This window comes from Amblyomma maculatum, chromosome 7 (assembly GCF_055883805.1).
Source record: "Amblyomma maculatum isolate TAMU_Amacu chromosome 7, ASM5588380v1, whole genome shotgun sequence".
Lineage (NCBI taxonomy): Eukaryota > Metazoa > Arthropoda > Arachnida > Ixodida > Ixodidae > Amblyomma > Amblyomma maculatum.
In genome coordinates this window covers 114,481,745-114,553,833 of record NC_139350.1, presented here as the reverse complement: position 1 = coordinate 114,553,833, position 72,089 = coordinate 114,481,745, and the positions used below count along the sequence as shown (strand labels likewise).

At 44.2% G+C, this 72,089-nt stretch overlaps 1 protein-coding gene and 1 long non-coding RNA gene across 2 annotated transcripts; one reads left to right on the top strand and one right to left on the bottom strand.

Moving 5' to 3' along the window:
* Positions 1 to 26,959: 26,959 nt before the first annotated feature.
* Positions 26,960 to 30,540, top strand: LOC146184468 (formin-2-like). The gene is made up of 2 exons (XM_084608550.1): positions 26,960 to 26,980; positions 28,333 to 30,540. Exons 1-2 carry the CDS (start codon positions 26,960 to 26,962, stop codon positions 30,538 to 30,540), a joined length of 2,229 nt encoding a protein of 742 aa, XP_084464676.1.
* A 10,991-nt stretch (positions 30,541 to 41,531) lies between these two features.
* Positions 41,532 to 52,841, bottom strand: LOC146184467 (uncharacterized). The gene is made up of 3 exons (XR_014708868.1): positions 52,019 to 52,841; positions 49,993 to 50,142; positions 41,532 to 41,970 (listed from the first exon to the last, which is right to left on the bottom strand). It is a non-coding gene; the product is annotated as an uncharacterized LOC146184467 (long non-coding RNA).
* Positions 52,842 to 72,089: the final 19,248 nt, after the last annotated feature.

Below are 72,089 nucleotides of genomic sequence, written 5' to 3'. Positions count from 1 at the left end.
GGAAATGAAAATGTTAACAAATCGAAAAGTATGGTTCAAATGTGTCGAAATGCACAAAATCAAAAGCGGATGATTGATGATGGTAATAAAAAAATTTAAACCATCTGATTAATCAATAAAATTGAAATAATTGAAAAATAGGTATCAAAGTGGTCAAAATGATCAGAGTGAAAAGCGAATACTTAAGGATGCTAAACAACAAACTTTTGAGTGTTTACTTGATCAAATAATTGGTATAATTGAGGAAATAAAAACGAAAAGGAGGGATCAAATGTGTCATTACGTTCACAATGAAAAGCCACTGCTTGATTATGGTAAATGAGAAAATTTAGTGTGTAGTTGATGAACTACCTATTTTAAAAATTCTAATACGAAAGATTGCTCATTATGCCAAATTGCTCAGAATGGAAAATCTATGTTTGCCCGTATAAGTATTGGTGTACAAAAATTAATAAATAACAAAAAAACCAAATTATAAACTCAAGACAAAAACCATCATCCCTGTGTGTGAAACGCTGTAGCGTGTGTCTGCGTTTTGTATCTGTTTGCGGCTGGAAATCGTCATGCTTGTCAGAGTCGTAGTGAAGGACAAGTTATGGAAAGAATTTATTATTACTCTAAATATAAAATACCTATAGAGAAAATATTGGGGCGAGGAGTGTATTACATAACTATATTTGAAACTTTGCAAAGAGGACAATTATGACTGCTCAGTGTCACTAAAATTTTTTTATCAGCATCTAACATGTTATGAATTCGAAAGCCGCGCAATGAAAGAAAATTTTGTCAAGAGAGTGGGAAATATTGCGGATCAAGTAAATGTTTCTCTTTAGGAGGAGAACTTCATGTCTAGGCTCAGTTTTATTCATTGCGGCTACTTTTCTTGAGCTTATTGCGATTCTCTCTCATGTCTGCATCGGCTTGCTCTTATTCACAACATGCTGGAAGAAGCTATTCAGAAGGTTGGATGGAAGAAGTATGTAGGCACAACACCAATAGGTAACACCTTAACAATACTAACTTGTCAATGCTATGGCGTATAGAGCTAAGTTTTTCATGCAGGCAATTACTTATTTCCTACTCTACATTGTTGTTTGTTTTGCAAACTAACAGCGCTATAATATTCATAATTTGGTATAGATACATATCTAGCATTGAAATAACGAAACTCTCGTTTGTTATATTGTAACGGATGAAATGATTTTTATACAGTCAGCTGGTATAAGTCAAACGGGAACACATTCATCTCTGCTGCGACTGACCACATGTTGTAACGACGGAGAAAAATGTTACCTGAAGAAATACATTTTTTATTGCGTAAGCAATACTACGCGACTTTTCATCCCGTCGCGTGAACCCGGCCGGTAGCTACGTTTCACCTTTCACCTTAAGAAGAAGAAAACAAAAAAAAACAAAAAAAGAAGCAAGAACACAAAAAGAAGGTACTTCGGCTTTGCTACTCAACCTACCGGGTTTAACTAAAGGTAAACTCCAGCTAATTTTTTTGGTGACAGGAGGTTAAAAATGTATTGTGAGCTTTGGGCAGAAACGGCCAAATTAGGAAAAGCTTTTTTAAATTTTAGATATTAAAAAACGCAGATCATGGAGCTTCACCTTGATCCGTGTATTTCTATGACAAAGGAAAACTCTGTCATGAGTGAGAAACACTGTTTGCTTGGCAGCGGAGACTAGCATTGAAGAAGCTTAGTTGTTGTGTTTGACCATGCACTTCATCCTCGGCCTGACGTACCCCAATTTATTTGGCCAAAATTTGGCATTGCTTCAAACCGTTTTCTCTGAACGTAAATATGTCTCATGACTTAAAGCTGGAATCAGTTTTGGAGAAGCTGAACTACTCTAGGTGCAACGTGCGCACCGATTACGAAACCTTCAAGTGCCTCTCAGGTATAATAGTAAAAGCTATCCTCGAAGTTTTGTTGCTAAGCTAAATGCTCTATTTATTCAAGGTCTGCAAACTTTGATATGCTGTTTGTAAGGTATTGATTGCTGTATGAGCCAGAAAATGGACACCAAAATAAAATTTGGGAGCAGTTTCTGCAGGCCACAGTTTCTGCTAAGATAAACAACTTGGTTTGCAGATTAGATAGCAAAACCAGTTTTTGCTCTGCAATGTGGCGGTCTTTAATGCGTATAAGACATGCGCGTATAAATCGCATGTGATCAGAAATCTATGAAAATGCTGAAGTAAGTGATACTTGTAACATACTTTGTAACCTGCTTTTGTGTCATGCACATCTTTGCATTCCTACTCAAATTCTTGCAAGTGTAGCTACTATAATAAATTCATACTGCCTACTTTTCAAAACATACAGCGAACTAGTCACAGGAAAAAGAATATGGGCCACACACACAGGCAGTGTATTTACATCCCCTTTTCTCTTCCTTCCACAGTTGCACGGTATACTTCTGTGTCATGAACTAGCCAGCCAGCCACAGCATAGTATCCCATTGCTTCCTCAATTTTCATGTTTCCTCATGTTATTCCTACAGTGTTACATCCCTCATGGTTAAGCCACTTTTCCAGCTTGCCTTGTGCCTTTTCAAAAATATCGCATCTCCTTCCTTTAAATCACGAAACGTACCGTGAATATCGCTTTACCGCATAGCAAAAATAAATAATGTAATTGAAAGAAAAAATTATTTCCTTGAATGATAGTACAAGCCACAATTCCAGGCTTATTCCTGGTGTAACCTCTTCGTTCCTTGCAGTTAGCGGAAAACACGAGCATTTGAGATTGCATTCGTTTAATCGTTTGCTCATATTTGTTATAATTCACATGCAAGCATTTTTAGTCGTATGACAAATGTTTTTGTCCGCATAGCTTTTATTAAATAGCAGCTTATATGTAGCTTTCGTTATTTCGAGCTCTAGTGCCTCACTACACTTAACGGTTCTGGTTCGTAATAGTTGACGCTGTGGTTTGCAAGATATAAGTCAAAGCTATAGAAATAATAATAGTTTGAACTCAGAGGTTCTCAAAAACTTGTTTCCAAAACCTGTTACTTCACTTTATGCCGGGTGAAGAATGTGATTACTTAGAAAGGAAAATAAAAAGACAACAGCAGCATGGAAATGTAAAATGTTTTTGGAATTTGTATAACAAAGGAAAGCTAAATACATTTATTTTATTTAAAAGCTCTGCCCGACGTTGAGAGGTGAATTGTAAAGCGCACACAAGGAAGCAATTAAAACGTCCTTCAGGTCTTTGCTGTAAGCTTAGATTGGAGGCTAATTTATTTTGTTCTAATTTTGCTATTCTGTAAGCTTTTATCGGTGCCTTTACGTCATAGTGTATCTAGACTTGCGCGTTTTCTTATGCTGTTGCTTTATTATTTTCCAAGTCGCTCAAGCATGGGTTCTCAGTAATGAAATATCATCCCCAAAAAAACATTCTTTCATTTTTTGTCGTGCTCGTCTGCCCTCGACTACATTTCTTCTTTTTGAGGCAAAATGTACAAGAGCCATGCCAGTGTAGGTTGTCATGCCCAGCAAAAGAGGTACCATGTCTAATCGTTAGCTTGCGAACTGACACTCACTTTGTAATATTGTTCGCTTTTCTTTAAAACTGTGCACTAAATTCTGATCGTTCTATTTGATCAACATAATTCTAATTATTTCAATCTGCTATTCACAAAACCCCTGCACATTTGTTACCTCTCATTGTAAGTGCTTCAGCAGCCGCTAACAATAGATAATTCTGAGCAGATGGGGGGGGGGAGTAAACATTAAACACTATACCTCTCGCTATCCAAGTAATGTCGACGGTGGAAAAGTTTGTCTAGCATGTACAAGAGCTCTTGTAATGCAGTTTAATAATGCCTGAGACTGAATCAGTATTCGTGTCCCCAGCACACAAAAAAACTGCAGTGTGATTGCAAACCTGAGCCAAGCACGTTTGGCTCTCTGTTAGGTGATGTCGAGCAGCAATCAAGAAATTCAACCAAGAAAGAAGCTGGGCACTCTTGCCGGGCAGCGACTTCGAGCAGTGCAGCCATCAAATAGCTCAACCACCAAGAACATTGGGCACCCCTGTTGAGCCGGACTGTCGAGGAGAAAAGCCATAAAATAGGTTGAAGCACCGTGAAGAAAACGTGGAACGATGTTTCAATTACATGTATGTTCAACATGAAACCTTTAGAATTTAACGGGAACGGGTTTCCACATATTCAGTTTACTTTTATCTGAAAAACTGCCTCAGACATATAAGCGGAACGTTTAAAAAAATCCGCAAACTGAAACTTTTTGTGGAACCTGATTAAGGATGTTCTCAAGTGAATTCATGGTAACCACTCAAATCGAATAAAATTAAATTTTATTTTCCAACAAATGTAGTCGCCTGGGCTAAAAGCTGTACAAACAGCTTGACAAGGGCCCAGCAAACCCGTACACAACATAGCAGGAGCAAACAGCAAGTTTTAGAAGTTCATTAATAATACGATCATGACATACAAAAGTGTTATACCATGCATACGTCATTGCAGCACGATATGAAAACAAAAAAAAGTTGATTAATAATAAAATCAGTGGAAAAAGCTAAACAAGATAGAAAGTTCGTAAAGGCGAGTATAATATTTAAAGTAAAAATACATATACGAATAGTTTATATTTGCACTAAGTACGTTCTAAACTGCTTAAGACTAAACCAACAGTATCTCTATTTGCTGAGAAAAACGGGAACATTATGAGCCAGGGATTGCAACTCGTAGTCTGTACTAAAATGTGTTAGAAACCACGTGTCAGTGCATCTGGTGTGTACTATTGCAGTGCGGTGTTCAAGAGATGCAAGTTTTACAAAGAAATTTCCCATACCTGTCGAACCGAAATATGTATTTGTAACAAGCGATATTCATAAATATTATCTACTCCGATAATATTACGTGATTAGTATGAACTTCCTACAAACCTCCCTCTTCGTCCCTGGGAAGTTTTGAGCATGGACCTCTTTCACCACAACTCTCAAACATTCTTGATGGTAGTGGACTACTACTCCCCGTTCCTAGAGGTGGTGACACTGAAAAGTAAAACAGCTCCAGTGGTCACTGAGGGGCTCAAAAGCCTCTTCGCCCGTCATGGGATACCGCAACAGGTATCCGCCCTTTGTTTAACGCGAATTAGATGCATTCGCTGCATCTTATGATTTCGACCCCATTGCCAGTAGCCCCCATTACCCACAGTCTTATGGAGAGGCAGAACTAATATTCCGGACAGTGAAACACATCTTCCGTAAGGAAAACGATGCTTACATGGCCCTTCTCAGCTAAAGAGATACACCAGGTGTGAGTGGCTTCAGCCTAGCTCAGCTCCTAATGGGAAGGCGACTGAGAACTAGAGTCCCAAAGCTGGATGAAAAGCTTCGTCCACACTGGCCCGAAAGTGACTTGGTAGCCCCCAGACATGACTCTTTCAAGAAAAGGACTGAAAAGGAATTCAACCGACGTCATCACGTCAGCGATCGCCATTACATCATTACGGTGAACAGGTCTGGGTTCGAACCGACTAGGTGCGTGCTACAATTCTGAGCAAGGCACAGCGTCCAATGTCCTTCGTTGTCGAAACGGAGCGAGGAACGATTTTGCAGCGGAATTGTTGACACCTTGTACGTTTGTGCTGAGGGTAGCAGATTCCGCACTTCTCCAGCCTCACCCTCGAACTCAAGAGGCTGCAACACCTCATCTGCCGCCTGTTACAGCGGTACCGTCACGTCCTGGTGATGGTGTTGTGTCTGCCCGTAGCGGCCGCCATGTAGTACCATCGGACCGCTGGAACTTGTGACTGAGAAAGAAGATGTTGGGGTCGCCACCTATGAACCTAAAAGTGGCGCTCAATAAGCTGAAGCCCAGCCAGGGGTGATTGAGTTTGTGTTTGGTTCTGGAGCGGCGCGGTAGCCCGGCTCTCTCTTTCTCTCTCGGCCTCCCGGCACGACAGCACGGGAACGGCCACACAACAATTTCCGTTTCAGTCTTCCAAGCCCAATCCTCTCTCTTGAGTGTTAATTATGAACTTAGAACTAGGCTAGTCTAAATACTCTAGCAGTTGAGATGTCGAGAGCACTTGAGGCTGTTTTAAAGATTTTTGCTTATTCCTTAGAACGGTTAAAAAATATTTTTCTAAACTTTCCTAGACTTAAAAGGAATGGTTTCTTTGAACAGTTCATGAAGTCATCTCATCTCTCGCTTTACGTCAGCCGTTGTTTCTCCTCTCTGCATAGAATATCAATGTTCCTGGAAGCTTCCAAATATTTCTCAATGACCCTCTTAAGCAATCTATCCCACTAGCTGTCGGGTTTTTATTTTCTTTCCCCCTTTCGGTTGACTCATATTGTCAGTCACCGCATTGACACCGGTGACGCCAGTCCTATTCACAGGCGGCCCTATCGTGTTTCGCTTGCCGAGCGACGCGTCATCCAAACAGTGGTCGACAAAATGTTGGCGAACGAAATAATTGAGCCTTCCAGTAGCCCCTGGGCATCCCCTGTTGTGTTGGTCAAAAAGAAAGATAACAGTTGGAGATTCTGCGTTGACTATCGTCATTTAAATAAGATAACCAGAAAAGATGTGTATCCTCTTCCGCGTATAGACGACGCGCTTGATACTTTGCACGGAGCCAGCTACTTTTCGTCCATCGACCTTCGTTCTGGCTATTGGCAGATCTTTGTCGACGATAGAGACCGTGAAAAAACAGCGTTCACAACCCCTGACGGCCTTTATCAATTCAAAGTCACGCCTTTTGGCCTTTGCAATGCCCCAGCAACCTTCGAAAGTATGATGGACTCTTTGCTCCGAGGCTTCAAGTGGACCACTTGTTTGTGTTATCTTGATGATGTAATAGTTTTCTCGCCTACATTTGAAAGCCATCTCTGTCGCCTTTCTGCAATCCTAGCGCTTTTTCGCCGCACGGGACAGCAATTAAACTCCAAAAAGTGCAGCTTTCGTCACCGACAAATCAAAGTCTTTGGTCACTTGGTTAATGTTGCCGGCGTTCAGCCTGACCCCGACAAGATTCGTGCCGTCAGAGATTTTCCCACTCCACGTTCATCCAGCGAGGTGCGAAGCTTTATAGGCCTATGTTCTTATTTCCGACGATTCGTCCCGAATTTCGCAGCGCTAGCTCGTCCTCTCACCAATCTCTTAAAGAAAGACGTTTCATTCTCCTGGGGGCCTGAACAAGTTGCAGCTTTCTCGGAACTCATTGCTGCTCTCACAACTCCACCCTTCTTGGCCCATTTCAACCCATCTGCCAATACTGAACTCCGCACCGACGCAAGTGGCCATGGCATTGGAGCTATACTTGCCCAGAGACAACACGGCCGCACAAGGGTGATTGCGTATGCCAGCCGCCTCTTATCTACGTCCGAACAAAATTACTCTATCACAGAGCGAGAGTGCCTGGCACTTGTTTGGGCTATTACAAAATTCCGCCCTTATTTGATTGGCCGGCATTTTACTGCTATAACAGACCATCATGCCTTGTGTTGGCTTTCCTCCCTCTAAGATCCTACAAGCCGTTTTGGGCGCTGGGCTCTTCGATTACAAGAGTATACATTTTCCGTCGTGTACACGTCCGACAGGCTTCACCAAAATGCAGACTGCTTGTCCCGTCATCCCGTCGACTCCCCTAGTCCTACCGACTCTGACGATGACGCCTGTGTCTTGTCTGTGGCGGCCTTTTCTAACATTGCCGAGATCATTTGCTCCATTCCATTATCCTCCGTCTGACCTGCGACCGACCTGATCCATCTCTTGCCTTATATGTACTCCACGAGAACACCCTATTACGACACAATACGCGACCAGACGGCGCAGACCTTTTGCTCGTCGTTCCTCAACATCTGCGTTCCACCATCCTTGACCAGTTTCATTATGCTCCAACGGCTGGCAACCTGGGTGTCTCGCACATACGACAGCCTGCGCCGATGCTTCTACTGGCCGGGGCTCTACCGCTCCGTCCAGCAATACAACGCCGCATGTGAATTGTGTCAGCGTCGAAAGAAGCCCAAAATTTTACCTTCAGGCCATTTTCAGCTGATCCCCATACCCACTGACCCGTTTTGCCGTGTAGGTATTGACCTCCTTGGGCCCTTTCCAGTTTCCGCCTCAGGGAACAAATGGATCGCCGTCGCCACCGATTATGCTACAGGGTATGCTATTACCAGAGCCATCCCGACCAGTTGCGCCACAGACGTCACTGACTTCCTCCTAGAAAACGTGATTCTACATCATGGTGCCCCTCGTGAACTACTAACTGACCGCGGCCGCTGCTTTCTTTCGCGAGTGGTTGACGAAATTCTCCGTTCGTGCTCTGTCCGTCACAAATTCACCACAGCCTATCACCCCCAGACCAACGGCCTCACTGAACACCTAAACCATACCCTCAGAGACATGCTGTCCATGTATGCGTCTGACGACCACCGGGATTGGGATGTTCATCTACCCTTTGTGACATTCACCTACAATTCATCTGTCCATACTACCGCTGGATACTCCCCATTTTATCTGATATTTGGCCGCTACCCGTTACTGCCCTTCGACACCTCACTACCCGCGGCAGACGCCACCAGTGCTTACGCCAGTGAGGCCGTAGCCCGCGCTCATTATGCCCGCCGGATAGCTCATGCCAGGCTCTCTGCATCCCAAGACTCTCAAAAGTTCCGGTACGACAGTCCCCACCGTGATGTCCACTACCCTCCTGGGTCACTCGTCTTGCTGTGGCTCCCGTGCCGTCGCATGGGCTTGTGTGAAAACCTTTTGCCCCGTTACACAGGCCCTTACCGAGTTTTGCGCCCCGTGACAGACGTCACATACGAATTTGAATCTGTGCCTCCGAAATCCTCGTCCAGAGCGCCATCCTCTGAAATAGTGCATGTGTCCCGCCTGAAGCCCTATTATGCACGTCCTGGTTCACAAACGTAGAACGCACCGGGACTGTGCTTTTCCCGAGGGGGGGGGGGGGTTGTGTTACTGAGCGGTATTCGCTGGCCGTGCTGACGAAAAAGGAGTGCGACAGACTCCCAGAAGAAGAAGACGCAGACGAGTGCTATGCTGTGATCATCCTCAGTGGTGTGGACCACGGTGTAAGAAATATTTCAGGTGTAGTAACAGCGCCTCCACGGCCGCGGAAATCTCTTACCAACTTCGACGCTTCACCGTGAGATGGCGCTACTGTACAGGAGGCCTTCAAATGTGCGCCGTGACCACGGTGGCCGTGACGCGTCGTATCAACAATTCTAGCGTTGTCGGCGATGCGTCACCTGTGCGAAATGAATGTTCTTGATTTTAATGGTACATTTTCAGCGAAATTGGTCAGCTAGATTTCCAGGTTATGACCTGATGTTACTTTAAAGGTGCGATGGCATCTGAAACCACGATAATTTTTGGCGTGTGGCCCGCTTTTCCTCAGGCAACGAACGCCTAACATGGCCTGTTATTGTGTAGATAAAAAAGCACAATCGAAATGAAATAATTATATGACAACTAGCCATGTCTACCGAATTCCGCTATTTCGCATCGCCACTTTTGCTTTCCATGTGTGTGTAGAACAGCTAGACACTGACGTAAATAGCTCGGTAACAGGTCATCATTCTTACGGAATCTAGAACCGAAGGTATTGGATGTAATACTGACACCCACAAAAGTACTGACAAGGAGTATGTGTGTATATTTTTTTCTCGTGGCACACAAACGGCTTTTCACTACAGGTAGGTGTTTGTTGAGCTCGGGTTAAAAAGAGGGAAGCAGCTGCAAGAATTTCAAAGGCATATAGAACGCACTTAATTTATTCTCTGAAAACACAAGCAATGAAATGCACCAATTCATTACGCAGTAATGACAACAAACAGGCCCCGCAGGCGACACTACGCTCTGTGAAAATGCAACGAAAAGAGAGTACTTGAAAATATCAACGAGGATAAAACAGTTTTAAACTAGCTTCGATAGCTTGCGCAGCTTTTGTGTTTTGTTTTCAGCATTCTTTTTCAGCTGCTTGCAATACTGCCGCAAGCGTAGTGCTACGTAATAATGCACGACTTGTGCCATTATATCGACTTTATGCTCACTGCATGGAAATGACATCTTATGATTGTCTAGAATGTAGTCGACAGTTATGTCGTAGACATTCTTATAAAAAGCATGCTTCTGAAACTGTTTTTCTACTTCGTTTAAGAGAGAAAATATGGCGACATTTGCATGTAGCAGACCGCCTCGTGTTTTCTGCAAAACTAAGGCTGCTTCGGGCCTGGTCACGTTTGCAGAAGCCGTTAGCCCAGTTTTGCACGCTGAGCAATCGGTGCATTTCAGCAGTTTCCTGCATAGAAACCCGGTCACATAATAAATTATACAATCGGTTATACTAGCTGAGTCGGGTTCGTTGTGAATAAAGTCCTCACATTCATTCTCACTGCCTACAAGACCATCAAGTTTGGCCTTTAGCTCATTGATACGTGGCTCGTAAGGTCCTTTGAAGACTAGAATCATGTCGGACAGGTTAATCAGACGCGAGTCTTCATTTTCATGTACCTGGCAGTTGCCATATCTTGGAGGTTTTAACAAACTGTACACAGAAAGCATGCTATACAGATGCAAGAAAGTTGGCAGACACGGGTGCTCATTTTGCCCACCTGCTTGGCGGATAATACCGAAGAATTTTTCGAGCACATCTTGGTTAAACTTCGCAGTTAAAACATACTTGAAATTGCATTTCTCCAACAGGTACTTGGAAAGGTGCATGCTTGAGAGAATAGTCACTCTTAAGCCCTCGGCAGTTGAATTTGACAGAAAATTTGTTTGGTCAATACGTCCTGCCTTCACGTTTTTTTCCCAATCATTGAGCCAATTCAGAAAAGATTCTAGAACAACAAAATCTTGACTGTGCAGTTTCAACCCTTCCTTTGGATGTTTCCGATTCAATGCATCGAACAAATTGTTCATTTTCACAGTAAAATCAACAGTGCCCTTGACATTCTCTAGGCCTGGCGTACCTTATTTGGAATAGAACTCTAGCCCATTGGCAACGCTAAGGCTGAACAACTGTGTTGCTAGTTTCACTCGCATCTTTTCAGTATTTGTTGGGTTTAGATGTGAGTATGAGAGTTTAGGACAAACCCTCAATTTGCCTTCATGCTTAGTGTCTGCAACGTATAGCTTGTCATAGTGTGACCAGAAAACACGGGTACTATTAACACAAAGCACTTTTTGCTGCAAAAGTCGATTTCGCACGCACTTGACAAGATGTGGTACATCTGAAAAAACATAAACATTCCGCGTCTCACAAGCTGGATTGAGGAAGAAGTTCTTTGTTGCCTCTAGTTCTCCGCTAACGCCAAACTGTTTCCACATGGAGCGGTTTGTTGCGCACCATCGCAAACAATTCCATCAACAAACGCGCCTGCGTCCTCGAGGAGGAGGATAGCCTTTACGATGAGCTCTGCCAACACAGTTCCTTTTGTGGGTCCAGAGCTGGCGAAAACTGCAACGGGTTGGGAATAGTTTTCTCCGAAGGAACGAAATAAAAACACCAGTCCGTGGTCCGCTAGCTTCTCTGGTGCTGTCACACCATCCCCGAAATCTGCAAATCCAGTGTAGGTCATCGTTCTTGCGTTTACTCGCATCTCTTTCCGGACGTAAATCTCATCGAAAATGAGAATACCATGCCGCTGGAAAGTGTCTTTTTTTGCGAGCTTCTTCTTAAAAGCAGCAAAAAAGCGTGGATCAAAACCGCAGTTCACACGTACCATTGACAAGTACTTGTTTATAGTTGAGACACACGGCAGCGGCAATATGTCGTTATCCCTCAAGAATGAGTACGCTGATGGGCTGCGAATGTGAAGAAGCAGGCAGAGTAGTAGCCAATGTTCCGTGTAACGTCGGCCACTTTTGTTCTTGCATTTTGCAGCTGCAATGCACTCTTTAATTGCAGTTGTTTGTCCTTCAGGAATATTCAAGCCACTTAGCTTCTCACTTAGGGTTTTATCAGAAATCGAGGAGAGTTTATTCTTCGCCTGCTTTAGCCGGATCGTGATTGTTCGGAGCCTTTTTCGCAGAGAGTCAACTGACCGTTTCAGCGCATATCGGGCTCTCCTGAAAGCAGCTATGTTATTGGCTCCGGGGACAGTCATGCGGAAATAGCGAGGACGTTTTTTTTCTTTGTTTTTCTCGACCATTCGTTTCTTGTGAATTCGAAGTGTCGTTGGAACACGCACACAGTATAAGCACACGCTTCCACTGTGTTTGAGAATCAATGCACAGTTTTTGTGCCGCCACTGGCCTGTGATGTCAACAAACGCACTTTCAGGCCGGACTTTAGGATAGGCTCTAACGTTCGGTCCACCAGAACACAAACGTGTTTCATTGACGCGGGCAATCAAGGACTCAATATCTTGAAAACAGCTCACCTCGGAAGGAAACCCACAGCAGCGAGGGGCTTCTTTTCCCAGCAGCGCAACTGTAACTTTCAGCTCGCTGTCAATAGAAACTGCTTTTCTTGTAACGACACGGCTTGGAGGAGCAGTGAAGTACTCGCTGTAATCGTTACCTGACGCAGTGTTTGAAAGCAGAGTTGCTGACTTAAGGAAATGCAATTCTGCATACACAACTGTTTGCACGCCGTTCAAGTCAATTTTATGACAGGCCCACGCAGTGTTCGGGAGTGCTAGGCTATCTGCCGCTTCGAAAATCGCAGAGAACGCATTTGAAGAAAGCATCGTTGGAAGTGCTACAGGAACAACAGCCTCACTCAGTGGATTTGGCGGCTCCGACGGCATGTCACCGCCGTCAGTAGCAGTTGCAGATACAGGGCAGTCAGACATTACACGGAGTTTTTTCCTAGCTGCAGGCGGTTGGCGGTTCGCGGGCTCTTTCATTTTTCTCTCCTCCTTCGACATGTAGCTAGGACAACCGGGGAATTTCGTAGGGACTGCGTCCTTCGCCAGGCTAGCTCTTCGCGGCGCACTAACCAGCACATGCTCTTTGTAAACAGCATCCCAAGTCCGTGTAATATATTTTGGGTCAAAATGTTTTTCGCATACGTAGTCCGTTGCCTGCAATACACGGTCTTTACGGGGAATAGCGTGGCGCCATACCTTCAAGCGTTCCTCTTCTTTCGGAGCTGCAAAGAGCGATACTTTGTCGGCACAGCTCTGGTACCCGGAGTTGCACCGGGGCACAAAGCACTTTTTCCCCATTTCGCTTGCCTTCAAAGAGACGACTTGACTACACGCGAGAAAAAGATAATCCTTGGCAACCAAAGCACCACCACATAAGTGAAATCATCACGAGCAAAGCAGTACACAAGCGGGAAAAGCAAGCGCAAAAGCAGCACACTACGAACACAGCGTAAGGCGCCAAGCCCCCTAAAGCCCCCTCGGCCCTAATGCCATCTAGTGGCGTGGGAGGGAAATGGGTACTGATTTTTCTCTCCGGCCGCCGTATGAACGGCGCAGTGAGCTGTATCACCTGAAATATTTCTTACACCGTGGTGTGGACCACTGCCGTACTGTGAATATTTCACGTAACAATATATTAGCTAGTTGTAGATCAAACAGTCGTGTGAACTTCCTGTGTGTCCATACTGCAATAGCAACCTCGAAAACGGCTGCCTGTTCCAACTTTATTGATGCTTCAAGTAAAATATTTATTCTGGTTGTTCATTATCTCCCGTTCCTACATTAGTTACTTCTCTGAAACTGAATGGAATACGTTATTGATCACTGCTTAAAGTTCTGGAGCAATATTTATTTATGGTAAAGACTCATAACATATTCATATTATGTGGCTATAGCGCATAATATGTTATCAAATGCAGGCCTATAATCTTCCATGATATGAGCCTTTCATAGTTCTCATTACTTAAAAATCCAGCTACGATATACATTCGAGACACACCCAGCTGCATGTTACCGGTCGAGTTTATGCACCCATCCGGATTGTATCTGTGCACATTAAAATCCCCTATTATAATTATCTCTACCTAGGTGGTGGATTTCACTACCTATACATTCTACCATCCTTTTCTTGCTTTCCTCTTCCATTCCTGTTACGGCTACAATAATATAAAGAATGCTTGTTCCTCTCGAATTTGTCTTTAATTCTATTCATAACTCCTGTTTAAGTATTTGCCACTTCATAGACTGAGGGATGAATACATCATCTTCTCTCACTCATGATACCCTTAACTGTTTCAATATTGGCATACATACACTTACCACTGCGAGGTTGCTCCTTGTCTCTAAGATGTGTGTTCACAAAATCATTCTTAATAAAAATAAGCCGTATTCAAGGAAGCCCGATCTTAAAAGAACCGGGATGGTCAATGCTGCTCCTGTTTGCCTGTAAAAAATTGAAACCATGCCAGGAGTGGCTTTCCTGTTTCCTGTACAGCGCTGATTAGTAGATACCAGGGGCAAGAGTGGACAGGAAGAAGAAATAATGGACACGGATATGCCGTGTTCTGTCTGCTCTTGAACATTTTATCTACTAGTCTTGCATCAAGAAGGCCAACAATATATTCTTCTATACAGCGCTGATACCGATGAGACCGCATGGTTCATTACCGACTTCTTTAGTAGAGTCATCAGATCTTGTGGTACAGCTTCATATCAGTTAGTCGATTATAGAAGAAAAGCTTGTTACGCGAATTTCATCAGCATTAAGAAAGACACACTCAAGGGCATAACTATAACACAGCGGTGATCTCCGAAATAGGCAGTCTGAGCCACAGTAGGCTACACACTGCACGAAGTAGCTAGGACAAACACACTATCGCTTCATACCGGCCAAATGTAATGAGCACTCCAAGAGGTGTAACAGCTGGTGAAGCATGCAGTACGGAAATGATAAAAAGTTAGGTATTGTTCAATCGTAGCCGAACCTGTTTATACAGCGTTAGCTCTGTTTGTCGTCGCCGCAGGGGTCCAAGGCAGTCGCATAGCGTACTTTCCTTGAAGCCCAGTGTCATCCATAGCGAAGAAGTTAGGATTCAATCGAGAGCAATGAGATCCAGCGATATTAACTGCTCGGTATCAACACCGTGTCGGCGTGCAAGTTTCCATTTTCTCGTTCGTAGCTTAGTTAAGCCACATCAGGAGGTGGGCGTGCGCACTTCCAGTAGCCTGAATTGTACCCGTTTTCCAAGTGTGTTGTTGCTATGCGGGATCTCACGGTCAAAGCAAGGCTAAGCTTATGCACAACCTGAAGACCGACATGAACACCGAGTAAAGCTTAAGAGCTGCTAAAGAAATGCAGCGCGTTCTGCACACTATGTTCCGTATTCTTCACTGTGGCCGTTTTAGGTGTGAACCAGACTAGCTGCAGTGCGTTCAACGATTGGTTCATATAGCTTACAACAGTGAAAGTATTGTCGGAGCTGTATTATTGGTGTCATTGCTCTGGTGACCCATGTGAAGCTAAAAGGCCAATCTGACATTCGTTAGCTTGCTAGATATACTTTTACGTAGTATAAATTACGCATGCGTTGGAACATAAACGAAAACAGAACAAGGATAGAGGTGGAGCCTAGATTGGCAGGCCAAAGCTTCGAGAAGAGGACTGCCTTTGACTGTCCAGACGAAGACAGGCTCTGTTCGCCCAACTCTGGCTTGCAGACGGAGGCTCTGCTTTTACCTTGTCTCGTTTTTCGTTTACTTTGCGTAGATATCATCTTCGTCTCTTTGTACAATATCCGTAATAAATCTAGGACAAAAATATGACGATTGATTAAGTTGGATAATAATAAACGTTTATCGCATAAAGAAATACGTAATAACGATGTGGGGCATTTAAGGCACGTTTTACCCATCAAAATGGTTCAGCCTGCTTAGAGAGCAATGGATTAACTTTCTACAGTTGTGAAAAGTATGCTGAGTGCGAAAGACCGCTGGACAAGGAGACGTACGACATCGTCTCGGAGGTCTTGGCATAGGGCAGTGGTTGGCGCATTCCGATGGGCGTGCAGAAAATAGTGGTGTGAATTTCTGTGCGGACGCACTGCTTCTCCTTTATTCCTTTTTATTTTTCCTAAAAGTAGCCGTGTTATTTGTGAACTTGTTTCTAATCCGTACGCTTTTGAGCTTATCGTCCTAAGCTGTGACGTTATGTAAAAGTCCGCAAAACGTACATATAAAGACCCGCTTTACAAAGACGTACTAACGTGCCTGCGTGACCTAGAAGCAGTTGGTATAATTTGGAGTTGATGGAAGGGCCCTGTGAGCTCGAATCCACTACCCCTGCATGCCCTTTGAGGTGAGGGCCCACAGTTTGCAGCTCCTGCCAAATGGGTTGTGTTACGTGGCCGCTTGACGAAGCGTCACCTTACGAAGAATAGATGCATAGCCGTACGTGTGAGTTAGGTGCCAGCTACAATCCTGCCAGAGCCATGTCCGCGATACTTCACTTGCAACACCGACAGCGGGGAATATATATTTTCTGCAGAACGTGACTATTAGCTCTGCCACGGGAAAAACAGATTCCCAGAGTCGGCCTTTCCACCCCCTATCATAGGAAAGATTGATGTCTTTATTCGAGGTAAGGGAATATTACAGGCCACACCTTCCTTTTCCTGCAAGAAAAAATTCAACCATTAATAAACAATGAAGTGATAAAGATTTCCTAAGTAATAATATCGTTCGCTGGTCCCATAACATACCTAGACACAAGTTTTTTTCTGCAGTTTTATGTTTCTTTCTGTTAAATTTCTTTCAGTATTAACACTTCGGTTTAAATTGTTTCAAGTTTCTTCGGCCTTTGACATTAATTATGCATTACCAAAAACAGAGAGAGAAAGGTATTTAACAAAAGAGACAACGGAGAGGACGGCGAGTGGCAGAGAGACCCTGACCTGCAACTGCTTTTCCCAGAGCCATTTGGGCGCACTACAGTAGCTTGCTTCTGTGGACTCAAGCCACGATCATCACCACGTAAGCCGAGAGTTTGAGAACTGTTCTTTGTTTTCTTCCACCTCCCTTATTGTCATCTGATCGGTGCTAGCTGGCGCCTCGCTTAGACGATGTAGCACGCGCCGGAATGCTTTCACTCGATACAACTTTGCACTGATGACTCATTACTCTCAGATAATTATGCACAGACAAGAGAGGTCTCCCAGGGCTCAGTGCTCTCTTCACTCCTTTTTAATATAGTAATGTGCGCTGTTACGGTTCATCCTGATGTCACTATATAAGTATATACAGATGACATAAGATTCGTCGCCTCCGCAAATCATATTCATGCCCTCTATCGTTCACTACAGCACTTGAGGCCTGGTTTTGACAAAATTAAGTTGGCTTTAAATGAGTGCAAAAGTAGTGTGCCGAAACCCCCTTATATTTTCGTTGAACTACCTCTCAGAGGTCACACCTCAAGAGGAATCTGTGAGGTATTTAGGCAATACGCATTTTCTGGTATCGATTTGAGGCCTCACATCAAGTTTGATGTTCCGAAAGGTGAGCATGCACTTTGTAGGCTCATATTGGTAACAGTAAATTTCGAATGCATCGAGATACTCTTCGGCTTCTGCACAAAGCCTATGTGAGAACGATGCTGAAATTTGGCCGCGTTATTTTTTCTCCTTGTCTCCGAAATATAAGCTGTATCCTTTGCTGCTTTTAGAGCGACGTGCTCTGCGCCTCTGCCAAGGGCTTCCACAATAAGTACCAACCACTGTTCTATATTTGGGGGTCCGCGTTCCGGACCTTAACTCCCGTTTCCTCCTGCTAAGTGTCAGAATATTCTTGCGGTCATATGAGGCTACTCCCAGGGTGGCTGTACCTATTTTTGCGTCAAACCCGGCCCTCTTACTCACTCACCAGTGGTCAAGGTACCGTTTGCCCTAAGTTGTTTTTACGCAAAGCATTTTAGCAAACATGGTGTTAACCTCGGTACTATAACTCCTATTGGTTGCTCAACGTCCATTGTCGATATGAATTTTTTTTCTTTACTTCCATCCTATGTGAAGTACTTACCTTCAAGTCTATTTACAGTCTCCTATCTGATCACATTGAGAAGTTCCCTGAACACACTGTAATCGCCACTGATGCATCTGTGACTGCGTAAAAAGAAGCAATTGCAATCTTTTCAGGCTCTTTTCTGGAGTCTTTCGCTGTGAGTCCCGGATTACACACCGATCTTTTTAGCGGAGTTTATGGCAATCGGGCTTCCACTATTAAAAATTCCTGGCAAAAAGTCAAACATAATTTTTCTACCAGACTCTCTTTTTGTTTTATTGTAACTGGTGTCAGCACGGAACGCTGTTTTCTGGCGCTCACTAAAGTATTTCTTATAAGGATGGGTGAAACAGATACGCTGCATCTGGGTCACCGGTCGCTTCGGCATTTTCCAGAACTAGGCGGCAGACTTTTTGGCTAAATCAGCTCTTGATGCCCCTGCTCCAAGCACCATTCCTAATATCATTGTATTTGTTATGTCCCGTTTTCAGCGTTGTCAGTACATAGCCGGCTCATGCAATGATTCTTTGCTATCTACAACAGAATACCAACATCTCACATACTTATGTAAAGTTCATTGAAATCACGGCCGTGTGAGGTAACGCTGCCTCTCATGAGATGCAGGATTCCCCGTCTAAATTTTCACTTATGCAGATGCGGGTTCAGCCATACCAACCTTTGTGAGGCTTGCGGTGAGATTGAAAACATTGAACATTTCTTTCTCGCTTGGCGAAGGATTTGACATGAGAGGAGGGCGCATTCAGAAATTCCAGTAGCCCAATTGGGATTTACGTTGTCGGTCCCGCTTCTACTCTCCTTCGGTGCGAGTGCGAAAGGATTTGCGTTGCCTCAAATTTGTCGGTATTTACTTAACTACTTTTTGGCTACGGACAGTTTCTTGCTTAATGTATTCCAAATTTTCAAATTTTTAGTTTCGTATTTTTTTCCTTTAATTCAGATTTGTGATCTCATATCTTAGTTTTTGTTTAGTTTATAATTAATTTATTACACTAATTCAGCATCTGTAGGACAATTGGAAGTCTACACGGAACACTGGTCAATCCCTGTTCGTGAGTATGGGCCATTTATCAAGGAAGAAGCAGAAGAAGAAGAACTCGCTGGCAACCGACGGTCGATCGTCAAGGCTCTTGATCCGAAATCGGTTGTTCTCACGCTGATTATTCTCTGAAGCCTGGGTCACTCCAACCAAGGTGCGTGTGCTGCCTCCGGGTACCGCTTTTATGATTTGGATTCGCACCTATATCAAAAAGACAGGCTACTGGCCGCGCTGATGTTCCCTTCGCGTTATGGCTCTGCTGTGGTATCTGAGTATCTGATACGACCTTCATGTCTTCGAATGATGAGTTGCAGTTCTCCGCATATGAGCAATGTACCAGAATAGGCGGCAGCATCGGTAATCGTATGTGCGGTTAAATATACTGAAGCGGCTCAGGCTTTGAAGGGAGGAATGCGAGTTAACTTGACTAGCTGTGTTGTTTAGCTTGGCCTGACATCGCGCAGTAAATGGGAGGAACTTCGGAGTTGCCGCCATCGAGACTCGGGCGCGGCGGCTAGGTTTGAATGCGGATGTCTTGTCTCTGTAATAGAGCACTCAGCTACAGGGCCACCACGGCGGATTCTCTTCGGAGCTGCGGTCGCAGTGAATAAGGGTGGCTGTTTTCTAAAAAGCAACTTCTCAGCTCCGTTTATGTATGAATGTGGGGCTTTCTTACAATGTAGGCCCACATTTTTCTCCGAAACCAGGATCAGTGACCATTACAACGTGGTCCCGCGTAATAGCTCGACCTGCGTTTTTATATGTGTATTGTGCACAATAAGTTCTCATACATTATCGCGCACACATTTCATACTGCAGTTCTCAATACTATAGCATTTATTCTTGCAGCCTCATTTCTCAATATATTTCATCCCATTTCAACCAGCGTTGCATGTATATATACATGGTGCTTAAAATTAGACGTCAACAGTTTTTTTAAACATGAAATGCATTATACAATTTATTTTCTTGTGGCATATGGCTCCAAACGAACGCAAACTGTTTGGTTAGAAAAGGATTATAGGGTCGCACTCCCGAAACGACTTACCCTATGAGAGATGCCGTGTGTGACCTACCATGTGTGCAGAAAAAAATTCCTTTTCCTAACGCTAAGTTCAAATTATTCGTAGAGCATGATAACATTCATCATAGCTTCTTTAAAGACGTCTTTCCCTGTGTATATGTCTCTCAATATCGGCGGGACACAAAACCTGTATTTCACTTGGTACCTTTCCTAAATTTTAAAATCATTTCTTACCTGAAAATTTTGTGTTGCTAAATCAAGATGCTGAATTGCGTTTAAAGCAAATGGTTATGAGCGTCCAAGGAAAATAAAATGTATAAATTCAACATGACAAGCGGGATTCGCTTCAATATGAGAGCCCAATAGGTGGCTTAAAATGGTCGAAACGTAAGCAGGTGGAGCCACTGCCTTTGTTTTGCCATCTGCAGTATACTATGGAGAAAGCCAAATCCAGTCAAAACATTTTTCCGGTAAATGTAAAATTTCAACAACTGAACAGATAACAAAATGTACATGAGGCCCACATGGCGACACTTATTTGCATTAGGGACATTTTGGCGGCTTACAGCCTGTTTGCACCTATCTAATTTCATAGATTCCCACCTATGACACATAAAGCATAACATAGGGTGTAAAGTGAGGGCACCGGTCGTTCTAATATGAACAACACGGGTGCGCCCTGGTGTATCAATGCAATTTCTTCAATGGAGACTGGTCAAGGCCTAACGTGGGCTGCCGACGAACATCCGAATGAGTCCCATTTGACACAGATAGAGGAAGCGGATGTTGGACTGCCGATTTTCCTCCAATTTCCAAATGTGCTATTCTGACTATTTCCCTTGATGGTTTTACTTTGGACCAATGTGGGTCGCCACTCTGGATGAAAGTTTCCTTTTGATTTCGGCGGGCTACTCACATAATAATATGGACCGACGTGGGTTCCAACTTCCACCAGGATGGGTCCAAGTATATTTGCTCAGGTTGTTAGCATATCGTGCCTATGTGGACAATTGATGGGCTTTTGTTAGGATGTGGACAAAAGCAATAAACATCAGGTTAATAGCATCTGAAACTCTTCTGCTCCTATAAAAGTGTTCAGAAAATTAGTCATCAGTTCATGACTTAGACGATCCAGTGTTGGTCGCACGACACGGCGACAAAACTCATTCGACACAGCTGCGCAATGCTTTAGCCATAAACTGAACGTTCCTGACACTACTGAGAGGCGTGCGTGACTGTCATTGAGAAAACAATCACGTGAAGCAAGTAAAGCAATACAATGTCCACGAATACCGTATTACTTGCGTGCCAGACGACATTCGCACCCCACAAGTGTTGACTGCGGGACTGCTAGACTTCGGGACCTTTGTAGTTCGGGCATAAACTGAGTGCGAAACGTCCTATCGTTCCAAAATATCGCGGATAGGCAGCATAGCCTCTTGGCGCCGCCTAATTATAGTACATTGTCCGCTAGGGACGATGAAGCTATGCGTTCCCATTGGACTCGAATTATTGGTGCAAGCCAATTTGCTCGCACATAATATCGGCCACACGATCTTAACAGCATTGATATCATGGTAGGTGAACTTAGCATGTCTGTAAAGAACACTTATTGAAAACATGGATACAACAAACACACAGGAGAGCACGTATGCCTAGTTCAACCTCTTATCTTGTGTGTACTAAATAGAACTATAGTTCTATTTATACTACACTACGGAAATTAGTAGGCTCCCTAAACTAGCCTCTCATATATAAACAATTAGGTGTGAGTAATTCCCCCTCATTTCAGAAAAGTTTACAAGGTCGCAATAATCAAGGCGAATGAAATTTCGTTATAATATATAGAAGCTTCCAACTGTTACACAAATCGGCCGTAATAATAATTTAGGGCACATATAACACAAATAAGGGATGCAAAATTGCATGCAGATAATACTCAGGCAATGCACTGTGTTCAGCCCGCTGTGACCACTGTAGCACAGGCAGCGGCCTTGAAGCGGCAGCTAAATATGCTTTAGTGCTTATTTTTGCAGGGACAGGTCTCGCTTACCTTGAGTCAGCACTCATGTCCTTGACTATTCTGACACTAGCAATATAGGGACTCGCGGCGTACATAACTCGATGCAGACAGGGGACCTGGTTTTGTGAGGGCATTTAGAATTTGGGCAATCGTTGCAATACCTGCATTAGTCCCTAACAGGACTCTACTACGCAAGAACTATTTGGCACTGCTCTATTTATGCCCCACGGATTCGATATGGTGGTTGCTCGGACTAATGCCGACCAAATAAGCACACACTCAGAATAATGGTTCCTTGTGAGATAACTGACAGCAGATCCAGTAAAGATGGGGTCACTGTGGAAAAGAACTGATGCAGTAGAAATGAAGCCATCCTCATTAGATTGCCTCGGCAAAACTGGGGCCGTGGCGGAAGAAAAAAAAGTCTTGCGTGCCTGCATGCTATCCAAGTCACTTTCTTGTAGGTTACTTGAGGCAGGTGCAGCTTTTATGAGATCACTTTATGGGAAAGCCACCTTTAAGTGCATATGAGGCCGCATAAGCTTTACTGATTTCGCTCATATCAGACGAGATGGGGCTGAACGACTGGCATTCATGCCTACTACCGCCCCCCCCCACCCAATGTCCCCAATGTAATATTTGAAGGCACCTGCTACAGAAAGCTGTGCTCTAACTGCGAAAACGTCATCTAGGTCAACGCAGGCTACCCACACACATTTGCTGAAGTTCCTATATCTGTTTAGCGCTCATGGAAGCACAGTCACGTGTCCGCACGCTGCCTACGTAGGAATAGTTATGTATATGACGGCTAGAAACCCCCTGGATGCGGGTTCGATTCTACACTGGGCATATCAGGGCTCAACACCCTGACACGTGTGCATAATGCTGTCGTGAATTCTCGCTATTCATTATTTGTAATTGTAATTACTGTTATAAATGATTTGTGTACTAATTGTAAGCATGCTCAGTCGGTTCGAAAATTTTCCTTACTTTGGTCATCGCGCTCACGTAATGTTTGCAAATATTACCAGAACATCGAAAGGCGTAACTACCTCTAACATCATGTAACTTGATGTAAAACAACAGTGTGAACAATTTCTAGCATGAAGTCTGTTCAGCGATTAAATAAAGGTGATTTATAGAACAATTCGCAGCATATTTTCTTTTGATGGCCGCGCGAAGGCCGATTTTTAACACTCGCCATTCGTCTTGGTTTCCCACTCTGCCCTCCTCTGCCTTTGTCCTGGCATTGCAGCCTTTAAAGCCTTTCTTCGTGGCTGTAGATCTCCAAGGACTGCTGATGCCAGGCTGCGGCAGTGTGCGTATCACAGCATATTTTGATGGCATCATGCTGTACGTTCCAGAAGAGTTAGCTTAAAAACTTTTATGTCCAGGATGTATACCTCAGCCGGAGGTTTCTGAGAATACCTCTAAAAGCAGCTGCTTCTCATAGAGTTCACGCAAAAGCGCATACCCGAATAATTTTTTTTCTGTTTGAAGGAATGAGCATTTTAGGTATAATTCTTGACTGCTTTTGTGTCTGGGAAGGAGTGTGGTCTTCCTTTGCGGAGGGTGTCAAGGTTCGCGCCCGATTGGCCCAATCATGATTTAGCTTTGCGTTAGCGACGGTATTTTGACTATACAATTATGCTGGACACAATTTGGCACTTGTGCCGCATTTACAAACCACCATTACGAGATATGAGTAATGTGGAGATCTGGTAGTCTTGTATTTTTGACCCAGAGGAACAGAGTTAGTCGTTTTAACTGCGCTTGGAGAGCCACGCTAACGGCGGAGGTTTGCATTTCCAAACCTTTCTATCGCCTGATTTTCTTGCACTGAAGAGCCTTTCTGTGGGAATGAAATCGATGGAAAGCGGCAAACGTAATCGTAAAGCCAAAACCGAGCAAGCCCCTAAAACGGGAAAAACGTATACCCATTCCTTAACCTTGCGTGTTGGGAAATTTATGGAGCACATGGCACAAACGAGACTTGCGTGTTTCATGAAGCAAACCAACCTATGGGCGGACGAGATGGATGTTTTCCGGCCAGGCTTGGCGCAGAGGACGTGATACTGTGACTACAACACGAAATATTAGACTAACGATCTGGGAACGTCAAAGTACACATGGGACTAGACCTAACAAAAGCCTTCGACAACGTCAGGCAAGAAGCTATTCTCAGTTGTCTCTAGGAGATCGGAGTGGGATCCAGAATATATGACTACATAAGAGACTTCCTAAGAGATAGAACAGCCTGCGTTAGTTTCAAGATATTGAGTCTCCCATTTTGCAGCTAGGAAGTAGGGGCATACCGCAGGGTCGCTTCTTTCCCAATTCTTCTACAACGTGGCGATAAGGGGCCTCCAAAAGCGCTGAGTAACATCGAGGGGCTCAACTTTAGCATGTAAGCGTACGGCACCAATCTCTGGAAAAACCAGGGGTCTAACGCGAGCATTGAGAGACAGCTGCAGGCAGCGGCAGCCACTGTAGTGGACTACGCGGCTAGTAGGGGGCATTCATGGTCACCGTAGAAATCGTAACTTCTAGTCGTCAACGCAAAATCATTGAGGTGCAAGAAATCGGAGAAATCGGTATGAATGTGGAAGGAATGTCCGTACCGAAGGTTAACCAAATACGAATCCTAAGGCTATACATTCAGGAGAATGGATGCAATGACGGGATACTAAAGATATCAAGGAGAGTAGCCGGGTCGGTTGATACATCATCACTAAAGAAAGCGCGCACTTTCGACAGGATACAGGGAGTAAGACAGCACAGATTTGGAAATGAATACAATATATTTCAAGTACATTTTAGCACATCAATACGCGAACATTTTCTTAAAGTATAAAAATATTGCTGAAGAAAAAAACTTTCCAGAAGTGGCAGTGTAAATGAAGCGTATAATAGTTTAATCACACCACAAGAAATGCATATAGTGCTCTCTGCCGGAAAGCAGACTGCACCAGGGTCTGATAATTGAGTCCCGATGCACTGGCTGCAAAACCTATAGTGGGATCGGGGATTGCTCGTGTTCTAGGCGTCTTCCGAGACTTCTTGCTCCTGTTTACTAGAGTCTTCTTCTCCTCGCTCATTATTCTTCCCTTCTCCTCATCTTTTGAAGCCCAGGGAAACTCGCTGACATGTTTATGGCGTGTACATGCGTTGTAGTGACTAGCGACGATTACGTGAAATTCGCCGCTGACTATCCAGTTGTAGCTTTGGATACAAAAGAGATAGGTGCCTCCACATAGGGTCCTTGGTGCCGCGCAAGTTAGAGGTGCATGTAGAGAGCGCTTTTGCTGCCTATGGCTTATTAACCTGTGTTTTAGATGTGCACTGATGTTACAGCAATAACGTTTTTGAAATAAATTTTACCTAAACAAGAAAAGAAACAAAAAGATTTCGTAATGAAACATGGTGTAATGTCGCCTCACGTCTGCTCTTAAGGTAAAACTTGAGCGCTTTCTAATTTTCATTTAAAAATTATATTTTACTCCCAGAAAGAAGTAGAAGCATCAAAAAATTTTATTATAATTTTAACCATTGGCACATAGTTGCGAGTAACAGAATCCACTGACTAGGCCATGAAGAGCGACCTTTCATAGGCCTGTTTCCTAATCTTCATAGGTCGGAGATAAGAGGGTGTGTTTATGTATATGCATGTTAGGCGTTCTTTCACATAATGGTGCACTTTATGTCCGCATGCTACTGTCAACTGTTTTTAATTTCAAACTGGCGATAGGCTGAAAACAAACTCTTTCATCAGAGATTAAGTCTTGTTGTTTCAAGCAATTTTGTTTAAATATCACACATAATGGTGAAGGTCTACACATAAACATTCTTGTTGCTGGATTGCTCTAAATGAGTGTGAAAAATAAAAATGATTGTGGAGGCCACATCATCTGCTGATATATCCAGGACCTATTGAGCTGCGGCAAGAGCTGAAGGCGATAACTGTACAGGGAATAGAAACAAAATACTGCAGATTTGCATATTTAATCAAATGCGAAGTAGGTGCGTAACACTCCTTATCCCTGCTGTACTTTTCATGCATTTTACACTTTGTTATGAGGTTCTTGCGCCATTTAATTAGTAGAATGATGTTCCCACTTTATTCGTAACCGTTGTACTTCAGCCCGTCAAACCTGCACCGCAGTGCCAGACGGGCAGGCGTCATCCACTGCTACGCGAAGCAAACGCGCAGTCCAGCCGTGTCCTGAACATTTCCTGCACCGTCTTCAGAAATGAGCGAAAACAGGCAGCCCCGCCGCGGTGGTGCAGTGGTAAGAGGCCCGACTATTGTGCCGGAGTACCTGAGTTCGATCCCGACCACGACGGCTGCGTTTTGATGGAGGCGATCGAAGAGGAATCTCGGGGTTGTGCGATGTCTGCGCATGGTAAAGATCCCCAGTGATCGAAATTACTCCGCAGCCTTGCACTACGGCTCTTCTTTCTCTCTATTTACTTTCATTCGCCCTTGCCTCCCTTCCCTTACAGCGCGGGTCAGGTGTCGACAGAGCAAGTGTTACAAATACTGTGCCTTTCCCTTCCAGTGAGCCGTTATTATTATTATATTGTTGTTATTATAATTATTATTATTATTATTATTATTACAGGCACAACGTATTTCTTTACAATGTCCTTCCGAAAGGTCTGATGGTGGGATTAGGGGGGGGGGGGAGAGAGAGAGAGAGGGAAGCGCGCTTGAAGGTGAGCTCCAGTTGAGGCTCGGAGGTGAGCTCAGTTAACCCTTTAACCAGCAGATCAACAATATTGTTGACCCACTCTAGGCGGCCACAAAATGCCTCTCCCTAAAATTTAGAACGTGTTCCTCCAAATTTAGCATTTTTATAAAGTAGCCTCTGAAATAAAGATGTATGAGTCGTCAATAGATGGCCGTAATGACCGTGTTCAACCTCAAAGTGCGTCGTCGTCGTCTTCTTCGCGCGCGCCACGTTGGCAGAGTTCTGGCCTCAGCAGATGCCGATATCCGAAGTTAAGGGTGGCGACAATTTTATTTCTTTGTAGAGGCGTCTCTAAACGTGGCCCGTGCAGAATAGTATCACCTATTTCGCAGCAGAAGCGGCAGTGCCGGACGAAATAAATAGACTACAAAATTGTCGGGCTGCCAGAATAAGGTAAAAATTTACCGCCAATGATGTGCAGTCGGCTGTTTGTTTTTATTTCCACAATTGGTTTGAATGTGATACTGGACATGTAAATGAACACAGAAAACTTTGTTTAGAACTACCTTTGCGTTGCCGCTTGTGTGTGAGCTGCTCAAGGTCACTTTTCTTTTTTTTTTTTTTTGGGGGGGGGGGGCAGTTTATGGCGGGAATCTGAGTACTCGTGTTCATATAACGGTGAAATAAGCTTCGCGGAACGTTAGCTTTTCATCACTTCATTTTTTTTTTGTTCTTGCCAGCAAGTAACGTACTTATCTTCCTGGAGCCATGGAAATAACGGTGTTTTATGGAAATCGTAGTCAACACAGGAGGTCAGAGGGCGCTGTGCTCTCTGCCATAAAAGTGTGTCAGGCTTCAAGTCCACCAAATGTGCACGTCTTTTTGCGCCTGAAAAGCGGCAACAACTGTTTTCTTCAATTACAGCTCAAATAGGACATGACTGACTCATGTCAGTGCGCCAGCTTTGTGCTCCTTATCTTGGCAGATCAACAAAATTGTTGACGTACTGTATTTTTTGACATCCTTTTTCAAACGCATTCCCATTTTTTTGGATGCACATTTAGACTAACAAAAACTAATACAAACGAAGGAAAAAATTATGGCATCGCTTTATCTGGTCTTGCCAGTTAAAGGGTTAAGCTTCTTCACGACGCAGCGAGCAGCTCGGAGCCGAGATCCAGGGAGCACTACGCGTGAACGTCTGCTATCTGTGAACGCTGGGGAGTAACTGATGTGAAGGGAGATGCCGAACTTGAGGACGCGTGAGCGACACACGACTGCTCACTCCGGAGTATAGTGAACTATACTCCGGAGTAACACACATTGTGCAACGCTGCCCAGTGATGGTCGCCACGCCCTCAACAGACACGTCCCTCTCTCACGGTCTTACTCCCTCACTGGGTGCATCTATTCGGCCGCTCCGCCCCCTCAGTGTTAAAGGGGGCATGAAACGGCTAGAAAGGTCACTGACAAATGTTTTCAATGTGCAGAACAAATGCTTCCGAGCATTCGTTCAAAGTAAAACTCATCGGAAAAAATCCAGCGATTTGTTATTTATTTTTAAAAACAGCCTTTTTTGAAATTCGCAGCTGGAGAAACTGCAGAAAGAACACGAGCTAGCCTTCTTCTCGCTGCGCGGTGAGCAAGCTGCGAAACCGACTGACTACGAAGGCCAGGTTGTTCGCCTGGAGCAGCAGATTGACAAGTACCAAACTCTGGCTGGCATTGAGGAACTGGCCCGAAAGGCTCGTGATCTGGATGCACCTCAGGCAGTCGCGGTGCCCCGACGGGCCCCCGTGTTGCAAGCTGTACCACAGCGGTCTCGGGAAGTCCAGACCACCCTCGTGTCCCTGCGGTCATGCGAGGCCCAGACTGCCGCAATGGCAACCTGCGAAAAAGGGGTGCAGGCGCAGTGGAGGTTTGCTGTGGGCATGGTTCAGACGGACGAGGTGGAGCGCTCAACGCAAGAGTCTCAGGCGCAGGTCGACACATGTCACCGGGAGTGCCAGACAGACGAAGTGCCCACTAGCAAAGAACCTAGTCCAACTTCAGTCTCTGTGACCAGCCCTGCTGCTGTGCAGCCCTCGCCTCCTCCCCCTCCGCCACCACCACCATCATCCTTTCCTTGCGCTCCACCGCCTCCTCCACCTCCTCCTCCTTCATCCTTTCTGGGTGGGGCTGCACCCCCGCCTCCTCCCTCTCCACCTCCTCCTCCGCCATCCATTCTGGGTGGGGCCGCACCCCCGCCTCCTCCTCCTCCACCCCCTCCTGCCATGGGCATGGCGCCCCCACCACCACCACCACCTCCACGGCCTTTCCCAGCCATGTCCTCCATGCCCCCTCCTCCGCCCCCACCACCGCTGATGGCGCCTGTCCATGGCATGCCAGCTCCACCGCCTCCTCCCCCACCAGGAATGGGGCCTGCACCGCTGCCAGCGCCCCCTGTGGGCGGCTGGCACAGCGCATATGCCATAGCCCGCAAGCAACCCGTGAACCCGAAGGCACTAATGAAGCCCCTATACTGGGCGAGAATTCAGGTGCCCGCACAGCAGCCAGAGAAAGCTCCCGAGAAGGAAAAAGACCACAAAACATTGTGGGAGTGTCTGGAGGAGACTCCTCCTACAGACTGGGCTGAGTTTGCTAACCTGTTCTCAAGACAGATCCAGGAGAAGAAGCCAACTGCCAAAACGAAAACCAACCAGAAGAAAGGGAAAGAGGTGGCGAAGCTCCTTGTCCAGAAGCGGTCACAAAATGTAGGCATTCTCATATCGAGCCTTCGTCTTGAAATCTCAGGCGTCGAAAATGCTATCTACAACTTTGACACATCGATTGTAAGCCTGGAAACTCTGCAAGTTCTGTACGAAATTCGCCCCACGAGTGAGGAGCTCAATTTGATCCAAGACCATCTGGCCCTGAAGCCCGACATTCCCTTGGACAAGCCAGAGCGCTTTCTGCTCGATCTGTCTCGCATCCCCGAGTATGCCGACCATGTGGGTTGCATTATCTTCCAGTCGACGTACACAGAATCCATCAGTAGTGTGGAACACAAGCTCAACAACCTCAAAATAACATGCGAGACGCTGCTGCACAACAAGGAGGTCCACAACATTCTGGGTCTTATATTGGCTCTCGGTAACTACATGAACGGAGGGAATAGGAGTCGTGGACAGGCTGATGGCTTTGGCCTCGAGATCTTGGCCAAGCTGAAGGACGTCAAGAGCAAGGACAACTCTTTAACTCTTCTTCACTACATTGTCAGAGTCTATATAAGCAAGTTCCAAGAGAGAGCGGACATCACCCGGGAGAAGTTGAAATTTCCTCTGCCTGAGCCGAGCGACATGGAGCGGGCTGGGTTAGTCAGTTTCGATGACATCAGGGCAGATCTTAAGAAGCTTCACTCCCAGGTCGAAGGTTGCGAGACGAAGGTACAAAAAGTGCTGGCAAACTCCGACGCCGAACACCAGGAACCCTTCAAGGAGCAGATGAACATTTTCCTCAAGAAGGCTTACAACGAGCACAAGGAGCAGGAGGAGAACCTTGAGGAATGCCGGCTAAAATTCCTGGAGACCAAGGAGTACTTCAGTCTGCAGCCAAAGTCCAAGAACGAGTCCGAGTGGCCCAAGGAGTTCTTTGCACCGTGGGTGCCCTTCTGCAACGACTTCAAGAACATCTGGAAGAAAGAGGTGCAGCGCAAGATCAAGCTCGATTTTGAATCAGCAAGGAAGAAGGTGAAGGACCTGCAGGAGGCAATTATTGACCTGGCAAGCGTCGTAAATATCAGTATTGCTCTCAACTGAAAATAAATCCTTATCAACTTCTTCGTGTCAAGATTCGGGCGAGATGATTGCTTATTCCACGCCCATGGCAGGTGCGTTCGCGACGCATGATAGTGGCTTTATAATATAAACAGCCAACGCAGCGGCGAGCTTGCAGCAGTCTTCACGATTTTGATTTGCAGGTGCAGGTGGCTTTCACGATCTTCCGAACATCTCCAAAAGCATAAGGAACCACAATACGAAATTACACACTCTGCAATAGCTAAAGCAAGGTGCTTACCTCTAGCCGCATGTCGTAGTCGACGCTCTTCATCTCGATCACGAATTTTGCGATTACATCGGACAGCCCCACGGCGCTGGAAATTTCTTCGCGAACGCCGTAAACGGGCTGAGAAGCATACATATCTTTGCCAAATTGCACACTGGTACCTTTGAAAGACTCTCATAGAAGCTGCCTCATTTGAATCCTGGAAGCAAGTGCTTCATAATGCGAGACCCGATATACTATTGGGCGCCGTAAACCGCACTGAAGAAGCCGCCACAAGCCACCAGCTAACGGCCACTTTGCTCTTCCACTAAGACCCAGTAACACTAGTCTCAACAATAAAGTTTTTTCTCTCTCACATCAACGTTTTCAATTCGCCTGAATCCGCGAAATAGCACGCGACTGCCGCTTCGTTCTGCCATTCTCGAAATACGCGCTGGAGGCGGAACAGACATAATGCGAACGGCTGTGCGGTAGGTGATGCTAGAGCTCCGGCAATGGCAGTGCCCTCATAACAGCGCACGTGGCGTATAGCATTAATAAAAGGGCATCGTAATTAGGCTTAATTATTCGTAATTAAAGATTGTGCAGGAATACTCACCTACATGTGGTCATGATGACCAGGCATTTGAAAGCGTCTACGAACTGCGGAAAGGAAAGACGCCGTATACTTTACTAATAGGCGACTTCAATGCCAAGGTAGGGAAAAAGCAGACAGGAGACCAGGCAGTGTGTGACTTTGGTATTGGTCTACGAATAGCGGGCGGCAGTTATTAAGTTTGAAGAGTGCAATAACTCACGAATGATGAACATTTTCTACAGCAAACCGGAAGTGGACATGAAAAATTCTTAACGGGGAGATTAATAATAAAATTGATTTGGTGTGTTCTAGCCCCGCCATTATGCAGGATGTAGATGTAATCGGGAAAGTGCAATGCAGGGACCACAGGATGGTAAGGTCTGAACTTATTCTAAAGCTGCAGAAGGAACGAAACAGATTAGTAAGAAGTCCATGAATGCATTACTGGTGAGGGGGAGTGCAGAATAGTTCAGGATCTCGCTACAGAAAAGATATTAAGCTCTAACCGAGGATGACAGCATTAGCCTAGAAGCAATGTCCAATAATTTCGCAGATATCATTACTGAGTGCGCTTTAGAAGTAGGCAGTAGGATAGTTAGAGAGGATACTGGTAAGCTGTCTAAGGAGACGAAATAGTTATTTAGGCAACACCAAAGTAAGAAAGCTTCAAATTCAACAGACCAGATACATTTGGTAGAGATATCAATGCTAATCCATGAGCCCAAATTATCCGAAGTAAGGAAGCATAATATGGAGAAAATTGATCATGCTGTAAAGAGTAGGGGAAACCTAAAGTTGATGAAGGAGAAAAGAGGCATAGGCAAAAATCAGGTGTATCCGCTGAGGGACAAGGCGGGCAATGTCAACATGAATATGGTCAAGATAGTCAAAGTTGCCAAGGGGTTCTATACTGTTCTCTGCCGTAGCCAGAGAGGTCAGGACAATAATGAGTTTGGCGGTAGGGAAAACCAATCAGACTTACCCGCAGTGACGAAGGACGTATTTGATTCAGTATAAAGCTCGACGGTCATAAAGGCATTGCGAAATGAGGGTGTAGACGAGTCGTACGTGAAAGTGCTGGACGATGTATATACTGGCTGCACAGCAACCGTAGTCCTGTTTTAAGAAGTAACAAAATTTTTATGAAGAAATGTGTTAGGCAAGGGGACACGATCTCCCCAGTACGATTCATAGCTTGAATGGAAGAAGTATCCATAGGTTTTCAACGAGAGCAGTTAAGGGTAAGGGTAGATAGAAACTACTACAGTAATTGTCGATTTGCTGATGACATTGCCATGCAGTAACTCGGGAGAAATGCAAAGAATAATTCATGGCCTTTATACGAAAATTACAAAAGTTGGCTTAAAAATCAATCTGCAGAAGACTAAGGTAAGGTTCAACAGCCTCGGGAAGAAACAGCAGTTTACGTTAGGTAGCGAAGCACTGGAAATATTAGGCGAATATGTAAACTTAATACAGGTAGTAACCGCAGATCCGGACCTTGAAAGGAAATAACAAGGAGAATAAGATTGGGACGCAGAGTATTTGGCTAGCACTCGCAGTTTATGACTAGCAGCTTTTCGGTATCGCTCAAGACGAACGTTTATATAGTTGCATATACATGTACTCACCTATAGGGCTAACATGTCGAGGTCAAGGGGGTTCTACTAAAGTTGAGGAATAAGCAGAGGGCTATGGAATGTAAAATGGTACGGGCAGTATTAAGAGATACGAAACCTGCAGAGTGGGTCAGAGAAATACCTCAAGTTACTGACATTTTAGTGCAAGTCAGGAAGAAATTTACATGAACAGGACATGTAGTGCAAGGTGTGTCTCATCGATTGACATGTATAGCGGCTATTGGCAAATTGATTTCGAGAAAATATTGGTTGGTTGGTTGATTTGTGGGGTTTAAAGTCCGAAAGCGACTCAGTCTGTGAGAGACGCCCTAGTGGAGGACTCAGGAAATTTCGACCACCAGGGGTTTTTAACGTGCACTTGCATCGCACAGCACATAGGCGCCTTGCTTTTCGCCTCCATTGAAAAGCGGCCGCCGAGACCGGGATTTGATTCCGCGTCTTTGGGAGCAGTAGTCGAGCGCCGTAACCACTGCGCCGCCCCGGCGGGATGATTTCGATGAAAGAGATCGCTAGATGACCGCATTCATCACACCGGACGGCCTATTCGGGTTCAATGTGATGCCATATGGCCTCTCACCAGCATCGTTTCAACGAGTAATGGAATTGTTCTGGCGGGCTTGAAGTGGCAGATTGGTCAGGTATACTTGGATGATGTCGTTGTCTTCTCCTGTAGCTTCGAAAACCACTAAAAAAGGCTTCGGACAGTGCTAGAAGCTATCAAGTCATCAGGGCTAACTTTGAAAGCAGAGAAGGGCCACTTTGCCTACGAGGAACTGCGATTCCTAGGTTTTATCATTAGCAAGGAAGGTGTTCGCCCATCCAGAGAAAACGGTTGCGATCACGCACTTTCCACCTCCCGCCGACAAGAAAGCGTTACGCAGGTTCTTTGGGCTATGCGCTAATTATCGACAATTTGTCAGGAACTTTTCGCACATCGCCAAGCCGTTGACGCAGCTTACAAAGATTGACGTAGATTTTAAATTGAAAGGGAAGCAAGAAGAAGCCTTCGTCAAGCTTAAGCGCCGTCTACAGTCCCCTTCTGTCCTGGTCCACTTTGATGAAAACGTCGAAACTGAACTTCACTCCGACGTAAGCGGTTTGGGCCTAGGCGCGGTTCTCGTTCTGAAGAGTGCAGGACAGGATTAAGATATCGCCTATGCCAACCGTTCAATTTCGAAAGCTGAAGCCAATTATTCGACAACGAATAATGAATGTCTTCACATCATTTGGGTGACATAAAAATTTCGCCCCTATTTGTACGGACGACCATTCATGGTTATGACCGATCACCATGCTCTCTGCTGGCTCGCCAACTTAAAAGATCACTCCGAACGCCTTGCAGGATGGAGCCTAGCGTCTTCAAGAACTCGACGTCACAGTGGTCTATAAGTAGAGCTGCAAGCCCTTTGAAGCAGACTGCTTGTCACGAGCTCCCCTTGATGCGCTACCGAAGTAACAAGGCGAAGATGCCTTCTTGTGACCGGTAACGCCAGCAGTTTTGTACAGCAGGAGCGCTTGGACCCTGAGGTAAAAGACCTTGCTGATTACCTCGAAGGAAAGATCGCTACCCCTCTTGCTGTGTTCCGGCATCATTTATTGTCGCTCGCCCTGTACAACGACGTCGTCGTTTATAACTGCGCAACCAACATAAAAGCACAGCTTCTTGTAGTACCCAAAGTCCTCTTACATGAGATTCTGCAGGCGGTGCACGATGAACCGACAGCAGGGCATCTCGGATTGGCGCGCACGTTACCCATGATACAAGAAAATTATTACTGGTCGCGGTTGCCTGCCAACCTTGTTAAATATGTGTGATCGTGCTGTGAATGCCAGCGACGCAGAGCAACCCTGACGAGACCTGGTGGTTGGCTGAGCCCCATGCCGCCGCCGAGTAAACACTTTCAACAAATTGAGATGGACCTTCTAGGCCCCTTCCCAGCTTGATCACCAGTCACGCCGAAGCCAAAGCCGTGCCTAATGGTACCGTAGCACCAGCTGCTAAATTTTCCGCCGAAAGAAGTTTTCTGCGAGAAGGCGCTCCTGAGGTGATCATCACGGACAGAGGAACTGCATTTACGGCTGTGCTCACGCAGGTCATCTTGCACTACAGTCTAACGAGTCCGCTTAGGACAACTGCCTACCATCCCTAGGGCAATGGGCTTACGCAGCGCCCCAACAAAACGACCGCAGACATAATCACCATGTACGTGGACGCCGAACACAAGACCTGGGACCCCATCCTGCCGAACGAGATATTCACGTATAAGAAGACAGTCGAGGAGAAGGCGAGAGCGACTCCGTTCAAGCTTGTGCACGGCAGGGAGACCACAACGACGCTCTACGCAGTGCCGCCGCACGTAACCAACGAGGACAACTTTGACATCGCCGCCTACCTGCCGCGTGTAGAGGAAGCCCGACGACTCCTACGGCTGCTTATTAAAGATCAACGGCGACATCAACACCTGGCGATATAACTTATGACGATGCCGCGCAGAGTACAAGCCAGGAGACCAGTTATGTTTTTGAACTCTAATTTGCCGCCATGGGCTAAGCGAAAAGTTATTCGCACGATACTTTGGGCCACACAAAATACTTCGCTGCGTTGAATAACTCGACTATCAAGTCATTCCTGACAGTACGAGAGCATCACTACGTCGGCAGACGCGCCCAGAAATTGTACATGTTGTTCGTCTGAAGCCTTATTACGCGCGTTGAATAATCACTGGCGTTTAAACTTTGTAACTCTATGAATAAATTGCTTTGTGTATTTTGGAACATCAAGGCGTTCAAGGCGTTGTTTTTTAAGGGGGGAGTAAAGGCGCGAAATCTTCAAAACTGTATTTGTTGTTCTTTAGGAGCCGTTGTCATGCGGCGTTATCACTTTGGTTCTGGCACGTATATCAATTCTGTATTCTTTGTTTGCTAAATCTCGATGTCGCGAGACTCATTTTATCAGTTTCTTTGTCGCGCAAGGTGCGCCGAGATGTGTCTCGACGATTTCGATGACTCGCGTATGTCTCTGCAATGTTCCAAGTAGCTAGTAACAGTTTGGGGCGTTATCTACAGATGGTTCTGAGCAGCCTTTAAATTGAGCGTTGATGAGTGCGACAGGTATTGTTTGTTCAACGATCGACGAGCACGTTTGTTGATATCACCGCCGAGTTGCTTAGTTCTTTTGCGGGCGCAGGCCAGGCCAATTTTAATTTCAGCACTATCACGCCTGTGTGCTCTTTTCTTGTATACGGCCTTGTCACCGCCACTACTTGCCAATAACCTGTATTTGTCGTCCTCTTTATCAATAAAAATCCTTAGTGCTCATTGTTTATTGGTAAACTTGGGATCTACTCTGTCCTTGTACCACGGATGTCTTTTATCAGGCGGAAAGGTTTTTACTTATCAGTCATTAGGACTACATGATCAAGGCGCCTCAGTCCTAGTAATTACTGATTAATTTGTGCGTCTTGATTGAAAAAACGCTTGAAGAATATTGCGGTGTTCTCTGGTTTGGAATGCAGTCCTTGTAGGTGTGCCAAAAACACAAAGATGACAAGAACATCCTTGTCTATAAGCCATGGCTGTATCTCTTTTTACCTTTACAAATATTTTTTAAACGAATAGAAAGTAATTCCAGCCACCGTCTCCAGTGCGCCCAGTATGTCCCACAAATGATCGAACTCCATTGTCGCATGCCTCTTTATTTCAGAAAAGCTACTCACAGGAACCGACATTTCTTTTGTTCATATGAGTACCCTGAGTAAGTGAGAACTGATTGTCCTCTCACTTGCTTTGTTTTTTGGAATTCATTCTGCAGTTCTTCTATCACACTATCATTCTCCAAGCAAGCCGAAACTTTGTCCTTTATACACTAGATACCAGCATTTTATACGACTGTGGTTCTTTATGGCGGCTTTCTCCTCATTTTTTGAAAACGAAGCTTACCCTTTTTAATGTCCATATAATGGGGCTTGGCCATTCGTTTTCAGTTGGCACACCCCCTTTCCTTAATGTTTACTTTCTATTGGGGCACAATTTCTTTATAATCAAATTATGATACCACTCACGACCTTTCAAGTGATACATAAAATAATCTTCTAACCCCTTTTGCCACTTCCCACTCCATTGCTCGTGCAATACCATTGCACCAACAGATCTTTCTTTCTTTCTCCGACAAAAAAACTTCGGACACTTCTTTTTTGTCATCCCTATTTTCGTTGGGGTCGCCACATATGAACTTCCGTCTTAACTGGAGCCCAGTCAGGGGGATTGGAATGAATCAGTTTGTGTTTGGTTCAGGAGCGGCGTGGTTGCCTGGCTATCTTTCTCTGTCGGCCTCCCGGCACGACAGCACGGGAACGCCCACACAACATAGTGTCAGAAATGACAGCAGCATGCTAAACTCGTATTGAAGCAGCTCTCAACGACCCTCAACGGCAAAAAGATGCTCACGAAAGAAAGCGCCCAGTAGGCATAGTTGCTAGGCCTCACTCTGCAACCGCTAGACGCGTTCGACGTCTGCAACCCTGCAAGTTGGTCGTTATGGAAGTCTCGCTTCGAGGACTATGCCGCTTTCTCCGGTCTACGAAACACTCCGCTAGACATGCAAGTACATACGATTCTGTACTGTATGGGCAGGAAGCTCGCTCGCTGCTAGACACTTTTTCATTCGACACTGCCACGTTAGCCGCCTACGACGCAGTTGTCAAACACTTCTCCGAGAACTTCGAACATCTCTGTAATGAGCTCTATGAGTCGTCTCGGTTTCACAAGCGCATTCAACAACCAGGTAAGAGTGTCGGCGAATTTTACGCCGAGCTGTTCTAGATAATCAAACGTTGCAACTACCAGTCACCGGCAGTGGAAGAACGCTTGGTCCGCGACAGGTTTGTCATTGGATTGCTCGACATGCGTCTCTCTAATAAGCTTTGCTGCTTCCCGAAGGTAACTCTGAAAGAAGCTTGGACGCAATCTTGTCAGTCCGAGGATGCGGACAAGGAACGCTCACTCGCACAGTCTACCTCGCCAGGCATGGTCAACACTAATACTGCGACTCAAAAGTTTTCGCGACGGCCGGTCGATGCCAGAACGCGCTCACTGGATGTGGAGTCGGAACGCTATCGTGATATTCTGGTGTGTTTCTTCTGCGGCCGCGCATTTTATAGACGCTCAGACTGCCTGCCAAAGAGCTCTGTCTGCAGCTGCTGTGGTACGACAGGTCATATTGCTGAGATTTGCCGCTCTAAGAAGTCGAGGCAGGTCTAACTCAGTCCCATCCAATTGCACACTTTCGAGAAGCCAGCTAAAGCCAAGAATGTGCATTTCACAGTCGACAACTACACAACTCACTTCAAAGTAGACTCAGGTGCCGAGGTTTCCGCAGTTTCAAGTCACTTCCCCGATGGCCGGCTGAGCTCGCCAAGGTAGATGCTATTTTGACAGGGCCCTGTGCCTAACCTCTGCTTGTAGGAAATCGTATTTGGCAGATCTATCTCGGCAAGGGAAGATCTTCTGCCAGCGTCTTTACGGCATTCACTCACTTTCAGTACCTTTACTGGGTCTACCAGCGATCCAAGCTCTTGAAGTTTGGGTACTGTCAACATTTTGTGTGCTGTCAACACTCTTGAGCCAAAGCTTTATGCTGAACTGTTCTGCGTCCTCGGCATGCTCAGAAATGAGTACATCATTCGCTTGAAACAAGATGTGCTGTCTCACTCAGTGCCCCTCGACGGATACCAATCCCGTGGCGTTCAGTTGTTCGGCAAGAACTTGAAAAACTCGAAAGCCACGCCGTCATTTGCCGTATTGATAAATCAACTCCATGGTGCGCCGGACTTGTGGCAGTGTAAAAAAATGTAATGTACCGTTTGTGTGTGGACCCGACTCGACTAAACAATTTCTTCGCGAACGCCGTAAACGGGCTGAGAAGCATACCTATCTTTGCCAAATTGCACTCTGGTACCTTTGAAAGACTCTCATAGAAGCTGCCTCATTTGAATCCTGGAAGCAAGTGCTTCATAATGCGAGACCCGATATACAATTGGGCGCCGTAAACCGCACTGAAGAAGCCGCCTCAAGCCACCAGCTAACGGCCACTTTGCTCTTCCACTAAGACCCAGTAACACTAGTCTCAACAATAAAGTTTTTTCTCTCTCACATCAACGTTTTCAATTCGCCTGAATCCGCGAAATAGCACGCGACTGCCGCTTCGTTCTGCCATTCTCGAAATACGCGCTGGAGGCGGAATAGACATAATGCGAACGGCTGTGCGGTAGGTGATGCTAGAGCTCCGGCAATGGTAGTGCCCTCATAACAGCGCACGTGGCGTATAGCATTAATAAAAGGGCATCGTAATTAGGCTTAATTATTCGTAATTAAAGATTGTGCAGGAATACTCACCTACATGTGGTCATGATGACCAGGCAGTTGAAAGCGTCTACGAACTGCGGAAAGGAAAGACGCCGTATACTTTACTAATAGGCGACTTCAATGCCAAGGTAGGGAAAAAGCAGACAGGAGACCAGGCAGTGTGTGACTTTGGTATTGGTCTACGAATAGCGGGCGGCAGTTATTAAGTTTGAAGAGTGCAATAACTCACGAATGATGAACATTTTCTTCAGCAAACCGGAAGTGGACATGAAAAATTCTTAACGGGGAAATTAATAATAAAATTGATTTGGTGTGTTCTAACCCCGCCATTATGCAGGATGTAGATGTAATCGGGAAAGTGCAATGCAGGGACCACAGGATGGTAAGGTCTGAACTTATTCTAAAGCTGAAGAAGGAACGAAACAGATTAGTAAGAAGTCCATGAATGCATTACTGGTGAGGGGGAGTGCAGAATAGTTCAGGATCTCGCTACATAAAAGATATTAAGCTCTAACCGAGGATGACAGCATTAGCCTAGAAGCAATGTCCAATAATTTCGCAGATATCATTACTGAGTGCGCTTTAGAAGTAGGCAGTAGGATAGTTAGAGAGGATACCGGTAAGCTGTCTAAGGCGACGAAATAGTTATTTAGGCAACACCAAAGTAAGAAAGCTTCAAATTCAACAGACCAGATACATTTGGTAGAGATATCAATGCTAATCCATGAGCCCAAATTATCCGAAGTAAGGAAGCATAATATGGAGAAAATTGATCATGCTGTAAAGAGTAGGGGAAACCTAAAGTTGATAAAGGAGAAAAGAGGCATAGGCAAAAATCAGGTGTATCCGCTGAGGGACAAGGCGGGCAATGTCAACATGAATATGGTCAAGATAGTCAAAGTTGCCAAGGGGTTGTATACTGTTCTCTGCCGTAGCCAGAGAGGTCAGGACAATAATGAGTTTGACGGTAGGGAATACCAATCAGACTTACCCGCAGTGACGAAGGACGTATTTGATTCAGTAGAAAGCTCGACGGTCATAAAGGCATTGCGAAATGAGGGTGTAGACGAGTCGTACGTGAAAATGCTGGACGATGTATATACTGGCTGTACAGCAACCGTAGTCCTGTTTTAAGAAGTAACAAAATTTTTATAAAGAAATGTGTTAGGCAAGGAGACACGATCTCCCCAGTACGATTCATAGCTTGAATGGAAGAAGTATCCATAGATTTTCAACGAGAGCAGTTAAGGGTAAGGGTAGATAGAAACTACTACAGTAATTGTCGATTTGCTGATGACATTGCCATGCAGTAACTCGGGAGAAATGCAAAGAATAATTCATGGCCTTTATACGAAAATTACAAAAGTTGGCTTAAAAATCAATCTGCAGAAGACTAAGGTAAGGTTCAACAGCCTCGGGAAGAAACAGCAGTTTACGTTAGGTAGCGAAGCACTGGAAATATTAGGCGAATATGTCTACTTAATACAGGTAGTAACCGCATATCCGGACCTTGAAAGGGAAATAACAAGGAGAATAAGATTGGGACGCAGAGTATTTGGCTAGCACTCGCAGTTTATGACTAGCAGCTTTTCGGTATCGCTCAAGACGAACGTTTACATAGTTGCATATACATGTACTCCCCAAGCAGCACACCAGCATTGGTCCAACAATGGTTCATCACTGGAAAAGAATGGCATCAATATTGGACTGATATTGGCATTTGGGCATTTTACTACATTCTCCATTCTTGGCCCATCTTTCGTTCCAAGATTGGTCCAGTGTTCAACCAAGCTGGAGCCACCAATGTAGGCACAATATTACACTTTCCATTCATGCACCATGATTCTTGCCAATACTGTCCAGCATTATACCATCATTGTATTACCAATATTTGTTTAATACCAGCTATTCCATTGATGGCCCATTGTCAATGCCAATATCATACCAATGGTTAGCCATTGCAGGTGCACTGGCTACTCCATTCATGCCGCATATTGTCGATGCCAATATTAATCGAATGGTTTATGGGTACACCGGCTACTCCATTCATGTACCATTGATGATGTCAAGATTACACATTTTGTGGCACTGCCTGTGCACGCCATAAAATGCCGCCTTTTTCATTCTAGCCATATTCGTGACAGCACATCGAACTTGCTGGGACAATAATGGCCTTTCAAATAGGAATGGCCATAATAATTCAAATTGTCGCTCATGAGCAACCAGTAGATATTCACAAAACAAGGGCATGGTTCACAAAGAGATAATATTTATTGCAATTGTTACTATAGACGGCAGTTGTTACTAGCCAGCGCTGAGGGCACACACAGCCGCAGTTAGCAGGGCAGTGGCAGGGTTGGTCAGGGCAGGGCGGGCTCTCGGGAAGTGGAAGGGGCCAGGGAGCTGGAGGGCACACTCATAGGCGTAGTGAGGGGGCTTACCCTGCAATTGCATTCACAGGTGGCATGCCTGGTTCGCCAGGGGAGGTTTCAGCAAAACGCCTTTTTCTTCCACCCCCCCCCTGTCACAGGAACCAGGCAGCCACCTGCGAATAAATGCGTGTGCCTCCAAATCGTCCACCCCAACTTTTTCGCAAAAGGCACCTGCACAAAAACAATGAGGAAACAAAATTTACAACACTATTACGAGGCATATAAAATCGCGTGCATTATTTTAGGAAGATGTAGAAAATTCCAGAATTCATGTACCGAAATTCATGGTCAATGAGAAACACTATACTGATGAGTTCCAGATTAGTTTCAGCTGCCTTGGGTTTATTAGGATGAAAGACGCACATACATTGCATAGCATGTGCCCTGTTGCATTTTGATCGCCTCCACAGCAATACGGCTGAGACAGCCAGTGTTTCATCCCACACTAGGAATTAGTGCTTGATTGTCGGCTGTCTCCGCATATGACTGGCGCGCTAGTTTTTTGCCGCTCCTACGCTTTCGGCGATGTGCAAACAGTTTATACTAAATATCGTTACCAAGAGAATGTTCGGCGACCATTTGCATTTTTTTGAATGGCTAGATATAATATACACAAGCGATCTAAGCCCACGACTGCTGCACTGGCCGCTGGTTAGCTGATATACGCTTTTGACTGGTTTTGTGGGTAGTTCACTTAAACGGGAGCTCACTTAAACGGGTAGCTCACAGGTGCATCATTTTTACACATATACTGCTTGTCCAAGCAAATTTGATCCAAGGGATAAAAAAAAAAACATTTCGGAGGCAGGCAAAGGAAACCAGATACATATTGCTGGAAGCTACCTTGAGCGCCACAGAAAAGGTTTTGTTTGGAATCCTTAATTGACATTATTTACCTAAATTACTGATTATTGACTTACACAATAAATGGTGTTGCTACTTTGAAGAGTACCGGCACAAACCACGTTTGATTATTTGCGATAAAGAGCCCTCACGTCTGCATTTTGAACGCCAGATACAGTAGGAAACCACGAAAATACAAAAATCAGATTCCTGGACAATACAATTGAGGACTTGGCTTGGCTCGACAGCCCTGTGTAGCGTTAGACCTACAAGTTGACTATGGTTTCTTTGTCCGCGCCAGCACACTCGTCCAGCAAGACTGTATTTGTATTTTACAGCTAAAAAATACTGTTCCACTCATTTGTATCCTTACCGCTTTGTAGTCATTATCCGCATTGCAAAGTTCGGCGCGCTCATTGTAACTCGAGCCTTCATGTGCGCCAAAGGGTCGACGCGAAGCAACCATCGCCAGCATATCACCCTTACTCATGCATGGGGCTAGCCATCATAGCGGCAGGTTATTTTGTCCGCTCAAAATCATGTTGTGAGCAGCACAATCGAGGTGCGCGAATGGGCTGGTAACGGTATCTACATAACCCGGAATTTATCTGCAGCTGGAAAAAAAGGTACACATGAGGTTTCTAACCGCAAATATTGAAACAGGGGTTTCCGAACGTGCTCACCGACTCTAAGTCTATACTTATTGTCTAAAGTGAATATTTAGTACTTGAAGCGAATAACCTCACTTCGCTACGTACACAATAAAAATTTTCTGCGCTGTCCTAAGTGGCTGCCAGCAATGCGCCACCGGTTTCCATCGTGTTTCTAATGGTTTATTTATAACCCTTGGCTCAAGATATGGGGCGCAGCAGGTGTGATGTAGCTTGAATAAAACCTGCAAGAGATTATATATATGGGTAGATTTGTAAGGTTTACAGATTTCACTTACATATTCTACGGGAATCGCGTCACTGCGGCCTTTCTTTGACACGTAATAGCGCTATATTCGTGGCTAAAATAAAGTACTCAACGTATTAATTAAGCTTAGCAGTTGCAGCTGTAACAGAAAGTGAGGGCCGGCGACAGCTAAGGTGTGCCTAGCTTTCAAATTTTCTTAGATGACACAACCGTTCGAAATATGGAATATTAAAAAAAGTCCTTGATATTGGCTTTCTCACATCGTATTATGGGTGCCTTAGTTTAGAAACATAATCCAGGTCCCATGGCCATCTTTCGTTTCCAATGAAATTCTTATATGTGGTGGGCGAATATCTAGACACAAAAGAATTAACTTTAGTTTTTCAAGATACGCGTAGTTCCCTCGAAAAAAAAATTGTGTGGTATATCTCTAGAGGTAGAAAACGCTGTTTTTTTCATTTCAAAATGTTGCAAGTTTGGATACCATGATTTTGTCATCTACTATGTTTTACTCACTAAATATATGCAGGTTTTACATTTACAAACACTATTAGAAACCTGTTTTGTTTTTGCAGTTGAGTTATTAAAAAATCGCAAACTTTGCTTCAGGAGCGTTATGCTGCAAAAATATTATTCATTTTTAACCTTATGTACTGGCATATGCCCCTTCATGGATCACTGCCTTGTCGTGGCGGAGGGGCTTGCGAAACTCGATGAAGTCATGAGCTCTGCTGTGTAGGGCCACCCAAGATAGACAGGTCACGGCAGAGAGTTCTGACAAAATGTGATTCACTGGAGAAGGTAATGGCAACCCACTCCAGTATTTCCTGCCAAGAAAACCCTATGGCCAGTCACAATACCATTATCGATATGGCGCCGGAAGATGAGCCCCCCAGGTTGGAAGGCGTCCCACATGTTACTGGGGATGAATAAAGGGCGATTCCTAGTAGCTCCAGGACGAATGAAGCGGCTGGGCTAAAGCCAAAAGGACACTCAGTTGTGGATGTGTCGGGAAGCGACCGGAAAGTCCGATGTTGCAAGGAGATATATCACATAGCAACATGGAATGTAAGATCTATGACGCAAGGTAAACTGGATATCGTCAAGCGAGAAATGGACCGATTGAACATTGATATCTTGGGTATCAGCGAACTCAAGTGGACCGGAATGGGAGAATTTAACTCCGGCGACCATTATGTCTTTTATTGTGGGCACGAATCCAAGAGAAGGAATGGGGTCGCTCTCATAGTAAACAGAAGAATGGGCAAAGCAGTGCTAGGGTACAACCCCAAAAACGACCGAATGATTTCACTTCGGATCCAAGGTCACCCTTTCAACATAACAGTTATCCAAGTCTATGCACCGACCACTGCTGCTGAAGAAGCTGACGTTGAGACCCCATCATAAGACGTCGTTTTTTCTCATAGGAGACTGGAATGCTAAGGTCGGGAGTGAAGAAATATCCGGAATTACAGGCAAGTTCGGTCTTGGTGAGCCAAATGAAGCTGGGCAGAGGCTAGTAGAGTTCTGTCAAGAAAACAACCTGACCATAGCGAATACTCATTTTCAACAGCACAAGAGGCGCCTGTACACATGGATTTCACCGGACGGTCTGTACAGGAATCAGATCGATTATATTATTTGCCGGCAGAGATGGAGAAGCGCTATACAAGCAGTAAAAACAAGACCTGGGGCCGATTGTGGCACCGATCATCAGCTTCTTGTTGCCAAAATTAAGCTTCGATTGAGGAAAACGCAGAAAACTAGAAGGCCTTTCAGGTATGATCTGGATCAGATTCCATTAGAATATGCTGTGGACGTGAGGAATCGATTTCAAGAATTAGATCTAGAAGACAAAGAGCCCGAAGAAATGTGGACTGATGTTCGTGATATAATACAAGAAGTTGCTACTAAGGTAGTTCCAAAGCAAAAGAAATGCAAAAAAGCAAACTGGTTATCTGAAGAGGCTTTGCAAATAGCTGAGGAAAGGAGGATGGCAAAAGGTATGGGGGAAAGAGAAAGATACAAGGTTCTCAATGCGGATTTTCAGAAAATAGCAAGGAGAGATAAGAATGCCTTCCTGAACATACAGTGTCAAGCAGTTGAGGACAACAGCAAATTAAGGAACACAAGAGCTCTGTATAAGACAATCAAAGATATCAAAGGAAGCTTCTGTGCTAAGCTGGGCGTGATAAAGGACAAACGATGCAAGGACCTCACTGAAGCCTCAGAGATAAAGAAGAGGTGGCAGGAATACACAGAAGAACTGTACAAGAAGGACCCGGATGTGCAAACCCAACATAAGCCGGTTGTGATTACTGATCTCGTGCCGGGCATCCTGAAGAGTGAAGTTGAATGGGCCTTAGCCAGCCTTGCTAAGAACAAAGCTAGCGGAATTGATGGTATTCCAGCTGAGTTGCTTCAAAACCCCAACCACGACGCTGTTAACACACTGCATACATTATGTCAAAAGATTTGGACAACCCTGCAGTGGCCACAGGATTGGAGGAGGTCAGTTTACATCCCCATTCCAAAGAAAGGCAGTGCCAAAGATTGTTCCAACTACCGCACGATCGCGCTTATTTCGCATGCTAGCAAGGTGATGTTAAAAATCCTGCAAGGTAGGCTGCAGCAGTATGTGGATCGGGAGCTTCCGGACGTGCAAGCTGGGTTTCGCAAGGGCAGAGGAACTAGAGACCAAATTGCCAACCTTCGCTGGATCATGGAAAAAGCAAGAGAGTTCCAGAAACCCATTTACTTCTGCTTTATTGATTATGCGAAAGCGTTTGACTGCGTAGATCACAGCAGATTGTGGCAAGCTCTCCAAGAGATGGGAGTTCCAATTCACCTCATCTGTCTCCTCAGGAACCTTTATGAAGGGCAAGAGGCCACAGTCAGAACTGGGCATGGTCTTACTGATTGGTTTCCGATTGAGAAAGGGGTGCGGCAAGGCTGCATACTGTCGCCCTGCCTATTTAGCCTATATGCAGAGTGCATCATGAGAAAGGCCGGTCTGGACGAGTCTTCAGCTGGAGTGAAGATTGCTGGGAAACGTATCAACAACCTTAGATATGCGGATGATACCACTTTAATGGCAGAAAGTGAAGTGGAACTCAAGAGACTTCTGATGCGCGTACAAGAAGAGAGTGAGAAGTTTGGGCTTAAACTGAACATTAAAAATACGAAGATCATGGCGTCTTGCCCTATCAAGTCCTGGAGCATCAATGGACAAGAAGTGGAAGCTGTGACAGATTTTCTGTTCTTGGGCGCCAAGATTACCTCGGAAGGAGACTGCAGCCATGAAATTAGGAGACGCCTGCTTCTGGGAAAGAGAGCAATGGTTAGCCTTGACCGCCTAGTAAAGAGCAGAGACATTAGTCTGCCAACCAAGATCCGTATAACCCGTGCTATGGTCTTTCCAGTTGTGATGTATGGATGCGAGAGTTGGACTGTGAAAAAGGCTGACCACCGAAGAATTGACGCGTTTGAATTGTGGTGCTGGCGAAGACTCTTAAGAGTTCCTTGGACTGCCAGAAGATCAAATCAGTCGATATTGTCGACCATAAACCCTGACTGCTCATTGGAGGGTCAAATTCTAAAGTTAAAGCTCAGCTACTTTGGTCATCTGATGAGAAGAGAGGAGTCGCTGGAGAAAGATTTGATGTTGGGAAAGGTTGAGGGTCGCCGGAGAAGGGGTAGGCAGCGAACGCGATGGTTAGATGGCATTCTCGAGGCATTGCAGATGAAGCTATGTGATGTTAAGAAGATAGTGAGAGACCGGAAAGCGTGGCGTGACATGGTCCATAGGTTCATGAAGAGTCGGACACGACTGAACGCCTGAACTGAACTGAACTGGCATATGATGCATTAGGTTGGTCACTAAATATGTTTTCACTTCCTGACGCATGCTCTTAATTCCAGGCAGTATCTGGAGCTCCAGACCACTAGGTGTGTTCTCCACAACGGATCAAAATTGCTCAGAATTCGAAAACAACAGTAAAGGGCAAATTTGCTGCAATTAAAGAAAAGATCATCTTCGATTTTCATTCAAATCCCTCTCAAAAATCTTCAGTACCTCAAAAATATCGCGGACTGAAAAGTTTTGAGTTATACTGTTTAAAAATATAACACTAAATATTAAACCGAGTGCTTGTGCTGATAATGGCCAAATTCAGCCTTCATTCTTGCAAGATCCAATAATATCTTGGCACGGAAACTATTTCTCTACATTATCTAGGTTCCATTCTTTATTTATGAAAAAATTTGAAGCTCTAGATTTGTGTGCGTTTCTGCATATTATTTTGAAATTGGACAAAAGTAAGAAAATGTTAAAATAAGGAAAACTGATTAGAATTGAAGAAACGGCCGCAACATCAATTTTTTATCAAAATCTGTGGAAACAATGCAAAGTATATTATTAATATGAGTCAGTAAATATATTGAATTCTGCAAAATGTAATATTAGAAATATAAAAATGCCTGTTTTTGTTCTATAGATGTGCTTATATGGCTCCCCCTTATGGAGTAGGCATCAAAACTTCAAGTTAGTATTTGCTGAATTTAGTTACATTTTACCTTAAGTAAAATTTAAAACCTTGTCAGCGCTTATACATCCTTTTTCTGCTTCTGGGCAAATAGCTTAAAATGGTATTGATTCACTATTTCTGTCAATTTCATGGCAGAACGCAAGTGAAGGCTGAACTTTTTCTCTGCCCTGCATTCTTTTTTATTGCTAGGTGCAATAGTATTCAATCTAGTTTATTAATATATTATTCCATTTCTCAGCTTTGACCACCACTAACAATACCATATTTTTGAAGATGATTTTTCCATGTGTAAGTTTTATAATTACAATCATAAGCAAATCGCTTTCCAGGGTAATAATTTTGGTGGCGTTACAGAGAACACACATAGAAGGTTAGAGTCTCCAAATTCTGCCTTAAATTAACAATATGACCTGCGTAATAAACACAGAATGTTTTAGTGCAAACGACGTAACGCATCACGTCAGTATGTAAGGTTGAACATTAACATTTTTGTAGCGCGTTGTTCTTGAAGCAAAGTTTGCGATTTTTTACTAAATCAACTGCATCAATGAAACACACTTTTAATACTTCTTATACAAGTAAATTTTACGCAAATGCGGTGAGTAAAAAGCAATGAATGACAAAATTTTACGCAACCAGCCGGCCTCCAAACTTGAAACTTTTTGAAACGACAAAAACGGCGTTTTCCAGCTTTAGTGATAGGCGTTTTTTTTTTTCGAGAATACTACGCCGCATCTGGCAAACCTAAGGGACATTCCTTTGTGTCGAGACATTAGCCCACTACATATGAAAATTTAATTAAAAAAAATGGTCATGGCACCACGATTACTGTTCTTGTCCGAAGACATCCATATTTGTTTTCATTTCGTCTCTTCAAACAGGCTGGTTTAGCCAATGCGGTGAATAAAAATATCATCGCATATATTAAAGATTTTCGCGCTATATGTTATAGCTAAAGCTACCTATATTGTCACAACTGTCATACATTATTTGTAGCTGAAACAACATCACAAAAGGGATTCGATTGCAAATTGTTCCCTAGTTAAATAGACGTACGAGATGACACACGTATACTTTGTAGAATAAAATTTAGGAAAGAGCAGATACAAACTACAGGCGAATAATGCTATGATATGGAGCATATGTATTACTCCGATTAACAGTAAAAAAATCAACTTTTAACATAATAATATATTCGACAAACTATTGGATGCTCACATAGGAACACAGTTAATGAGCTCATCCACGCATATAATGTCTATGGGCATTAGATGTGTGGATGACTTCGTTTTATTCCAATTTGTGCGTCACTCAAAATAATTGAGCGAGAAAAAAGTTAATGTCTACACAATTTTCAGTGAGTATACCACAAATTATACTAAGGTGCCTCATATATGTCACATCACCTAGCAAGTGAAATGGGATAACAGAAGTAATCAGACTCTAACCCTGATCAGCATTTCGCTTTTGCGCCATCTTTGTAAGTTTTTAGGCAGGCTTTTCCACTGATTATCCTCTTCTTTATACCCCTGCCACCCACAGGACACAAATCTTCTGGGGGCACCGAACTGTTGGTTTTCGCACCAGTGATACAACTTAATCGATCCATTTATACGTAGAAAACACTCTCGATGCGCACCTAAAAAAAAATGAAAGCATGTATGTGTAGGCGAAATCATTCACCGGTGATTTAATAATATGATTTGAACAATAAAATCACACTCGAAGTAACAAAAAAGTGGTGGAGAGATAGGAATTGAAGCAATGAAGGCGGTTGCTTTCTGCAAAAATAAAAATAAAAAGAGGTCCACCGTCTATAAGAATAGGCAATAAAAATAAGGCATATTTAAAGGTGCATGCAGCAGTTACAGTGATGCAGTGCTACCTTTTTTTAGGCAGGCTTTTCCGCTGATTTTCTTCTTCTTTATTGCCCTTCCAACCACAGGACACACATCTTCTGGGGGTTGTCGGTTTTCGCACCAGTGATACAACTCAATCGATCCATTTCTACGTAGAAAACGCTCCCGATGCGCATCTAAAAAAATGAAAGCATGTATGTGCAGGCTAAATCATTCACACATGATAAAACAATATGATTTCAACAATGAAATACAATGATCACACCCAGAGCAACAAGAAAGTGGTGGAGAGACAGAAATTGAAGCAATGAAAGACGGTTGCTTACTGAACAAAGCCTATAGCAAGAGGTCCTGCGTCTATAAGAATAGGCAATAAATTAAGGCACGTTTATAGGTGCATGCAGCAGTTAAAGCGATGCAGTGTTACCTTTCTTTTTCACTGCAGTGATTGGTATAAATATTACAGCAATTGCTAGGCATCTCAGGTAACCCCATTGAAAACTTCATCCAAGATACCGAGGAGCAGTGGCGTGTTATTTTGCAGCTGTTAACGGAAAGACAGGCTATCCTATGAGTGCATGCGCATTTCCTCCTTTTTGTACCTTGAATAAAAGCGACTGAACAGTGAGTGTTGCAAGAGGTGCAGCGTCCCTAGGAATGGGGAACAAAATTAAGTTTTAGTAAAGAGAGGTACAAAAAGAAGCAAATATGCTTGCAATAATAGCATGATGGCCTACCTTTTGATCAACAGCTGTAAACAACCTGTCACTGCCAGTCGGTTCTTTAGATAGGCTTATCAATGCCAGAGCTTAAACCTAAGAGCAATATGAGTAATATTTATTGCGGTCACGGCCGTAAACAATTCTAGCGCAACACTCCATTACTGTAACTATTCAACAGTCCATTTATACATATCGTTCAATAAAGAACCATGCACATCATATTAAGTTGCTCTTTTCTACTCCCAAATGATTTCCTATAGAATTAGAATACGTGGATCGCTGCTTCGGTTTCAACATTCTTGCGCGATGGCTATGGCGTGCACTTCATGCATACGGTACGGTACGTGAGGTACAAAGAGCTGTAATTGCCGAACAGGCGGACCTGACGGCCTGTCCCATTTCGCCTGAAAGTGCGCGCCGTGATCGAGCGCTTCGCGAGCAACATATTTCGGGCGATATGGTTGCCTCATACCGGCCGTCAATGTTTTGTACAATGTGTCCCGCGTGCACGTTGTTTACTTTGCAGTGACAGGGACGCAGTGCACACACGGATTATGTGCCTTTTTGCTTGTATTGTTATTTTCCGCCGCCTTCGAAGCGCGTCTGCGAAATCGCTCTCCTATTGTCGCCGCTTTCTGATAACGCCCTCGCCTGAAGGCGCGTGCTCAGAAGGGGGGCGTCGATTAAAAAAAATTTGAAAAGGGGCTCACTTGCGCTGTTCACGGCTTTCAATTCCTCAATATGATATTAACCCTTATAAAAGTGGAGGTTCATTATGACTTGATTATAGCCTAATCATCAAGCGGCATCACGCACACAATGTCCGCCCCACTGTAAAATTCGCTTGCACAGACGGCACGGACAGTTTTCAAAACTTCGTCTGTACATCTGAAAACAAAAAACTGCCCTTAACTCTTCACAAAATCCAAAAACTGTGTGAACATGGCTTCCTGCGCGCATAAGAGAGGCTGTCCAAAATATATGTACAAAGCTGGGCGCATAGTATCTGGTTACTAATTGATTGCGGCGCGCTGCACAGTCAAAAAACTTCGCAAATGGCTGCCTGCAGTGTTCTGTCACGTGTTGGTGGCATACACACCTGTTACGCACGGCTCCTCTATTTTCGGCACAAATGCTATTCATATCGCAGCCAGCAAATAAGTCCACGCACTTGGTTGCATGTAACCCGGACGAAAATTCGCTTAGTTCTTGAAGTCATGCTTCGCGCAGTTGTTTCGAAAAGAATACGGAAAGAGAACATTTGGGACTGGCGGGAGATTATATAGAACCAATTATGAAGCAATGGCATGCTGCAAAGATATATACTCACGGTCTAAGATGACGGCGTTCACTGAGTCCGATAATGCCGATGGTATTCCGCCATTGCTGTAATCCGTACTCCGGCGACATATCACAGCTCAGCTTTCACTGATATGTAGCAAGCACAAACCGGAGCACATGGACATGTATAGGCGCAAGAGAAAATTATGCACAGCGCAATGAAAAAGAAAATTAATGAGGGAAGAAATTAAAGAAAGGTTTAAGAAGCTGTCACAAGTCTTGTAGCGTCTTCAACAAGCTCTGAAATGAACGCTTCGGGAGGAGGCCGCACAGCAGCGCAGCTGGGGATGCTTTCTGTTGTGTCTTGCACGTAGACGCGTAGGCGAGGGGCAACAGCGAACCGCTCAACCAGTGCGCGATTCCCGTCGCGGTGTTGTGTTCGCATGGGCTGCGCGTGGGAACGAAGGACCAACGACCCTCTCAACATTCCGTTCCTCCCAGCCCTCTTCTGCTTGCACCGGCCAGCCGTGACTTCGGACCGTGCCGATGAGCGGCCGCCAGCGCGCACCGCTCGAGTCGAGTTCTAAAAAATAGTTTTGTTTTGTGTGTTCGCAATCGCATTGTTTCTTCAAGCCAACCACGTACATAACATTTTCTAAAAAAAATAGAAAGCCTCCCCATCTACCATCCACATTCTTGCGTAAATCCATACAGTTGGTGCATCGACAAATGCGCGCGTCATCTTTCCCCTCCCGTTCGCCACCTATGATCGAACAAAGGATGGTCGTTCGACCTTTTATATTTACTTCAAAATATTATATATTGTTGCGTGATGACTGATTAATAATGTCGAAGAGGCGGAGTTCCGAGCTTCTCTTCTATTGTGGCCAACTTTGGTTATAGATTAATCAAATTATGTTCAAGTTATCTAGCTGAAAATTATCTGACTAAATATATAGTTTTTATTTGTATTCAGTTGTTCGCTTTTCAGGTATGAGTAGATGTTTTTATAAAAATTCTCAACATCGGCCCAGGAAATGAAAATTTCATAATTTGCAGGCCTTTATTTCAGAAAAGGTTCATGGTAGAGCAGCAATAATTCCACAATATGTTCTCAGCATAATTATCCGCAAACAGCTAAAACTCATATTTTTATGACATTTGAATACAAAGATACGATCGCGCTAATTTACAGAAAACAGCGAATATTGAAAATTTTTAGGAAAAAAAACAGTTTTAAGATTGTTCAAACTTTTTCCACCCATTCTACACTACCTCAGCTTTCAAAACCATTAAAAAACACCTTGCATAATTTTGTAGCGCAAGTAATTATGGCCACTTCGATAAAGCCTTTGTCCAATTATAGCGCACCGCACAGTTCTGAAGATTCTACGGAATTTGTGAATTGTTCAAGGTTTTTAAATTTTGGCATATAATTTTGTAACAGGGAGAAATATATTTACAAAAGAGGATTAAATATATATACATTGAGGAACAGCCAAGGAGCCAGGCTACGAGGGCCCCGTTCGACGCACTTCTTTTTCTTAATCTTCCACAAACGAGCGCGCCACTTCGTCCTCATCATTCTCCAGCTATAACAATATTTCTTCGGTCATGTTTTGTCTCGACTTCGCGAATCGACGATGACAGACACAGCAATGAATGATTCAGAATCAATTTTGTGCGCGTCGAGGTTCTGATGCGCTGTGGCGTCAGGCAACACACAGACGTTTTTCGCAATCACCTTCACCTTAACGCGGATTGCACAAAAAGATAACGTTCAATGAGCAAGCAACGTATTCCAAATCATTTTAGTAGAATGAAAGAATTGGAAAGGGCATGGAAAACTGCCTCATTAAAACAATGTTTCTGGGCTGCATTCGTTCTTTCGAATGACTCGACAGCGCACATTATTTTCATTCCTGTACAGTTTTTTTTATTCCTTTGCCACCGCCTAGCGCGGCTGGAATGGTCAAACTCTAAACTAATAGGCGGAACAAACTATTTTTGTTGTTTATTGTCGATATATATGTTGTGCGCCATATAAATGTACCGGGGCCTTCATGCTCGCAGTCTGCGCGAAAAACTGTCATTTTTTTACCACCGTGTGAATGCCCAAAACTAAAATGGTAACCTCGCGAGTCTTTCGGCTTTTCATTTTCATGAAAGTGATTGCCAGTGATTGCGTCCAGAAAGTACACACATCATATTCGGTCCTTTCTCCAGGTAAACAGACGATGCTGCGCGTAGTTCCTTATGGATAATACAAAAGCACTAGAACAAAAACATCGCTGAGAAAATGGTCATTTGTTCCTTCAACTTGAGGCAACGTTTCCCTTCTCGGCAATGAAAACGCTACCTTCTAGTCACTAATTTAATGTCACATGATCATGCTATGGCGACACGGTTTCGTTTTGTATGCGCGTTCTCACTGACAACTGGATTTGTACTAGAGGTTAAGTAGATGCAGGGATGTAATCGGCGTCCAATACAGGCATATTGGTCGTGAGTGCTAGCCGGCCTGGGGTATACATATGTGGTCGCACGGTCGTGCTATCATCAGATATAATTGTGCGACAAACGTATGCGCCTGCGACAAAATCTGCATGCATGCCAATAGCCTAAAACCGTAAACACATTTAGCTGACCCCCAAAAATGCGCCGCATATGAGCGCACCGAACAGACGAATCCAGACAGCTGCAGCGGTACGTGCTTGAATGCGTTATAGTAATTGTCCCGTACGTGGTACTCTGTGAGGTCCGAACGATCGATCGGCTGAAATGTTGTCGGAATTAAATGCCGCGGTTCGGCGTCCAGCGCACGTGTATTCAACCATAAAAATGTAGAATTTGTTTTGATTGAATGGTCAACGGAAAATATTCACTTCGGTAGCCCATTAAAGCTGCGTTTTTAGGATGGCAATGACAATCGGGAGATCAGGGTGCAAAGTGGTCCATCGTGGGCAGTTTTCATACAGGGATAGCTAATATTGGAAAAACACAAGACAAATTGGTCCATTACAGCCAGTTTAAAAAAAAAACGGGACGGTCAACGTCGGAAGAACACAGGACACCGTGTTCCATTGTAGCCAGTTTTAAAAACTGAACGGGCAACACCGGAAGAACACAGGACAGCATGGTCCATTGTAGCCAGTTTTAAAAAAGGAATGGCCAACGACGGCGGAACATAGGACAACTTGGTCCATTGTAGCCAGCTTTAAAAAACTGAACATCCAATACTGGAAGAACAGAGGATAACATTGTTCATTGTAGCCATGTTTAAAAACCGGAACCTCCAATGCTGGAACAACACAGGACAACTTGGTCCATTGTAGCCAGTTTTAAAAAACGGAAAACCCAACGACGGAGGAACGCAGGACAACTTGGCCCATTATAGCCAGTTTTAAAACCCGGTGCGACCATATTGGAGAAACAATGGCAATCTCGGTCCAATATAGACATTCTATATGTACGGCAGCGCCAATATCGGTAACTCACTGTACATCTTGGCCCAAGCTAGCCAGTGCTGGCTATTGGCAGTGCCAACACTGGGAGAGCATTGGCTAGCCTGGGCCATTGTTGGACATGGTGTTGACTGTCATGTCCTATGTTGGGAGCATGCTGGTTAGGCTGGCCCACTGTGGGGCCACTGTTTGCCATCGTACTTACAACATTGGCCCAATGCTTTGTGCTGCCTGGGTCACCTATAGGGCTAACATGTCGAGGTCAAGGGGGTTCTACTAAAGTTGAGGAATAAGCAGAGGGCTATGGAATGTAAAATGGTACGGGCAGTATTAAGAGATACGAAACCTGCAGAGTGGGTCAGAGAAATACCTCAAGTTACTGACATTTTAGTGCAAGTCAGGAAGAAATTTACATGAACAGGACATGTAGTGCAAAGTGTGTCTCATCGATTGACATATATAGCGGCTATTGGCAAATTGATTTCGACAAAATATTGGTTGGTTGGTTGATTTGTGGGGCTTAAAGTCCGAAAGCGACTCAGTCTGTGAGAGACGCCCTAGTGGAGGACTCAGGAAATTTCGACCACCAGGGGTTTTTAACGTGCACTTGCATCGCACAGCACATAGGCGCCTTGCTTTTCGCCTCCATTGAAAAGCGGCCGCCGAGACCGGGATTTGATTCCGCGTCTTTGGGAGCAGTAGTCGAGCGCCGTAACCACTGCGCCACCCCGGCGGGATGATTTCGATGAAAGAGATCGCTAGATGACCGCATTCATCACACCGGACGGCCTATTCGGGTTCAATGTGATGCCATATGGCCTCTCACGAGCATCGTTTCAACGAGTAATGGAATTGTTCTGGCGGGCTTGAAGTGGCAGATTGGTCAGGTATACTTGGATGATGTCGTTGTCTTCTCCTGTAGCTTCGAAAACCACTAAAAAAGGCTTCGGACAGTGCTAGAAGCTATCAAGTCATCAGGGCTAACTTGGAAAGCAGAGAAGGGCCACTTTGCCTACGAGGAACTGCGATTCCTGGGTTTTATTATTAGCAAGGGAGGTGTTCGCCCATCCAGAGAAAACGGTTGCGATCACGCACTTTCCACCTCCCGCCGACAAGAAAGCGTTACGCAGGTTCTTTGGGCTATGCGCTAATTATCGACAATTTGTCAGGAACTTTTCGCACATCGCCAAGCCGTTGACGCAGCTTACAAAGATTGACGTAGATTTTAAATTGGAAGGGAAGCAAGAAGAAGCCTTCGTCAAGCTTAAGCGCCGTCTACAGTCCCCTTCTGTCCTGGTCCACTTTGATGAAAACGTCGAAACTGAACTTCACTCCGACGTAAGCGGTTTGGGCCTAGGCGCGGTTCTCGTTCTGAAGAGTGCAGGACAGGATTAAGATATCGCCTATGCCAACCGTTCAATTTCGAAAGCTGAAGCCAATTATTCGACAACGGATAATGAATGTCTTCACATCATTTGGGTGACATAAAAATTTCGCCCCTATTTGTACTGACGACCATTCATGGTTATGACCGATCACCATGCTCTCCGCTGGCTCGCCAACTTAAAAGATCACTCCGAACGCCTTGCAGGATGGAGCCTAGCGTCTTCAAGAACTCGACGTCACAGTCGTCTATAAGTAGAGCTGCAAGCCCTTTGAAGCAGACTGCTTGTCACGAGCTCCCCTTGATGCGCTACCGAAGTAACAAGGCGAAGATGCCTTCTTGTGACCGGTAACGCCAGCAGTTTTGTACAGCAGGAGCGCTTGGACCCTGAGTTAAAAGACCTTGCTGATTACCTCGAAGGAAAGATCGCTACCCCTCTTGCTGTGTTCCGGCATCATTTATTGTCGCTCGCCCTGTACAACGACGTCGTCGTTTATAACTGCGCAACCAACATAAAAGCACAGCTTCTTGTAGTACCCAAAGTCCTCTTACATGAGATTCTGCAGGCGGTGCATGATGAACCGACAGCAGGGCATCTCGGATTGGCGCGCACGTTACACATGATACAAGAAAATTATTACTGGTCGCGGTTGCCTGCCAACCTTGTTAAATATGTGTGACCGTGCTGTGAATGCCAGCGACGCAGAGCAACCCTGACGAGACCTGGTGGTTGGCTGAGCCCCATGCCGCCGCCGAGTAAACACTTTCAACAAATTGAGATGGACCTTCCAGGCCCCTTCCCAGCTTGATCACCAGTCACGCCGAAGCCAAAGCCGTGCCTAATGGTACCGTAGCACCAGTTGCTAAATTTTCCGTCGAAAGAAGTTTTCTGCGAGAAGGCGCTCCTGAGGTGATCATCACGGACAGAGGAACTGCATTTACGGCTGTGCTCACGCAGGTCATCTTGCACTACAGTCTAACGAGTCCGCTTAGGACAACTGCCTACCATCCCTAGGGCAATGGGCTTACGCAGCGCCCCAACAAAACGACCGCAGACATAATCACCATGTACGTGGAGGCCGAACACAAGACCTGGGACCCCATCCTGCCGAACGAGATATTCACGTATAAGAAGACAGTCGAGGAGAAGGCGAGAGCGACTCCGTTCAAGCTTGTGCACGGGAGGGAGCCCACAACGACGCTCTACGCAGTGCTGCCACACGTAACCAACGAGGACAACTTTGACATCGCCGCCTACCTGCCGCGTGTAGAGGAAGCCCGACGACTCCTACGGCTGCTTATTAAAGATCAACGGCGACATCAACACCTGGCGATATAACTTATGACGATGCCGCGCAGAGTACAAGCCAGGAGACCAGTTATGTTTTTGAACTTTAATTTGCCGGCATGGGCTAAGCGAAAAGTTATTCGCACGATATTTTGGGCCATACAAAATACTTCGCTGCGTTGAATAACTCGACTATCAAGTCATTCCTGACAGTACGAGAGCATCACAACGTCGGCAGACGCGCCCAAAAATTGTACATGTTGTTCGTCTGAAGCCTTATTACGCGCGTTGAATAATCCGTGGTGTTTAAACTTTGTAACTCTATGAATAAGTTGCTTTGTGTATTTTGGAACATCAAGGCGTTCAAGGCGTTGTTTTTCAAGGGGGGAGTAAAGGCGCGAAATCTTAAGAACTGTATTTGTTGTTCTTTAGGAGCCGTTGTCATGCGGCGTTATCACTCCGGTTCTGGCACGTATATCAATTCTGTATTCTTTGTTTGCTAAATCTCGATGTCGCGAGACTCATTTTATCAGTTTCTTTGTCGCGCAAGGTGCGCCGAGATGTGTCTCGACGATTTCGATGACTCGCGTATGTCTCTGCAATGTTCCAAGTTGTAGCGCTAGTAACAGTTTGGGGCGTTATCTACAGATGGTTCTGAGCAGCCTTTAAATTGAGCGTTGATGAGTGCGACAGGTATTGTTTGTTCAACGATCGACGAGCACGTTTGTTGATATCACCGCCGAGTTGCTTAGTTCTTTTGCGGGCACAGGCCAGGCCAATTTTAATTTCAGCACTATCACGCCTGTGTGCTCTTTTCTTGTATACGGCCTTGTCACCGCCACTACTTGCCAATAACCTGTATTTGTCGTCCTCTTTATCAATAAAAATCCTTAGTGCTCATTGTTTATTGGTAAACTTGGGATCTACTCTGTCCTTGTACCACGGATGTCTGTTATCAGGCGGAAAGGTTTTTATTTATCAGTCATTAGGACTACATGATCAAGGCGCCTCAGTCCTAGTAATTACTGATTAATTTGTGCGTCTTGATTGAAAAAACGCTTGAAGAATATTGCGGTGTTCTCTGGTTTGGAATGCAGTCCTTGTAGGTGTGCCAAAAACACAAAGATGACAAGAACATCCTTGTCTATAAGCCATGGCTGTATCTCTTTTTACCTTTACAAATATTTTTTAAACGAATAGAAAGTAATTCCAGCCACCGTCTCCAGTGCGCCCAGTATGTCCCACAAATGATCGAACTCCATTGTCGCATGCCTCTTTATTTCAGAAAAGCTACTCACAGGAACCGGCATTTCTTTTGTTCATATGAGTACCCTGAGTAAGTGAGAACTGATTGTCCTCTCACTTGCTTTGTTTTTTGGAATCCATTCTGCAGTTCTTCTATCACACTATCATTCTCCAAGCAAGCCGAAACTTTGTCCTTTATACACTAGATACCAGCATTTTATACGACTGTGGTTCTTTATGGCGGCTTTCTCCTCATTTTTTGAAAACGAAGCTTACCCTTTTTAATGTCCATATAATGGGGCTTGGCCATTCGTTTTCAGTTGGCACACCCCCTTTCCTTAATGTTTACTTTCTATTGGGGCACAATTTCTTTATAATCAAATTATGATACCACTCACGACCTTTCAAGTGATACATAAAATAATCTTCTAACCCCTTTTGCCACTTCCCACTCCATTGCTCGTGCAATACCATTGCACCAACAGATATTTCTTTCTTTCTCCGACAAAAAAACTTCGGACACTTCTTTTTTGTCATCCCTATTTTCGTTGGGGTCGCCACATATGAACTTCCGTCTTAACTGGAGCCCAGTCAGGGGGATTGGAATGAATCAGTTTGTGTTTGGTTCAGGAGCGGCGTGGTTGCCTGGCTATCTTTCTCTGTCGGCCTCCCGGCACGACAGCACGGGAACGCCCACACAACATAGTGTCAGAATTGACAGCAGCATGCTAAACTCGTATTGAAGCAGCTCTCAACGACCCTCAACGGCAAAAAGATGCTCACGAACGAAAGCGCCCAGTAGGCATAGTTGCTAGGCCTCACTCTGCAACCGCTAGACGCGTTCGACGTCTGCAACCCTGCAAGTTGGTCTTTATGGAAGTCTCGCTTCGAGGACTATGCCGCTTTCTCCGGTCTACGAAACACTCCGCTAGACATGCAAGTACATACGATTCTGTACTGTATGGGCAGGAAGCTCGCTCGCTGCTAGACACTTTTTCATTCGACACTGCCACGTTAGCCGCCTACGACGCAGTTGTCAAACACTTCTCCGAGAACTTCGAACATCTCTGTAATGAGCTCTATGAGTCGTCTCGGTTTCACAAGCGCATTCAACAACCAGGTAAGAGTGTCAGCGAATTTTACGCCGAGCTGTTCTAGATAATCAAACGTTGCAACTACCAGTCACCGGCAGTGGAAGAACGCTTGGTCCGCGACAGGTTTGTCATTGGATTGCTCGACATGCGTCTCTCTAATAAGCTTTGCTGCTTCCCGAAGGTAACTCTGAAAGAAGCTTGGACGCAATCTTGTCAGTCCGAGGATGCGGACAAGGAACGCTCACTCGCACAGTCTACCTCGCCAGGCATGGTCAACACTAATACTGCGACTCAAAAGTTTTCGCGACGGCCGGTCGATGCCAGAACGCGCTCACTGGATGTGAAGTCGGAACGCTATCGTGATATTCTGGTGTGTTTCTTCTGCGGCCGCGCATTTTATACACGCTCGACTGCCTGCCAAAGAGCTCTGTCTGCAGCTGCTGTGGTAAGACAGGTCATATTGCTGAGATTTGCCGCTCTAAGAAGTCGAGGCAGGTCAAACTCAGTCCTATCCAATTGCACACTTTCGAGAAGCCAGCTAAAGCCAAGAATGTGCATTTCACAGTCGACAACTACACAACTCACTTCAAAGTAGACTCAGGTGCCGAGGTTTCCGCAGTTTCAAGTCACTTCCCCGATGGCCGGCTGAGCTCGCCAAGGTAGATGCTATTTTGACAGGGCCCTGTGCCTAACCTCTGCTTGTAGGAAATCGTATTTGGCACATCTATCTCGGCAAGGGAAGATCTTCTGCCAGCGTCTTTACGGCATTCACTCACTTTCAGTACCTTTACTGGGTCTACCAGCGATCCAAGCTCTTGAAGTTTGGGTACTGTCAACACTCTTGAGCCAAAGCTTTATGCTGAACTGTTCTGCGTCCTCGGCATGCTCAGAAATGAGTACATCATTCGCTTGAAACAAGATGTGCTGTCTCACTCAGTGCCCCTCGACGGATACCAATCCCGTGGCGTTCAGTTGTTCGGCAAGAACTTGAAAAACTCGAAAGCCACGCCGTCATTTGCCGTATTGATAAATCAACTCCATGGTGCGCCGGACTGGTGGCAGTGTAAAAAAATGTAATGTACCGTTTGTGTGTGGACCCGACTCGACTAAACAAAGTGGTTCTAAGGGAAATACATATTTGCCTACCGTTGAACAAGTTGTTGGTCTCATCGGTGATGCAGCCATTTTTTCGAAGCTGGATGCAACTGCAGGCTTCCACCAAGTCAAGCGGTCAGCAGACCCGCAAGCATTGACAACTTTCATCACTCCTTTCGGTCGCAATTGTTCTTGCCGACTGCCCTTCGGCATCACTTCCGCTCTGGAGTATTTAAATAAAATGGCCAGGATCCTTTGAGGTCAGGAGGATGTTGTCAACATGATTGACAATTTTCTTGTTTTTGGACGTACCAATCAGAAACACGATTAAAGACTAGAGCGAGAGTTGACTTGTCTTGCAACTGCAGGTGTCACAATAAACAAAGACAAGTTTTGGTTTGAGGTCTCCGAAGTCTCCTTCCTAGGTGTCGTCGGCTCAGCAAAAGGCATCAAGCCAGACCCGGGCAAGATTGATGCAGTGTATGTAATGCGTCCTCCCACAGACGTGGCAGGTGTCAGACGTTTACTCGGAATGTTATTCCTTATTAATTTAAACAGTGCAAACACGATGACAAAGAACAAGATAAAAGAAAGCCAGAGTACAAGCACTTGTACTGTGGCTTTCTCTTATTTGTCCTTTGTGTTCTTGTTCGCACTGTTTAAATTATTAACGAATAAGTACCACCTCGCCCAACAAAGTATAGGGATGGTAAATCATCTTGCTAGGTTCTTGCCTCATATTTCGGAAATCACTGCTCCGATACGCACCTTTCTCATCAAGAATGCTTGTTGGACTTGGCAGCATCAACATCAAACTGCATTCAAAAATGTCAAGCAACTTCTGAGGTCCGAATGATGCTTGGCCAAGTACCACCCATCAGATGCCACAACAGTCTCTGCCGACGCCACCTCGTTTGGACTCGGAGCAGTATTGCAACAAGTGCAACTGACTGGTGAGCGGAGGCCTTTTCCTCAAGGTCAATGACGACCACAGAACAGAGGTACAGTCAAACAGAAAAAGAGGCCTTGGCTACAGCGTGGACCATCCAGAAGTTCGACCAGTTCATCAGAGGCAATACCATCACCATAGAGACTGATAACCTTCCGCTGATGTCATTGTTCGTCAAAATGAAACTTGACGTGCTTCCTCCGAGAGTGCAAAGACTCAGGCTTAAGGCAATGCCTTACCAGTTTGAGATCATATACGTGCCCGGAAAATTGTTGGCTACAGCGAATGCATTGTCCCGCATCCCTACCAAAGTGCATCCAGTAGACACGGTGGAACATTTTGCTACAGCAGTCATGGCTTCTGCTCCAAATGTGCTTCTTGTGAAGATGCGGAAAATCAGGAATGCCCAAAGTTGTGACTAACAATGTACCAAGCTCATCTCTTTCTGCCAGCACGGCTGGCCAAACAATTCAAACATTCCTCTTCAAGTGTGAAAGTATGAATCAGTCAAGGATGAACTTTCTGTTTTTGATGATCTTCTCCTCAAAAGCACCCACCTCGTGATCCCTGCAGCAATGAGGCCAGTAGTCTGGACGCTTCTGCATGAAGGGCTCAGGGCATCAGTCGCTTCAAGGCCCTCGTTCGTGAATCTGTGTGGTGGTCTGGCATAACAGCGGAGATAATCTCCCTCCTGACCAGCTGTCAAAGGTGCGCCCTTACACACTTAATTCTCGTTCCACATAAACGCCGCAGGTTCCACATGAGTTCCAGATAAATCACTTCTTCCAGATAATTTATCTTTAACAAGACGTTATTAGTTTGCGCTACGTGGAACGCTACACTCATGGCGTATTTCAGTCTTTTTAACTGGAACGAGCTCATATTAACTGGAACATATATATTCTTTAAATGAAACAGCCGTTTTTCCAACTTCCGCGTGTTCCACTTACCAACAACGTGCTCGAAAGACACATTGAGGCGTTCTAGATAAAATCCGGCACTGTCCAAAAAGAAACAAAAAGATTGCATGGGCAATCTCCAGTTATGGGTTTCCTCAGAGCAGTTGGCACCCTTTGGAATTAGGACCAAATGCCAATTAGTGCCCACTGGTCCAACTAAAAATAATATGGAATCAGCTGTCGTTTTTCGACTGGGTGGTTACTGCAGAACGCATATTATGGTTACCATTACACAGCGTACTGCATAGATTTGATTGCAAATTTCAAAATGTTTTATTACTTGCTTGACATTTAGAGCAAAGATTAATGTTGTATTTATTAAATATGCTTAATATTACCCACTGGCGAAGGCTATACCAAAGCAGATGAATATATTAGGCTTGATTATGGTTTCTGTTTTTCTCTTGATTATTGGTGCAAGCTTCTAACCCGGTTAACTGATGTCACGTGTGTCTCTCATTATCTGGGCTGACTTTTTATTACATAATTTTGTATTTTGTGGTGGCTGTGATATAGCTGTGCGTAATAGAAAAAGAAACTGTGCTATTCGAGAAGCCGCTTCGACAGCTGAATTTATAAATGTTTGTTGTCTTCCGATATTATTGCCAGATAACTTGAAATGCGGTGATGATTCTATGTCTCAGAAGGCCAAGTAAATATACATGATTCAATGAGAATTCAGGGAAGAAATATTCCTGTACATAATTGCATGCATGTATGCACAAGCGAAATGGTGTTAGAAGTTTGGAGCTCAGATGACTAACTGGAAAAGAGAGCTTAGCGTATGACTTTATCGCGCTTGGAATTCGTCTTGTCGCAAAACAAAATTACCGTTTACCACTTTTCCCCACTAAACTATTTCTACTTCGGAGCACAATAACCGCTGCCAAGATGACTAATATACAAAACAGCAATGCGCGTGCATTTACATGCTGAGTGTGACGCACGCAGGAGGACAGTATTTCAAAACCTGACCTAGGGCCCATCTACATGATTAAGTTCATGCATCATGCTATCAAACAGTGATGAAAAAAACGGCCCTCAACTCAAGGAAATTGGTGCTGTGAAATTACGTCACATCGCTGATAACGCAAGGAAAAGAAAACCGTGGTAGGTACCATACACACGAATTAATATGGTGGTGTGATGATACGGTGCCCTTTACCGAATGTCCTATATTACGGCCCTTACACCTCTTAAAGTGCATCTGTATTTCTAATCAGCCTAGATTGAACTTTTTTATTTGTGTATTATTTCATTTTCAAGCCAGCACTCTACAAGGCATAAACAAAACATATACCTCGTAACTACATTTTCTATACTCCTTTCTGATTGTTTACCTTCACTGCACTATGGATTCTTGCTTTATTATCTATTTTCTTTTGGTGGTGAACTTGTCATGAACATAGGCTCATCAAATTTGCGCGAGGGGAAATTTGGGGGTCGAAGTGGCCAAGATTTGGGTGGGTCACCCACATTTAGAGGTCACCGTTGAATTGCTGATATTAACCTAAATTGAACTATTTTGGTTAAGTTCGAACCAGGTAAAATTTCGAGTGGCCAGGCGGTTGAATTTTGAGGGTGCGGGCAAATACTCTGATGACACGTTTCGCGGACAGATTCTGCAAACATGGTGTGTTATACTAACGAATTAAAATAATGAAACCCTCAGCATTGCTTGGGCTCCGCTCATTTCGCCGCCTGGAGTCGGCATATATGCTCGAGGACAATGTAGAGCCATGGCATCTGCGGTCAGCGCCGATCGCGCTGCCAGAGCTAACCGCGGTTTAAACGGCTCAGCAAACCGGCACCCTTTACACTTCACCTCTATATGCAAACGCGACTGGCTTGCTTGGATTCGAACAATAATTGGTACTCCGGCTGAGGCCCTCATTATCACATTCGTAGCGGCGGCGGTCTTTGTACACATCGGTGAAGGCTAAAGCAAGCCGCCGCGTGCGTGGGTGCATGTAAATGGAGCCCTCCTTCTAAACAGGCCAAGTTGCTTTATTGCAAACCCTCATAATCCAAACCAAATAAACGTAATTGGCGCAAAAACGCCGGCGAGAACATGAAAGGTCTTTACCCCACAAGTTCATGGTCACAATGCTGCGCGAACGAACGCTTGCGAACAAGTTTCCGCAACCATGTGGTTCACGCTACGACAAGCGCACGCCACATTACTGATAGCATGTGTATACCAGCGTTCGCTCAAAACCAGCTTGGAAAGACGCTTCGCTTGTATCATGCAGCACGTAGCCACAGAAAGTTATTTCTCGCTAAATAAGCTAAACTTGCAGCTTATCTGCCGCCATCAGGCAGACATGATTGCACGCTTTGTTCCATGACGCCGAGCCCGAGAGTCGTCGAAGATAGCAGTCTAGCCCATGAAACACGAACTTAATTTTTCGCACGCAACAGGAGGCGTCACCAAGAGTGCACGGCCACGCGCAGCACAACGTAAGCGGCGCGAAGCGCTTCATCACGGTAAGCCATGAACGCGTTACCCGATGGTCACGAATGAGAACCCCTTATCAGCCCTACGATGGTACCAATTCATTTTGTTGTGCTCCTCAGTGCTCTTCCTTTCTTGTCACAACAAAAACAGACCAAAGCTCCCTGATGTCGAAGCTCCGTTAAAATGGACTATGGCGACTGCGACTCCTAGTTTTTGCAGTCCAGAACGCCGCGGATAATTGATGCCATTTAGAAGCGAATCAAGAGCACGAGATATTTTTGGCGCCACGACACCCTGCTGATGGCCAAGTGCCTAGGTAAGTGCTGACCGCTTGACAACGCTGTGCTTTGTTTGAAATCGTAATGGCTCGTCACAAACTGATGGTATCGTTTTCCTAATTCGCGTAAACCAAGCCATCTCGCACACATTCAAAATATGTTGTGGGTTGCATGTTGGGCTCTTTTATTGGCACGTTGACACAAGTTTTTTCGCAAAAGCAGCCCTCTAAGAAGCATAGTGTCTGCTGTAAGCAAAGAACTAAAGCTGCTGGACATAAATACGCACATTCAATTCTGATTGCGGCGGCCGCTTTTAGATGGAGGCCAAAATCGTGTCTCAAATGTGAGGCGCTAAGTGAGATTAAGAACCCATAATGGTCCAAATTTTCCGAGATGTCGACGGAGGCATCCCTCACAGCCTTTGTCGCGTTGCTGTGTTAATCCCTATAAGAGAAAAAGAACACCGAATTGGGCACACATATTACCTGTACTATTCGGCACATTTTACTCTGATCAATTTACTATTGTGTCCGTAGGTATAAAGTTGTACGCTGTTAGAATTCCAATCTATTTTTGAATTGGTCATGTACAACTCAAGCACAACTCGTTATCTCAGCATATGATATATTTCCTTGGCAACTCCTAATATGAGTCGATAAGTGATATTGTGTCCATGTGGTTGTGTACATTTTCAAAGCTGTGTTTTATATCTCGTTACAATCCGTCATTCTAACACCATTCTTCAAAGAATTAATCCTTGGACTGTGGCAAAAAATATAAATAGGCAGCGAAGAAGCCGCTACAGTGAATGACAATGCATGTAGCTTCAAACGCACCATGAAACTGGTGACCAATGCTGCATTGCCCTTGGGATGGTGTATTTTTTGAGGACACTCGCCTGTGGCGCATGGACCTTTAGCAGGTGAGATAATTTTTAACAGACGAGGGAAGTAATTTTTAAGCGAGAGCTTCCGCAACCCGTTTGGCCGAAAAGCCGTGGGCGTTGTAGTTGTAGTTGTAGTTAGCGCTTGTCGGAAATAATCGGGGGCTGCGTTGAAAAAAAAATTGTATTGTAGTAATTTGTCGTTGTATTGATTTATGGTTGATTTTGCTGATATGAAATGACCATATTTATGAAATAATTATACTGCATTGATCCATTAAGGAAATGAAAAGGTTAACAAATCGAAAAGTATGGTTCAAATGTGTCGAAATGCATAAAATCAAAAGCGGATGATTGATGATGGTAATAAAAAAATTTAAACTATCTGATTAATCAATAAAATTGAAATAATTGAAAAATAGGTATCAAAGTGGTCAAAATGATCAGAGTGAAAAGCGAATACTTAAGGATGCTAAACAACAAACTTTTGAGTGTTTACTTGATCAAATAATTGGTATAATTGAGGAAATAAAAACAAAAAGGAGGGATCAAATGTGTCATTACGTTCACAATGAAAAGCCACTGCTTGATTATGGTAAATGAGAAAATTTAGTGTGTAGTTGATGAACTACCTATTTTAAAAATTCTAATACGAAAGATTGCTCATTATGCCAAATTGCTCAGAATGGAAAATCTATGTTTGCCCGTATAAGTATTGGTGTACAAAAAATTAATAAATAACAAAAAAACAAAAACAAATTATAAACTCAAGACAAAAACCATCATCCCTGTGTGTGAAACGCTGTAGAGTGTGTCTGCGTTTTGTATCTGTTTGCGGCTGGAAATCGTCATGCTTGTCAGAGTCGTAGTGAAGGACAAGTTATGGAAAGAATTCATTATTACTCTAAATATAAAATACCTATAGAGAAAATATTGGGGCGAGGAGTGTATTACATAACTATATTTGAAACTTTGCAAAGAGAATAATTATGACTGCTCAGTGTCACTAAAATTTTTTTATCAGCATCTAACATGTTATGAATTCGAAAGCCGCGCAATGAAAGAAAATTTTGTCAAGAGAGTGGGAAATATTGCGGATCAAGTAAATGTTTCTCTTTAGGAGGAGAACTTCATGTCTAGGCTCAGTTTTATTCATTGCGGCTACTTTTCTTGAGCTTATTGCGATTCTCTCTCATGTCTGCATCGGCTTGCTCTTATTCACAACATGCTGGAAGAAGCTATTCAGAAGGTTGGATGGAAGAAGTATGTAGGCACAACACCAATAGGTAACACCTTAACAATACTAACTTGTCAATGCTATGGCGTATAGAGCTAAGTTTTTCATGCAGGCAATTACTTATTTCCTACTCTACATTGTTGTTTGTTTTGCAAACTAACAGCGCTATAATATTCATAATTTGGTATAGATACATATCTAGCATTGAAATAACGAAACTCCCGTTTATTATATTGTAACGGATGAAATGATTTTTACACAGTCAGCTGGTATGAGTCAAACGGGAACACATTCATCTCTGCTGCGACTGACCACATGTTGTAACGACGGAGAAAAATGTTACCTGAAGAAATACATTTTTTATTGCGTAAGCAATACTACGCGACTTTTCAGCCCGTCGCGTGAACCCGGCCGGTAGCTACGTTTCACCTTTGACCTTAAGAAGAAGAAAACAAAAAAAAAAACAAAAAAAGAAGCTAGAACACAAAAAGAAGGTACTTCGGCTTTGCTACGCAACCTACCGGGTTTAACTAAAGGTAAACTCCAGCTAATTTTTTTGGTGACAGGAGGTTAAAAATGTATTGTGAGCTTTGGGCAGAAACGGCCAAATTAGGGAAAGCAATTTTAAATTTTTGATATTAAAAAACGCAGATCATGGAGCTTCACCTTGATCCGTGTATTTCTATGACAAAGGAAAACTCTGTCATGAGTGAGAAACACTGTTTGCTTGGCAGCGGAGACTAGCATTGAAGAAGCTTAGTTGTTGTGTTTGACCATGCACTTCATCCTCGGCCTGACGTACCCCAATTTATTTGGCCAAAATTTGGCATTGCTTCAAACCGTTTTCTCTGAACGTCAATATGTCTCATGACTTAAAGCTGAAATCAGTTTTGGAGAAGCTGAACTACTCTAGGTGCAACGTGCGCACCGATTACGAAACCTTCAAGTGCCTCTCAGGTATAATAGTAAAAGCTATCCTCGAAGTTTTGTTGCTAAGCTAAATGCTCTATTTATTCAAGGTCTGCAAACTTTGATATGCTGTTTGTAAGGTATTGATTGCTTTATGAGCCAGAAAATGAACACCAAAATAAAATTTGGGAGCAGTTTCTGCAGGCCACAGTTTCTGCTAAGATAAACAACTTGGTTTACAGATTAGATAGCAAAATCAGTTTTTGCTCTGCAATGTGGCGGTCTTTAATGCGTATAAGACATGCGCGTATAAATCGCATGTGATCAGAAATCTATGAAAATGCTGAAGTAAGTGATACTTGTAACATACTTTGTAACCTACTTTTGTGTCATGCACATCTTTGTATTCCTACTCAAATTCTTGCAAGTGTAGCTACTATAATAAATTCATACTGCCTACTTTTCAAAACATACAGCGAACTAGTCACAGGAAAAAGAATATGGGCCACACACACAGGCAGTGTATTTACATCCCCTTTTCTCTTCCTTCCACAGTTGTACGGTATACTTCTGTGTCATGAACTAGCCAGCCAGCCACAGCATAGTATCCCATTGCTTCCTCAATTTTCATGTTTCCTCATGTTATTCCTACAGTGTTACATCCCTCATGGTTAAGCCACTTTTTCAGCTTGCCTTGTGCCTTTTCAAAAATATCGCATCTCCTTCCTTTAAATCACGAAACGTACCGTGAATATCGCTTTACCGCATAGCAAAAATAAATAATGTAATTGAAAGAAAAAATTATTTCCTTGAATGATAGTACAAGCCACAATTAAAGGCTTATTCCTGGTGTAACCTCTTCGTTCCTTGCAGTTAGCGGAAAACACGAGCATTTGAGATTGCATTCGTTTAATCGTTTGCTCATATTTGTTATAATTCACATGCAAGCATTTTTAGTCGTATGACAAATGTTTTTGTCCGCATAGCTTTTATTAAATAGCAGCTTATATGTAGCTTTCGTTATTTCGAGCTCTAGTGCCTCACTACACTTAACGGTTCTGGTTCGTAATAGTTGACGCTGTGGTTTGCAAGATATAAGTCAAAGCTATAGAAATAATAATAGTTTGAACTCAGAGGTTCTCAAAAACTTGTTTCCAAAACCTGTTACTTCACTTTATGCCGGGTGAAGAATGTGATTACTTAGAAAGGAAAATAAAAAGACAACAGCAGCATGGAAATGTAAAATGTTTTTGGAATTTGTATAACAAAGGAAAGCTAAATACATTTATTTTATTTAAAAGCTCTGCCCGACGTTGAGAGGTGAATTGTAAAGCGCACACAAGGAAGCAATTAAAACACCCTTCAGGTCTTTGCTGTAAGCTTAGATTGGCGGCTAATTTATTTTGTTCTAATTTTGCTATTCTGTAAGCTTTTATCGGTGCCTTTACGTCACAGTGTATCTAGACTTGCGCGTTTTCTTATGCTGTTGCTTTTTTATTTTCCAAGTCACTTAACCACGTGTTCTCAGTAATGAAATATCATCCCCAAGAAAACATTCTTTCATTTTTTGTCGTGCTCGTCTGCCCTCGACCACATTTCTTCTTTTTGAGGCAAAATGTACAAGAGCCATGCCAGTGTAGGTTGTCATGCCCAGCAAAAGAGGTACCATGTCTAATCGTTAGCTTGCGAACTGACGCTCACTTTGTACCATTGTTCGCTTTTCTTTAAAACTGTGCACTAAATTCTGATCGTTCTATTTGATCAACATAATTCTAATTATTTCAATCTGCTATTCACAAAACCCCTGCACATTTGTTACCTCTCATTGTAAGTGCTTCAGCAGCCGCTAACAATAGATAATCCTGAGCAGATGGGGGGGAGAGTAAACATTAAACACTATACCTCTCGCTATCCGAGTAATGTCGACGGTGGAAAAGTTTGTCTAGCATGTACAAGAGCTCTTGTAATGCAGTTTAATAATGCCTGAGACTGAATCAGTATTCGTGTCCCCAGCACACAAAAAAAACTGCAGTGTGATTGCAAACCTGAGCCAAGCACGTTTGGCTCTCTGTTAGGTGATGTCGAGCAGCAATCAAGAAATTCAAGCAAGAAAGAAGCTGGGCACTCTTGCCGGCCAGCGACTTCGAGCAGTGCAGCCATCAAATAGCTCAACCACCAAGAACATTGGGCACCCCTGTTGAGCCGGGCTGTCGAGGAGAAAAGCCATAAAATAGGTTGAAGCACCGTGAAGAAAACGTGGAACGATGTTTCAGTTACATGTATGTTCAACATGAAACCTTTAGAATTTAACGGGAACGTTGTTCCACATATTCAGTTTACTTTTATCTGAAAAACTGCCTCAGACATATAAGCGGAACGTTTAAAAAAATCCGCAAACTGAAACTTTTTGTGGAACCTGATTAAGGATGTTCTCAAGTGAATTTATGGTAACCACTCAAATCGAATAAAATTAAATTTTATTTTCCAACAAATGTAGAGTCGCCTGGGCTAAAAGCTGTACAAACAGCTCGACAAGGGCCCAGCAAACCCGTACACAACATAGCAGGAGCAAACAGCAAGTTTTAGAAGTTCATTAATAATACGATCATGACATACAAAAGTGTTATACCATGCATACGTCATTGCAGCACGATATGAAAACAAAAAAAAAGTTGACCAATAATAAAATCAATGGAAAAAGCTAAACAAGATAGAAAGTTCGTAAAGGCGAGTATGATATTTAAAGTAAAAATACATATACGAATAGTTTATATTTGCACTAAGTACGTTCTAAACTGCTTAAGACTAAACCAACAGTATCTCTATTTGCTGAGAAAAACGGGAACATTATGAGCCAGGGATTGTAACTCGTAGTCT

Excerpts from the sequence above, each read along its gene's own strand:
- LOC146184468 (XM_084608550.1), top strand. The coding sequence starts at position 26,960 with ATGACCGTGTTCAACCTCAAA. Across the intron at positions 26,981-28,332 it reads TGACCGTGTTCAACCTCAAA|CTGGAGAAACTGCAGAAAGA; the intron begins GTGCGTCGTCGT and ends TGAAATTCGCAG.